The sequence below is a fragment of the Rutidosis leptorrhynchoides genome, chromosome 2 (assembly GCF_046630445.1).
Source record: "Rutidosis leptorrhynchoides isolate AG116_Rl617_1_P2 chromosome 2, CSIRO_AGI_Rlap_v1, whole genome shotgun sequence".
NCBI lineage: Eukaryota > Viridiplantae > Streptophyta > Magnoliopsida > Asterales > Asteraceae > Rutidosis > Rutidosis leptorrhynchoides.
The window spans coordinates 571,864,277-571,936,365 of record NC_092334.1 but is presented as its reverse complement, the minus strand read 5'-3'; the positions used below and the strand labels follow the sequence as shown (position 1 = coordinate 571,936,365).

Here is a 72,089-nt window from a genome sequence, read left to right as displayed (position 1 = left end):
GTTGTGGTTGAGGGTAATAAGGGTACTGTCGGTGTTGATGATGGTGGTACAGATTATGCTGCTGATGCTGCTGCTGGTGTTTCCACACCAGATTCTCCAAAGCCATTACTCGATCACGTAGTTCGTTAACTTCTTATATTATGTCGGGATGATTGACGGTTGAAACGAGCGGGTGAGTAAGATTCGAAATATAGGATAATATATAATCGTAACGGGATATTTCTAGAAATGAGAGGGTAAATGGTTTCTCGAACAAGTTCGCCGGTAAGTGCTTTCAGGTTCATTGCCAAGAGAAAGTCGATGAATGGAATAGTTCTTCGATGTGAAATAATTTTCGAATATAGGATGATATTCTAACTACATAGAATATCTATAAATATATATATATAACACTAAGGGTTTTGTAGACTACAGAAGAACCTATGGCATTTGTCAGGCAGGTCTACAGATGCGCTAAGATATGAATTATCAGATACGCTAAAATATGAATTTCGTCTATACACTATCGATGCACTGAATGCAGTAGAACGTGTCTAGACTTAAGAATGATAAGCAGGCAATTCCCTAAGGATGATAAGCAGATGGTTTCCGACTAGATATGATAAGCAAAACTTTTTGACATGTAGACACGGTCAAAGTCCAGACTCACTAATGTATCCTAACAACTACTAGTCAGACACACCAATGCAAGGCCTGGTTCGCTAAGACCACCGCTCTGATACCAACTTTAACAACCGGTCCTAATCCTTCCGGACGAAGTCATCAACAGTTGGTCCCATCGCGATGATCGACTCCAAGTAATGTCCTTAATATGAGCTAATGCACAGCGAAAGACTTAATTCATACCTGAGAATAACATGCTTTAAAACGTCAACATAAAGTTGGTGAGATATATAGGTTTGATGCTAGCAGTGTTATAACAATGGACCACAAGATTTTAAGTTTATACATAATACACTCCTCGTGTTTAGAAAAGACGTTGAGCACTTGATAACCATACTTAACTAAAAGTCACAGCAGCATACTCTTAAATAAACCCTACACCGTACCAAAGTGTAGTAACAAGAACGAAGTACTGTGCAACCGTTAAATGCTGGTCGTCCAGCCCGGTTGGGGATGTCAGCCCGATAGATCTATCAACAGGATTCGCGTTTACGCTCCTCACGTAATTAGCAGTTACCAAGTATAAAGAGATATGCCATGGTACAACTCAACGTAGAATTTATTTTTGATCACTTGTGTCCATAACGTAAATCATTTATAAAAACAGCGCATGTATTCTCAGCCCAAAAATATTTAGAGTTTAAAAGGGATCTATATACTCACCATACTGTATTTTGTAGTAAAAATACATATAACATCATTGAATAAATGTAGGGTTGGCCTCGGATTCACGAACCTATATCATTCGTATATATATATTAACACACGTAATTGTAATCAAACAAATTTATATATAATATATCTTAATTTATATTTTATATGTATTTAATTTGTATATATTTAAAGTAATTAATATTTATACATATAAATATCTTAATATGTATATTAGTATTTTTATCAATAATTTGTTATTTGATATATTAAAAAAAAAATGTTAATATGTTTAGTATATAATTATATAAATATAATATTGATTTGTTATAATAACAAAAATGATAATTGAATTAATAATGATAATTAAAATAAAAATGATAATAATAATAATGATAGTTTTTAATAATATTGTAAGTTAATAATAAAAAAAATAATAATATTTTATAATAAAATCATTTCAATAATAAAAATATTAATAATAACAATAATAGGAATACTAATAATAATAATGATAATAATAATAATAATAATAATAATGATAAAAGTATCAATTAATACCTTAAAATTAATAAAAATAATTAAACTGCTCAGGCCGGGACTCGAACCCGCGACCTCCCGGTAATCTCCAACACACTAAACCGTCACACCACTTCTTATTTTTCTGTTAAGATATGTAACCCATATTTATTTATTCTAATCCTGTTTCATTCTCAATTGAATTATGTCCCAATAACAATTAATCAAATCGGCCCAATAATAGAAACGACCCAATAGCAGAAACGGAACAAAGTCCATACGTTTTTAACATAGGATCCTAAACTGATAATGAAGCCGTCATTATCTGATTACATCCGTAATTGAAGGGAAAGATGGGGATCAGTTTTCTCTCTTTTTTTTTTATCGATGGCTATACCCTAAATAATGGCAGCCGTTCCTCTCTCATCAACATACCATATCATTATCATTATGTTCGTTTTCACAGCAACAATATTAATTGCAGGTTTTCGAATAGTAGCCGCAGGTGAGTGGTGTTCAATTTGATTATAAGTGGGCTTAGAAAAAAAATTAGATTAGATCGAATACTATGCAGCCGCTGATAGTATGGATTTAATCAAATTAGAAAATATAAAGCAACTGCTCGTGAGTGTTTGGCTTTGGGGTTAGGTTTATGGGTTTCACTAAGATGGTGATGAATATTAATGGGTATTCAAAGATGGTGGATTTTGGTGATGGTTTGAAGGTGCTCTTCAAAAAGAAAGGAACTCGGAGGGTGTTGATTGCTATGTTTTAAAATGGGTGGTGAGGGTTAAATGGGTGACTTCTGGTAATGGCGGTTTGGACAGAAAACAGCAACAGAAGTTGCTATTCAATCAGAATCAGCATAATACGTAGTAGCAATAATAGGTAGTAGAAACAGAAGATAGCAGGTGGCGTTTAAGGTGAGGTTGGAGGATGATTTCGAGCATGGTGGTGATCGTGGAGGTGATTAAAACAGGAAGACAGTCGTATGTAGCAGCAGGTTGTTCTTTTTCTTTTTCGAATGAGTTTTTCTTATTTTGTAATTTACAGATAACGATAGCAAGAAGAAATAGCATTAGCAGGAACCCGTAATATCTTCTTCATCATCGTTAGTGTAACAGAAGGTTGGGGTTTGAGCATAAGATTCACGAATATGGTGGTTACCATGGGAAGGAGGGGAAGAGAGAGAGAAGAAAGAGATGGAAGGTGATTTTACGGCCAAAACAGAAAATAACAGAAACTGTATTGCAGCAGCTCATTCACGATGAGTTATAAGTTTCTAACTGAGGCTTAAGCAATCACTTATAGATTCCTTAGTTTTGAATTTGGTTCGTTGATGGCTTTAGGGTGGTTATACATGGTGATCACAATTTGTGAGTTGGGTGAAACTGGTATTTGATAAAGATGATGTAAGAGCCGAATGATTTTACTCCTCTTATTGATCAATTCGTGTAATTATATAGCAATTTGATTTAAAACAGTTTATTCACTCAGGGACAAAATAAATAATATAAATTTGTTAAATTCAAAGATTGTACAGTTGATTGATATCTGGATTCGTTTTTAGAGATGCAAACAAAAAAAAATCAAATACAGTTGATAGTCATATGTAATTGTATTGAGAGAAAATAAATATCGTGCAAGTGATTTTATATATTTATGATAAATAACTAATAATTATATTATCTTAAAAATAATAATAATCAAATAAAAAAAATACTGATTTCTTAATACATACATATATTAGTATATAACTGCATATATATATACAATTATGTTTTAAATATTAGGTAGATAATTATTATATATATATTGAAACACCTATAATCTGAGTATATCTATAAATTATGTATATTCAATCTACTATTTATGTTCAAAATAATAAGTTTTAATCACCTTAAATTATCGTTCATAATAACTAAATCATATACAAGTACATTAATATATTTAGTTTATTATATGTAATTATTTACATATATGATTAATTATACATATATTTCTATTTATTATTAAAGGTTCGCGAATCGTCAGGCTTGGTCAAAGGGTAACTAATTATCCAGATATAGATTTCAGACTTTCTAGTCTCAACATTAAGGTTTTTGCTTATCGTGTCGGAAACGTATAGAGATTAAGGTTTAAATTTGGTCTGAAATTTCCGGGTCGTTACAGTAATGAAATTGGCTTTATTACACGACATGAAAAATGGATTTTCAAATAAACCATACACTAAATGCATGTTGGTGTATGGTATAATTGTTTTCTTAAACTAGAAATAATGAAAACTTAAAATCCCTTATTAGCAAGGCAAACAAGTTTAACGCCATCCTTTTGTGTGACACTTAAAAATATTAGGGAACTCATAATGGGATAAAGGTCACCTAACCTTTATGAGCAAACTAATATGATTAAGGTAAATTTCCCACACTTGTGGGATAAAGGTCACCTAACCACTTGTATGTTAAATTTACACGTTTACACAAGTAGGACGACTTGATTTGGGAATCATGAACTTAGGGTCTCTGAAGCATGAGGAACAAATAGGCGTTGATGGGATAAATATGCCATGCAAAAGGATTGCATGATCCCATAACCTAGAAGTTGCAAAAGAATTGCAATTGTCATATAATGACTACCTAGCTAAATCAAATGACGGGATAAAGGTCACCTAACCGAAATTTGGTTTACCGTTGGATTCTAAAATTTAATAAATATCAATTGGATTTAAATTGTATTGATTGTTAAATTAAAATTAATACTTAAACAACTTTGTTAAATTTTGTAGATGGCCGCCAATAACAACAACATTCCAAACGCACCAATCAACTTTAACAACCTACCGTTGAGGTCAATCCTCGAAAAGGAAAAATTTAACCATACGAACTTCATAGATTGGTTTCGCAATCTAAGAATTGTCCTCAAACTAGAGGATAGGGCGTATGTGTTGGAAGACCCCATTCCCGATCAACCGGACGAGGATGATACGGAAGGCATGGCTTATTGGGAGAAATATTGCACCGATTCGGTGCAAGTTTCTTGCTTCATGCTTGGGACTATGATACCAGAACTCCAAAAGGATTTCGAGCATCATAGTGCATATGACATGATCACACAATTGAAGGAGATGTTCCTTCAACAAGCTCGTGTCGAGCACTTCGAAACGGTTCGAGCGCTTCATGCATGTCGGATGGACGACTCCCAATCCGTTTCATCTTATGTCCTTAAGATGGAAAGCCTAATTGATCAAGCGAACCGTCTAAACTGCAACGTGTCTAATGAATTAGCCACGGACCTTATCCTTAATTCTTTGTCAAAGAGGTTTGACACATTTGTAATGAATTACAACATGAATGGATGGGATAAGAGCATTGGCGAATTACATGCCATGCTTAAGATGGCCGAAGCGAGCATGGGTAAAAGGGCTTCACCCATGTTTATGATCAATGAAGGCGGGTCCAATAACGATAACACTTCTAAGCCAAAGACGGCTAAGAGGAAAGGACCCGCCTACCAAGGCAAGGGAAAGGGGAAGATGGTTACCCCAACCAATAATAACAAGAAGCAAAAGGTTGCCAGTAAAGCAAACTCCAAGGAAGATCCGTGTTTTGGTTGCGGTGAAATGGGTCACTGGAAACGCAACTGCCCGATCTACCTCAAGGAGTTAAAAGAAAAGAGGGATGCAGGGCAAACCTCAGGTAATGTATATATGGTATACATTGAGCTTAGTATTACTTCTTCTAATACATGGGTATTAGACACAAGATGTGGAACTCATATTTGCAATTCTTTGCAGGGGTTCAAAAGAAGTAATCAAGATGCGGGAACAACAAGTCTCTTCATGGGTAATGGAGCAAGGGTGCAAGTGAAAGCTCAAGGAGACTTTGTTTTGAAGCTTCCAAGTGGTTTTGAGCTTATTTTGAAAAATATTTTGTATGCACCCGATTTATCACGAAACATTATTTCTGTATCCCGTTTGAAACAATATGGTTTTAATCTTAATTTCATTAATGATGATATCCATGTTTATTTAGATAATGTGTTCTATTTTAAGGCTTCGCCTTTGAATGGTATTTATGAATTAGTTCATGATGACACATCATTCAATAGCTCAATGTTCCATGCAAACACCAAGAAACTCAAAAGGGATTTGAGTAATTCCTACTTATGGCATTGTCGCCTTGGTCACATAAACAAGAATCGAATGCATACACTTCAAAAGAATGGACTTTTGAAATCAAATGAACTAGACTCGTTTGATGTATGTGAAAGGCAAAATGACTAAAGCACCTTTCAAAGGGACCTATGAAAGGGCTAAAGACTTATTGGGATTAATACATTCGGATGTATGTGGACCCTTTAAGCCCATGACTAGGAAAGGTGAAAGATACTTCGTCACTTTCATTGATGACTTTAGTCGTTTCAGATATGTCTACTTGTTAAGATATAAGGACGAAACTTTTGAAGCATTCAAGGAATATCAAAACGAAGTACAAAATCAACTCAATAAGACAATCAAGGTACTTCATACCGATAGAGGAGGTGAATACCTAAGCGATGCTTTCCAAGATCATCTTAAAAGTTGTGGGATTATCTCGCAACTCACTCCTCCTGGAACACCCCAACTTAATGGAGTTTTCGAAAGGAGGAACCGAACCCTAATGGATATGGTTCGATCTATGATGGCTAGAAGCTCGTTGCCTCTATCATTTTGGGGTTATTGTCTATGCTCCGCGGCTCGTATTCTAAATATGGCCCCAACAAAGAAAGTGGAACGAACTCCTCATGAGATGTGGTTTGGAAAACCTCCATCTCTATCATACTTAAAGGTATGGGGATGTGAAGCTTATCCTAAGCGTTACGTCCCTAATAAGTTGAATGCTTGATCCAAGAAGTGTATCTTCATAGGATATCCCAAGGATGATATGGGATACTATTTCTATGATCCAACCGAGCAAAATGTATTTGTTGCTCGAAAGGCTGAATTCCTTGAAACTAAGTTCCTAATGCAAGGAAATAGTGAAAGGAAGATAGATCTTGAAGAGGTTCAAGATCAAGTAGATGATACACAATTGGTTGACACTAGCACTCAACATGAAAATGTTGAGAGTGATCAAATGGATGATCAAAATATACAAGGCGTTCGCAAATCTGGTAGGATTAGTAATCCTCCTGAGAGATATGGGTTTCTTATGGATGGTTGCTATCTGGTTGATTTAGATGAACCAACAAACTACCAAGATGCTTTATCAAGGATTGATAAGGATAAATGGCAGGAAGCCATGAACGCTGAGATGCAATCCATGTACGACAACCAAGTTTGGGAACTTATTGAACAACTTACTGGCTCAAGGCTAGTTGATTATAAATGGCTTTTCAAAATGAAAACCGACATACATGGAAACTTGGATACATATAAAGCTAGACTTGTAGCAAAAGGTTTCACTCAAACTCAAGGGGTTGACTATGATGAAACTTTTTCACCTGTGGCAATGCTAAAGTCTATTAGGATATTACTTGCCATTGCTGCTCATTATGATTATGAAATATAGCAAATGGATGTCAAGACCGCTTTCCTAAATGGACATCTTGAGGAAGATGTCTATATGGTTCAGCCTGAAGGTTTTGTTGATCCGAAGTGTCCTAAAAAGGTATGCAAGTTAAAGAAGTCAATCTACAGATTGAAACAAGCATCTAGAATGTGGAATCATCATTTTAATGAAGAGGCCAAGAAATTTGGCTTCATTAAAAATGGTGATGAAGCTTGTGTATACAAGAAAGCTAGTGGGAGCACTATCATGTTCCTTGTATTATATGTGGATGATATATTATTATTTGGGAACGATATTCAAGCAATGCAAGGTGTTAAAACTTGGTTAAGTAAATGCTTCTCCATTAAGGATCTTAGAGAAGCACAATACGTTTTGGGGATTGGGATCTACAGGGATAGATCCAAGAAACTGATAGGTTTGAATCATTTTCTTGAAAAGGTTCAAGATGGAGAACTCTAAGAAAGGTTTGGTACCTATTCAAAGAGGAACGCTTCTCAGTTCATCTCAGTGCCCTACCACGAAAGATGAACAAGAGAGAATGAAGAAAGTCCCGTACGCATCTGCTATTGGGTCAATCATGTATGCAATGATATGCACTAGACCAGATGTGTCATGCGCTCTTAGCTTGACAAGTAGATACCAGAATAACCCAGGAAACAGTCATCGAATTGCAGTTAAAAGTATATTGAAATACCTTAGGAGGACTAAGGATATGTTTCTTATATACGGGTCTGGTGGGGAGGAACTCGCTGTAAAAGGTTACGTGGACGCAAATTTCCAAACTGATCGAGATGATTCTCGATCACAGTCCGGTTATGTCTTCATGTTAAATGGAGGTGCGGTCTCTTAGAAGAGTTCAAAACAGGATGTTGTTGCATTATCCACTACAGAGTCGGAGTACATTACCGCCTCATTGGCAACTCAAGAAGCTGCATGGATGAAGAAATTTATCGACGACTTAGGAGTAGTCCCTTCCATTCAGGACCCTCTTGAGATCTTTTGTGACGACGAGGGTGCGATTGCCCAAATCAAGGAACCTCATGCTCACCAAAAGACCCGTCACATTGAGCGGAGATTCAACTACATAAGGGATGAAGTTGAAAAGGGAAAGATATGTATTTGCAAAGTTCACACAGATCTTAATATAGCGGATCCACGCACGAAGCTCTTACATGGAGCAAAACATGCAGGACATGTTTGTGCATTAGGGCTTCGATATTCTAGTGATTAGTCATGATCTGTTTTAAGTATTGTAACGGAACGAAATTTTTCAAACTCATTAATATAATTATGGTATTAATTTATTAATCTTGAGTCAAGTTCCTATTTTGCCTATTTTATCCATGAATAAGTAATTATTCTAAATACCGTAGTCGATCACATTTGTGGGAACAAGTGTGAGGTTTAGACTATTATGAACTTGGATTGGTATACATTCACGGGATGAATGTGGGGCAAGGTTGCAACCAAGGTTCATAGATATTTGTGGGATACAAATATTGGAAGACCCGCCCTCAAGATTTACTTAATGGAGCCTTTGTGGTTGATCACATGTAATCTTGAGTAAAGGCGAATATCATTGTATCCTCTGACCTGAGATACATATTGGGTTCGGATATTTACCAAGTATTGTGCCTTGATTCTTTCCTTCGCTATTCTGAAATATGGTAGTTCATAAGGAAGAGCTCAGGTATAATGCAAGGTATATGTTTAGGACGTATGTAGTCAAGATGGAATTTGTCCCTCTTATTCATTGAGAGTCAGATGTTTAAGGCCTGATAAAGTTAAATCTAGAAGAGAGTGATCACTCTGTGTCTCTTGGATTTAACATGACATCTAGGACAAAAGGATGTAATGAAAGATTCACCTATTCATATTCGAGATGGAAACTCGAAAGGGATGATGTTATTGAATGGCACTAAGTCATGACATATTGGGGGTGATGGACGGTCGTTAGGTGGTATCCAGCACTTGCATTAATTTCTTATGTGTAGTGACCCGAACTTTTCCATGTTTATATATATTAATTGAGATTGATATTTACATGATTAAATATTTCCAACATGTTAAGCAATCAAACTTGTTAAGACTTGATTAATTGAAATAGGTTTCATATAGACAATTGACCACCCAAGTTGACCGGTGATTTACGAACGTTAAAACTTGTAAAAACTATACGATGACATATATATGGTTATATATATAGTTAAAATGATTTTATTATAAGTATGTATCTCATTAGGTATTTTAACAATGAGTTATATACATAAAAATGAGACTATTAATTTAAGAAACTCGAAAACGATATATATAACGATTATCGTTATAACAACGTCTTACTAGGTACATATGAATCATATTAAGATATTGATACACTTGGTTAATTATGTTAAATGATAAGTAAATATATTATTAAGTGTATTAACAATGAAATACATATGTAAAAATAAGACTACTAACTTAATGATTTCGAAACGAGACATATATGTAACGATTATCGTTGTAACGACATTAAACTGTATATACATCATACTAAGATATATTATATATCATAATATCATGATAATATAACAATTTAACATCTCATTTTTTATAATAAACAATGGGTTAACAACATTCAACAAGATCGTTAACCTAAAGGTTTCAAAACAACATTTACATGTAACGACTAACGATGACTTAACGACTCAGTTAAAATGTATATACATGTAGTGTTTTAATATGTATTCATACACTTTTGAAAGACTTCAAGACACTTATCAAAATACTTCTACTTAACAAAAATGCTTACAATTACATCCTCGTTCAGTTTCATCAACAATTCTACTCGTATGCACCCGTATTCGTACTCGTACAATACACAGCTTTTAGATGTATGTACTATTGGTATATACACTCCAATGATAAGCTCTTAGCAGCCCATGTGAGTCACCTAACACATGTGGGAACCATCATTTGGCAACTAGCATAAAATATCTCATAAAATTACAAAAATATGAGTAATCATTCATGACTTATTTACATGAAAACAAAATTACATATCCTTTATATCTAATCCATACACCAACGACTAAAAACACCTAAAAACACTTTCATTCTTCAATTTTCTTCATCTAATTAATCTCTCTCAAGTTCTATCTTCAAGTTCTAAGTGTTCTTCATATATTCTACAAGTTCTAGTTACATAAAATCAAGAATACTTTCAAGTTTGCTAGCTCACTTCCAATCTTGTAAGGTGATCATCCAACCTCAAGAAATCTTTGTTTCTTACAGTAGGTTATCATTCTAATACAAGGTAATAATCATATTCAAACTTTAGTTCAATTTCTATAACTATAACAATCTTATTTCAAGTGATGATCTTACTTGAACTTGTTTTCGTGTCATGATTCTGCTTCAAGAACTTCGAGCCATCCAAGGATCCGTTGAAGCTAGATCCATTTTTCTCTTTTCCAGTAGGTTTATCCAAGGAACTTAAAGTAGTAATGATGTTCATAACATCATTCGATTCATACATATAAAGCTATCTTATTCGAAGGTTTAAACTTGTAATCACTAGAACATAGTTTAGTTAATTCTAAACTTGTTCACAAACAAAAGTTGATCCTTCTAACTTGACTTTTAAAATCAACTAAACACATGTTATATATCTATATGATATGCTAACTTAATGATTTAAAACCTGGAAACACGAAAAACACCGTAAAACCGGATTTACGCCGTCGTAGTAACACCGCGGGCTGTTTTGGGTTAGTTAATTAAAAACTATGATAAACTTTGATTTAAAAGTTGTTATTCTGAGAAAATGATTTTTATTATGAACATGAAACTATATCCAAAAATTATGGTTAAACTCAAAGTGGAAGTATGTTTTCTAAAATGGTCATCTAGACGTCGTTCTTTCGACTGAAATGACTACCTTTACAAAAAATGACTTGTAACTTATTTTTCCGACTATAAACCTATACTTTTTCTGTTTAGATTCATAAAATAAAGTTCAATATGAAACCATAGCAATTTGATTCACTCAAAACGAATTTAAAATGAAGAAGTTATGGGTAAAACAAGATTGGATAATTTTTCTCATTTTAGCTACGTGAAAATTGGTAACAAATCTATTCCAACCATAACTTAATCAACTTGTATTGTATATTATGTAATCTTGAGATACCATAGACACGTATACAATGTTTCGACCTATCATGTCGACACATCTATATATATTTCGCAACAACCATAGACACTCTATATGTGAATGTTGGAGTTAGCTATAAAGGGTTGAGGTTGATTCCAAAATATATAGTTTGAGTTGTGATCAATACTGAGATACGTATACACTGGGTCGTGGATTGATTCAAGATAATATTTATCGATTTATTTCTGTACATCTAACTGTGGACAACTAGTTGTAGGTTACTAACGAGGACAGCTGACTTAATAAACTTAAAACATCAAAATATATTAAAAGTGTTGTAAATATATTTTGAACATACTTTGATATATATATATGTATATATTGTTATAGGTTCGTGAATCAACCAGTGGCCAAGTCTTACTTCCCGACGAAGTAAAAATCTGTGAAAGTGAGTTATAGTCCCACTTTTAAAATCTAATATTTTTGGGATGAGAATACATGCAGGTTTTATAAATGATTTACAAAATAGACACAAGTACGTGAAACTACATTCTATGGTTGAATTATCGAAATCGAATATGCCCCTTTTTATTAAGTCTGGTAATCTAAGAATTAGGGAACAGACACCCTAATTGACGCGAATCCTAAAGATAGATCTATTGGGCCTAACAAACCCCATCCAAAGTACCGGATGCTTTAGTACTTCGAAATTTATATCATATCCGAAGGGTGTCCCGGAATGATGGGGATATTCTTATATATGCATCTTGTTAATGTCGGTTACCAGGTGTTCACCATATGAATGATTTTTATCTCTATGTATGGGATGTGTATTGAAATATGAAATCTTGTGGTCTATTGTTACGATTTGATATATATAGATTAAACCTATAACTCACCAACATTTTTGTTGACGTTTTAAGCATGTTTATTCTCAGGTGATTATTAAGAGCTTCCGCTGTCGCATACTTAAATAAGGACGAGATTTGGAGTCCATGCTTGTATGATATTGTGTAAAAACTGCATTCAAGAAACTTATTTTGTTGTAACATATTTGTATTGTAAACCATTATGTAATGGTCGTGTGTAAATAGGATATTTTAGATTATCATTATTTTATAATCTACGAAAAGCTTTTTAAAACCTTTATCTATGAAATAAAGGTTATGGTTTGTTTAAAAATGAATGCAGTCTTTGAAAAACGTCTTATATAGAGGTCAAAATCTCGCAACGAAATCAATTAATATGGAACGTTTTTAATCAATAAGAACGGGACATTTCAGTTGGTATCAGAGCGTTGGTCTTAGAGAACCAGAATTTTGCATTAGTGTGTCTTATCGAGTTTGTTAGGATGCATTAGTGAGTCTGGACTTCGACCGTGTTTACTTGAAAAATGATTGCTTAACAAATTTTGTTGGAAACTATATATTTTTAACATGTGAATATTATGTGATATATTAATCTCTTAACACGTTTGATATTATGTGATAGATGTCTACCTCTAGAACAAGTCCCATTGACTCACCTAATAATAATAAAGAGTCAAATGTAAATTGGAATGATTCGTGGACTGATTCACAAGTTCCCGAAGAGGAGCCGGAAGAAGAGTCGGAACTGGAAGAAGAATCGGAACCGGAAGAAGAATCGGATCGGAACCGGATGAAGAAATAGAACCGGTGGGAGAAATAATAAAATGGTTAAGTAAAAGAAAATCCTCAACCAACCGACCAAGGTTAATTATGGTCAATGGTGTTTCCGCCAAGGAAGCAAAATATTGGGAGGATTACCAATTCTCCGATGAATCGGATTCCGACGAGAATTCCGATGATGTTATAGAAATTACCCCAACTGAATTTAAAAAGGCAAAAGAAAATAATAAGGGAAAGGGCATAAAAATAGAGAAATCTAATTCCAACCCCGATGAACTTTATATGTATCGTCAACCCTTGAAGTCCTTAAGTTGTAACAATGACCCGGGAACCTCTAAACCACCAGGTTTTTCTAAACCAATGTGGAAAACGACGGCTCGTATTAGGGGAACATCATATATTCCTAGAAACTTGGCAAAACGAACCAAAACCGAAGAAGAAGAAACAAGCGAGTCGGAATAAGATAGTTGTATTCGTGTGGTGTAATATATGTAATATAGTGTGCTTATGCTTTATGATATATGTAAAAATTGCTTGTATTAATAAGTATTTTTTTTTATGAATCTAACTCTTGTCTATTTTACAGTATAAAAACACAAAATGGATAGACAACCCAATATTTTAAGAGACCTACCCGGAGACATGATTGATGAAATCTTGTCTAGAGTCGGTCAGAATTCTTCGGCACAACTATTTAAGGCGAGATCAGTTTGTAAGACATTCGAAGAACGTTCCATGAATGCCTTGGTTTATAAAAGGCTTTCGTTCGAAAGATGGGGGATATCACATTGGGAAATCCATAAGTTACGATGTGTTTACTTTGACGCATATATTGCGGGGAACCCAAATGCTATTTTACGCAATGGGTTAAGAAATTATTTTGACTCAATATATCCGAATATTGGACTTTGTGATTTAGAAAAAGCGGCTAACATGAAACATAAAGAAGCATGTTATTCTTACGGATTAGTAATGTTCGCTTCTCACCAAAGTGAGAACAAGAACATCGGCCTACAACTATTAAACAAAACGTTCCCACAAGTGACGGAGTCGGTAATTGGGGTAAGAAATGAGGTTTTTAGATTAGTACGGGACTGTTGGACATTACGTAACCCTCGTCCCTTTGACGACGTTACAACACACTGTCTTATCAACGGCCATAACGGTTATGTTCCACAAGACCAAGGATGGAAAGTAGTCCTAGTAAAACCAGAATGCATGACTTGTTTTTGGACGTATGAATTACGTGTCTTTATTGCCTTTGCTGAACGACTTGTGTACTAGCTAGAATTATCTTCACAACCATCTTGTATCAAATTTATTGTGTGCTATATTTCATGCTATATGTAAAATAAGCGGTATTGTAAGTTTGTAAAATATTGTGTAAAAGTTTGAACGCGAAATATTATTATAATCAGTTTTTCATATAGAATTGTAGTAGTTGAATTGTATATTAGCTACTAAGTATGAACTTAACGGGTAGGTACTACCCGAATTTAAACTTATAAACGCTAATATGAAGAAAAAGCTTTTATAAATGAGTTCATATTATGCTACGAAATACTATTAACTACTCTTAATATTCTGTATGATTAACTTGTTCCATTTGACTATTTTGAAGGAAATGGCACCGACTACTCGACACACCGTGAATATGAATAAAGAGGAATTCCGTACTTTTCTAGCTTCAAACATAGCCGCAGTACAGGCTGCGCTACATACCAACAATAACCTTGGATCTAGCAGTACAGGAAATCGTGTAGGAGGCACCTACAAAGAATTCACTGCCTGCAAACCTTTGGAATTTGATGGAACCGAAGGACCGATCGGATTGAGACGGTGGACCGAGAAGGTCGAATCGGTGTTTGCCATAAGTAAGTGTACTGAAGAGGACAAAGTGAAGTACGCTACGCATACCTTCACAGGTTCTGCGTTAACATGGTGGAATACCTATCTAGAGCAAGTGGGACAAGACGATGCGTACGCACTACCGTGGTCAGCATTCAAGCACTTGATGAACGAGAAGTACCATCCCAGAACCGAGGTCAATAAGCTCAAGATAGAACTTAGAGGGTTACGAACCCAAGGATTTGATATTACCACGTACGAAAGACGATTCACAGAATTGTGCCTATTGTGTCCGGGAGCATTCGAAGATGAGGAAGAGAAGATCGACGCGTTTGTGAAAGGATTAACGGAAAGAATCCAAGAAGATATAAGTTCACACGAGCCCGCCTCCATACAACAGGCATGTAGAATGGCTCACAAACTAGTGAACCAGATTGAAGAAAGAATTAAAGAACAGACAGCTGAAGAGGCCAATGTGAAGCAAGTCAAAAGAAAGTGGGAGGAAAACGGTGATAAGAATCACCAATACAACAACAACAGCAATTACAACAATAATCGCAACAATTATCCCAACAATCGCAACATCAATCGCAACTACAACAAACGGCCCAACAACAACAACAACAACAACAACAACAACAACAGCAACAACAACAATCATCCCAACAACAATAATAACCGCGACAATAACAACAATCAGAAGCAGCTATGCCAAAGGTGTGAAAAGTATCACTCGGGGTTCTGCACCAAATTTTGCAACAAGTGTAAAATAAATGGTCATAGCGCGGCGAAGTGTGAGGTCTACAAACCAGGGGTTAATAGAACGAAAGGAACAAATGGTGTCGGAACGAGTAATGGCGGAGCAAGTAGTGTCGGAGCAAGTTATGCCAATGTAGTTTGTTATAAATGTGGAAAACCGGGCCACATTATTAGAAATTGCCCAAACCAGGAGAACACGAATGGACAAGGCCATGGAAGAGTTTTCAATATTAATGCGGCAGAGGCACAAGAAGACCCGGAGCTTGTTACGGGTACGTTTCTTATTGACAATAAATCTGCTTACGTTTTATTTGATTCGGGTGCGGATAGAAGCTATATGAGTAGAGATTTTTGTGCTAAATTAAGTTGTCCATTGACGCCTTTGGATAGTAAATTTTTACTCGAATTAGCAAATGGTAAATTAATTTCAGCAGATAATATATGTCGGAATCGAGAAATTAAACTGGTTAGCGAAACATTTAAGATTGATTTGATACCAGTAGAGTTAGGGAGTTTTGATGTGATAATCGGTATGGACTGGTTGAAAGAAGTGAAAGCAGAGATCGTTTGTTACAAAAATGCAATTCGCATTATACGAGAAAAAGGAAAACCCTTAATGGTGTACGGAGAAAAGGGCAACACGAAGCTACATCTTATTAGTAATTTGAAGGCACAAAACTAATAAGAAAAAGTTGCTATGCTGTTCTAGCACACGTTGAGAAAGTACAAACCGAAGAAAAGAGCATCAATGATGTTCCCATTGCAAAAGAATTTCCTGATGTATTTCCGAAAGAATTACCGGGATTACCCCCACATCGATCCGTTGAATTTAAAATAGACCTTGTACCAGGAGCTGCACCAATAGCTCGTGCTCCTTACAGACTCGCACCCAGCGAGATGAAAGAACTGCAAAGCCAATTATAAGAAATTTTAGAGCGTGGTTTCATTCGACCAAGCACATCACCGTGGGGAGCTCCTGTTTTGTTTGTCAAGAAGAAAGATGGTACATTCAGGTTGTGTATCGACTACCGAGAGTTGAACAAACTTACCATCAAGAACCGCTACCCACTACCGAGAATCGACGACTTATTTGATCAACTACAAGGCTCGTCTGTTTATTCAAAGATTGACTTACGTTCCGGGTATCATCAAATGCGGGTGAAAGAAGATGATATTCCAAAGACTGCTTTCAGAACACGTTACGTTCATTACGAGTTTATGGTCATGCCATTTGGTTTAACTAATGCACCAGCTGTGTTCATGGACCTTATGAACCGAGTGTGTGGACCATACCTTGACAAGTTTGTCATTGTTTTCATTGATGACATACTTATTTACTCAAAGAATGACCAAGAACACGGTGAACATTTGAGAAAGGTGTTAGAAGTATTGAGGAAGGAAGAATTGTATGCTAAGTTTTCAAAGTGTGCATTTTGGTTGGAAGAAGTTCAATTCCTCGGTCACATAGTGAACAAAGAAGGTATTAAGGTGGATCCGGCAAAGATAGAAACTGTTGAAAAGTGGGAAACCCCGAAAACTCCGAAACACATACGCCAGTTTTTAGGACTAGCTGATTACTACAGAAGGTTCATCCAAGACTTTTCCAGAATAGCAAAACCCTTGACTGCATTAACGCATAAAGGGAAGAAATTTGAATGGAATGATGAACAAGAGAAAGTGTTTCAGTTATTGAAGAAAAAGCTAACTACGGCACCTATATTGTCATTGCCTGAAGGGAATGATGATTTTGTGATTTATTGTGACGCATCAAAGCAAGGTCTCGATTGTGTATTAATGCAACGAACGAAGGTGATTGCTTATGCGTCTAGACAATTGAAGATTCACGAACAAAATTATACGACGCATGATTTGGAATTAGGCGCGGTTGTTTTTGCATTAAAGACTTGGAGGCACTACTTATATGGGGTCAAAAGTATTATATATACCGACCACAAAAGTCTTCAACACATATTTAATCAGAAACAACTGAATATGAGGCAGCGTAGGTGGATTGAATTATTGAATGATTACGACTTTGAGAATCGTTACCACCCGGGGAAGGCAAATGTGGTAGCCGATGCCTTGAGCAGGAAGGACAGAGAACCCATTCGAGTAAAATCTATGAATATAATGATTCATAATAACCTTACTACTCAAATAAAGGAGGCGCAACAAGGAGTTTTAAAAAAAGGAAATTTAAAGGATGAAATACCCAAAGGATCGGAGAAGCATCTTAATATTCGAGAAGACGGAACCTGGTATATGGCTGAAAGGATTTGGGTACCAAAATTTGGAGATATGAGATAGATGGTACTTAGAGAAGCTCATAAAACCAGATACTCAATACATCCTGGAACGGGGAAGATGTACAAGGATCTCAAGAAACATTTTTGGTGGCCGGGTATGAAAGCCGATGTTGCTAAATATGTAGGAGAATGTTTGACGTATTCGAAGGTCAAAGCTGAGCATCAGAAACCATCAGGTCTACTTCAACAACCCGAAATCCCGGAATGGAAATGGGAAAACATTACCATGGATTTCATCACTAAATTGCCAAGGACTGCAAGTGGTTTTGATACTATTTGGGTAATAGTTGATCGTCTCACCAAATCAGCACACTTCCTGCCAATAAGATAAGATGACAAGATGGAGAAGTTAGCACGACTGTATTTAAAGGAAGTCATCTCCAGACATGGAATACCAATCTCTATTATCTCTGATAGGGATGACAGATTTATTTCAAGATTCTGGCAGACATTACAGCAAGCATTAGGAACTCGTCTAGACATGAGTATTGCCTATCATCCACAAACTGATGGGCAGAGCGAAAGGACGATACAAACGCTTGAAGACATGCTACGAGCATGTGTTATTGATTTCGGAAACAGTTGGGATCGACATCTACCTTTAGCAGAATTTTCCTACAACAACAGCTACCATTCAAGCATTGAGATGGCGCCGTTTGAAGCACTTTATGGTAGAAAGTACAGGTCTCCGATTTGTTGGAGTGAAGTGGGGGATCGACAGATTATGGGTCCGGAGATTATACAAGAAACTACCGAGAAGATCATCCAAATTCAACAACGGTTGAAAACCGCCCAAAGTCGACAAAAGAGCTACGCTGACATTAAAAGAAAAGATATAGAATTTGAAATTGGAGAGATGGTCATGCTTAAAGTTGCACCTTGGAAAGGCGTTGTTCGATTTGGTAAACGAGGGAAATTAAATCCAAGGTATATTGGACCATTCAAGATTATTGATCGTGTCGGACCAGTAGCTTACCGACTTGAGTTACCTCAACAACTCACGGCTGTACATAACACTTTCCACGTCTCTAATTTGAAGAAATGTTTTGCTAAAGAAGATCTCACTATTCCGTTAAATGAAATCCAAATCAACGAAAAACTTCAATTCATCGAAGAACCCGTCGAAATAATGGATCGTGAGGTTAAAAGACTTAAGCAAAACAAGATACCAATTGTTAAGGTTCGATGGAATGCTCGTAGAGGACCCGAGTTCACCTGGGAGCGTGAAGATCAGATGAAGAAGAAATACCCGCATGTATTTCCAGAAGATTCGTCAACACCTTCAACAGCTTAAAATTTCGGGACGAAATTTATTTAACGGGTAGGTACTGTAGTGACCCGAACTTTTCCATGTTTATATATATTAATTGAGATTGATATTTACATGATTAAATATTTCCAACATGTTAAGCAATCAAACTTGTTAAGACTTGATTAATTGAAATAGGTTTCATATAGACAATTGACCACCCAAGTTGACCGGTGATTCACGAACGTTAAAACTTGTAAAAACTATACGATGACATATATATGGTTATATATATAGTTAAAATGATTTTATTATAAGTATGTATCTCATTAGGTATTTTAACAATGAGTTATATACATAAAAATGAGACTATTAATTTAAGAAACTCGAAAACGATATATATAACGATTATCGTTATAACAACGTCTTACTAGGTACATATGAATCATATTAAGATATTGATACACTTGGTTAATTATGTTAAATGATAAGTAAATATATTATTAAGTGTATTAACAATGAAATACATATGTAAAAATAAGACTACTAACTTAATGATTTCGAAACGAGACATATATGTAACGATTATCGTTGTAACGACATTAAACTGTATATACATCATACTAAGATATATTATATATCATAATATCATGATAATATAACAATTTAACATCTCATTTTTTATAATAAATAATGGGTTAACAACATTCAACAAGATCGTTAACCTAAAGGTTTCAAAACAACATTTACATGTAACGACTAACGATGACTTAACGACTCAGTTAAAATGTATATACATGTAGTGTTTTAATATGTATTCATACACTTTTGAAAGACTTCAAGACACTTATCAAAATACTTCTACTTAACAAAAATGCTTACAATTACATCCTCGTTCAGTTTCATCAACAATTCTACTCGTATGCACCCGTATTCGTACTCGTACAATACACAGCTTTTAGATGTATGTACTATTGGTATATACACTCCAATGATCAGCTCTTAGCAGCCCATGTGAGTCACCTAACACATGTGGGAACCATCATTTGGCAACTAGCATAAAATATCTCATAAAATTACAAAAATATGAGTAATCATTCATGACTTATTTACATGAAAACAAAATTACATATCCTTTATATCTAATCCATACACCAACGAATAAAAACACCTACAAACACTTTCATTCTTCAATTTTCTTCATCTAATTAATCTCTCTCAAGTTCTATCTTCAAGTTCTAAGTGTTCTTCATATATTCTACAAGTTCTAGTTACATAAAATCAAGAATACTTTCAAGTTTGCTAGCTCACTTCCAATCTTGTAAGGTGATCATCCAACCTCAAGAAATCTTTGTTTCTTACAGTAGGTTATCATTCTAATACAAGGTAATAATCATATTCAAACTTTGGTTCAATTTCTATAACTATAACAATCTTATTTCAAGTGATGATCTTACTTGAACTTGTTTTCGTGTCATGATTCTGCTTCAAGAACTTCGAGCCATCCAAGGATCCGTTGAAGCTAGATCCATTTTTCTCTTTTCCAGTAGGTTTATCCAAGGAACTTAAAGTAGTAATGATGTTCATAACATCATTCGATTCATACATATAAAGCTATCTTATTCGAAGGTTTAAACTTGTAATCACTAGAACATAGTTTAGTTAATTCTAAACTTGTTCGCAAACAAAAGTTGATCCTTCTAAATTGACTTTTAAAATCAACTAAACACATGTTCTATATCTATATGATATGCTAACTTAATGATTTAAAACCTGGAAACACGAAAAACACCGTAAAACCGGATTTACGCCGTCGTAGTAACACCGCGGGCTGTTTTGGGTTAGTTAATTAAAAACTATGATAAACTTTGATTTAAAAGTTGTTATTCTGAGAAAATGATTTTTATTATGAACATGAAACTATATCCAAAAATTATGGTTAAACTCAAAGTGGAAGTATGTTTTCTAAAATGGTCATCTAGACGTCGTTCTTTCGACTGAAATGACTACCTTTACAAAAAATGACTTGTAACTTATTTTTCCGACTATAAACCTATACTTTTTCTGTTTAGATTCATAAAATAAAGTTCAATATGAAACCATAGCAATTTGATTCACTCAAAACGGATTTAAAATGAAGAAGTTATGGGTAAAACAAGATTGGATAATTTTTCTCATTTTAGCTACGTGAAAATTGGTAACAAATCTATTCCAACCATAACTTAATCAACTTGTATTGTATATTATGTAATCTTGAGATACCATAGACACGTATACAATGTTTCGACCTATCATGTCGACACATCTATATATATTTCGCAACAACCATAGACACTCTATATGTGAATGTTGGAGTTAGCTATACAGGGTTGAGGTTGATTCCAAAATATATAGTTTGAGTTGTGATCAATACTGAGATACGTATACACTGGGTCGTGGATTGATTCAAGATAATATTTATCGATTTATTTCTGTACATCTAACTGTGGACAACTAGTTGTAGGTTACTAACGAGGACAGCTGACTTAATAAACTTAAAACATCAAAATATATTAAAAGTGTTGTAAATATATTTTGAACATACTTTGATATATATGTATATATTGTTATAGGTTCGTGAATCAACCAGTGGCCAAGTCTTACTTCCCGACGAAGTAAAAATCTGTGAAAGTGAGTTATAGTCCCACTTTTAAAATCTAATATTTTTGGGATGAGAATACATGCAGGTTTTATAAATGATTTACAAAATAGACACAAATACGTGAAACTACATTCTATGGTTGAATTATCGAAATCGAATATGCCCCTTTTTATTAAGTCTGGTAATCTAAGAATTAGGGAACAAACACCCTAATTGACGCGAATCCTAAAGATAGATCTATTGGGCCTAACAAACCCCATCCAAAGTACCAGATGCTTTAGTACTTCGAAATTTATATCATATCCGAAGGGTGTCCCGGAATGATGGGGATATTCTTATATATGCATCTTGTTAATGTTGGTTACCAGGTGTTCACCATATGAATGATTTTTATCTCTATGTATGGGATGTGTATTGAAATATGAAATCTTGTGGTCTATTGTTACGATTTGATATATATAGGTTAAACCTATAACTCACCAACATTTTTGTTGACGTTTTAAGCATGTTTATTCTCAGGTGATTATTAAGAGCTTCCGCTGTCGCATACTTAAATAAGGACGAGATTTGGAGTCCATGCTTGTATGATATTGTGTAAAAACTGCATTCAAGAAACTTATTTTGTTGTAACATATTTGTATTGTAAACCATTATGTAATGGTCGTGTGTAAACAGGATATTTTAGATTATCATTATTTGATAATCTACGAAAAGCTTTTTAAAACCTTTATCTATGAAATAAAGGTTATAGTTTGTTTAAAAATGAATGCAGTCTTTGAAAAACGTCTTATATAGAGGTCAAAACCTCGCAACGAAATCAATTAATATGGAACGTTTTTAATCAATAAGAACGGGACATTTCATTATGTTTCTCGTGCAAGTGGGAGATTGAAGGTATTTCGTATGCCCGAGAGACATATTAAATTAATGTGGCTAATGTGTTATGATCCAAGTCGGGTCATACCCAATAACAAACTTACCGACACCTTATACGTATTTAATCTTAACGATTGGATCATTGATTAAATACACGACACTTGAACTTTGAGAAAAATGATTTTCTGAAATACTACTTGATGTGTACATACATATATATAAATTGTGGAATAATTTATACTATATGGATTTAATTATTTATAGGTTAAATAATTAATTAAGTTATGTTACATTTTATAAAATTGGTTTTATAAAATATACATAAGAAATAATATACAAGTTTATAAAATGTGTTTTATAAAATCATGTTTTATAAAAATTGATTTTATAAAATCAGTTTTATAAAAACTATATTATAACATGATAATGTGAGTGGCATGGGAGTTGCAATAAGCATGCAATTGTGAGGGATCAAAAGGGATTCTTCAAGTTTTTTTGCAAGCTAAAATCAAGTGTTCATAAATCCTAACCAAGGCTAGGGTGTTGGTGATAATTTTGGGGTATAACAACTTGAGGTTTCATAGTTTTGAGGCTTCATTCATCATCATCTCTTGACATAGCTGCTGTCCAAATTTCTTGGGTGCAAAAGGAGAGGGTTTCAAGCTTGGTTTTAAGGTGATTAAGATTCTTAAATCCTAACTAAATTAAGGGTGGTGTTGGAGCACAAAAGCTTGGGTTTTACACACTTGTTCATCATCTTCATCATCACTTATTAACCTCCTAACTTGGAGAAGGTATAATCTCTAAACATCCTTTCAATTGTAAGCATATTTCATAACTTGATCCTACTTGGGATTTAACTTTAAATGGTTAAAGTATAATAAGTCTAAAATTGGTAATTACTTGCTTCCGCTTTAATTTAATTCTTAAATGGTTTTAAGATACATGAACTTGTTAAATCCCAACAAGACGTTCCAACATTTGATCGATGAAAGGTAATGGAAAATGATTTTTTCAGGTTGCATCGTTTAGTTTACGATGATCTATGCAAACCCTCCAACCGGTGACTTCCCGTGTTGGAATAAGCCCATTATTCTCATTTTGAATTACGGTTGTCCCTCCCTTTTTGGGTACCACTTGAACAGGACTAACCCATAACGAATCAGAAATGGGATTGATCAAACCGGCATCCAGAAGTTTGATTACTTCTTTCTTGAAAACCTCTTGAATCATAGGGTTGACCTTTCTTTGCCTCTGAACTGAAGGTTTGAAATCATCTTCCATGAAGATCTTGTGGGTGCAATAGTTGGGGTTGATTCCTTTATGTCAAAAATCTTTCAAGCAATTGCCTTCTTATGTGATTTCAAAACTTGAATCAATTTCACCTTCTCTTGTGGTGTGAGGTCTTTCGAGATGATTACGGGGAGTTGCGATTCTCCTTCTAAGAATGCATACTCTAGATTGTCTGGTAACTTCTTTAACTCTAATTCCAGGGGTTCCTCAGTAGATGGCCTCATTCTAGCTATCTCCTTTCAGTCTAACAAGTCATACTTCTCCTGGAATTCTGATTCTTCAGTAGCGATCACTGGTGCTATCTGTTCTTCATTTTTGGAAATTGTCCTTCTTAATGCTTCCTCCTCAGAAACGTCTTCCTTAGTTTCGAAGGTAGGTTCAGGAATCTCCACACAGTCCTCTTTTGACGGGGGTTCATGATATACCAGAATGAAATCTATTTCTTCATTCGGTCTTCTCCTTAACAGAGGTAGAGGAATGCCTTGTCATAACGGTGCTATGTGGATAGTTTTGCCAAGAAAATTACTTTCAGAGAGGGGAGATTTGTGTTGACTAAGGTTTATGGCTAAATGGGTGTCGAGATTTCCTTCAGGAGGTGTAAAGAACAGATCCTTAGAAATTTGATCTTGACTACATATAGCCATGGTTTCTTCCAGGTATTTGTTGACGAGTTCTTGAAAAGAATCATAGAGATTCACATCTTCTTCGCGAGGATGGTTCATGAGACAATGAACATTGAATGTGATTTCTTCTCCTCCAACCCTTAGTTTTAATGATTTCTCGTATACATAAATTACGACCTTGGCAGTATTCAGGAATGGTCTGCCAAGAATGAGTGGGACCTTCGTGTCTTCCTCAATATCTATAATGACAAAATCAACGGGAAATGCAAACTTATCCACTCTGACTAGGACATCTTCAGCTATTCCTCGAGGAATCTTAACTAATCTGTCCGCGAGTTGGATAGTCATTCTGGTAGGCCTTAAGTCATTTAATCCTAGCTTTTTGAATAACGAATAGGGCATTAGGTTTACACTGGCTCCTAAGTCTGCTAATGCATTGCTAATTTGAACATCTTGCAGGTAGCAAGGTACCGTAAATCTTCATGTATCTCCTAACTTAGGGGGAATTCCATGTTGTAACACTAATGAACATTCTTCACTTAAGGGCAAGCTAACTATCTCTCTTAATATTTATTTGTTTGAAAGCAGTTTTTTAAAAAATTTAGCGCAGTTTGGCATTTCTACTAAAGCATCTACTAGTCGTACATTCAAATGAAAATTCTTAATAATATCCCAATACTTAACGAATTGCACTTCTTGTTTTTCCTTCCTAAGCCTACCTGGGAAAGGTATGCGGGCGCGCGGAATAATTTCCGGGGCCTTAGGAGAGATAGGTTTCGGTGGATTGACAACTGGGTCAATTCACAGGTTCCTTATCGGAGAAATCTTGTATGGGTATATTGACAGTTGTTTCTTTCCCTCCTCTAGTGATTACTAGGGCATCAAACTCACTACACTCTATATCAACTTTAGTGGTTAAACGTTTAAGCGTAAGTTGAAAATTGGTGATTAATTCTTCAAAAGTGTTTATCAAAGTATCAAACTTATTTTGACATTCTATAACTTGAAGGTTTATCATGTATTGCTTTCTCATAAATTCAACTAAAATTTCCTTAAAGTGGAGAGTAGGTTTGTGTAACGGGAAAATTATATTATGATTCGAGCTATTTTGCTGTTTATGTGCCCATCTAGGGTAAGGATACCTTAGATTGGTTCTAGTAGCATCGGAGTTTCTAGGAATTGGTAAACCTTGAAGAGTGAGGGTGAGATCTTGTAACCTGGTTTCCAGCATTTTTACCGTATGAGCGAAGACGTCATCCTTCTCAGCAGCTTCATTGTTCCAATCTTCCTGCTGTGCAACTATTGTATCCAAGAGATTCCATGCTTCTTCTGTTGTTCGGGAATGAAATTGCCTTACGAGGCCATGTCTAGGAGAGACTTATCATCTTTGGTCAAACCATTGTAAAGCGTACAGATTATGTCTGCCTGACTTAACGAATGATTCAGACATCTTTTAAGCATCATCTTTATTCTATTCCATTCTAGACACAATGACTCGTTTTCTTTTTGAGAAAAGTTTGTGATGTCATTTCTTAAACAGGTTTGTAGGGAGGGTGGATAAAATTTGTTTAGAAATTTTGTGGCTAGTTCCTCCCATGAATGTATTGAATTCGGGTTAAGTTCGTCAAACCATGCCAAAGCGTGTGTAGAAAGTGAATATTGGAAAAGATGAAGTTTCAAAATGTTTTTCTCGTTTTCTTCCTTCTTAAAATAGTCAACCAGACTGATAAATTTTTTTAAGTGAAAGTTTAGATCATCAGTCGGTAATCCTTGAAATTTACAGATCATACTGACTAGTTTGATCATGTGTGAACTGATTTCAGAAATTCCTTCGGTTCCTAAGGTGACTGGTCCTCCTCTTTCCTCTAAGCATGTCTTATGCATAGAAGCAAGAGTATCTTGTTGTTCCATTTTTTAATTTTTCTGTTTAAAAAGACTTAAAATTAACTTTTAGAAAATATTAATTTACTAAAAGGATCGATAATTTAATAAAAACAATTATTCTTGAAATTCGGTCGCTAACCTAATCGGATATCCTAACTGATAGGATTTCTTACAGATTACTTATATCTAGGTGGCTAGGCTGACTACGAAGAGGCAAGATCCTTTTGGTTCCAATAAAATTCGAGACTGTTCATAAAATTTAACAACCAAGTCCGTGTATAATTGTCTTTCTTAGACACCACCAAACAATACTTTTGTCTGTTTAAAATCTTTCTCAATCAAAATATTCGATCCCCGGCAGCAGCGCCAGAAAAACTCTTCTCTGATGTGGCTACAAAGGTACGGTTGAAACAGACGGTTTAATTCGTGCGGTGTCGTTAGGCCGCAGGACGTCCGATTCAGTTGATCAAGGTAACACACAATGGTTTGGTTTATTTATATTATGAGGGGCCTAAATTCACTTTTACTTTCTAAGGTGTAGAAGGTGTAAGTTAACCTAGTGTCATGTTTTTTAATGGATTAACGAATTGAAGATCAAGTGGGTAATTGTCTTTTAGTTAAATTACCTAGATAAAGGATAGTAGTTGGTTTAAGCTAAAAGTCCTAAGTGCGGAAAAGTAAATAAGTGGAAGGATATCCGGAGTATGCAGATCCGGGAAATGTTGACCATGATATCAATATTGGGTTATCCTCAGTAAAGTACTAGGTTTATTAGTGAGTTGAGCTCTAATCCTAACCCTCGTTACCAGTTTAGTTAACTGAATAACAACGTGCCGTGTTGATTGAACACTGATCACAAACGGAAGGAGTCCGTTGGTTTAAGTTGACAAAACCTTAAGTGAAAACTAACAACCATTCCATCATACTAATGAGATCATATCAATTCAAACATTATACAACATTACAGTTGATATACTGATAGTAAAGCAGATAGAAACCTAATAGATACCTAAACAGTTGATATGACTAAGTCCTAAGGCAACAATCAAACAAGAACATGCAATAGGCTTGGGTCACACATTGAAGGTACTAACTAGATCTTAACAGCTCCTAAGAAGTCTCTTCGGAATAGTCAATAGACATACTAGGTCATTCATGTCTCAATTTCCTAAGTTCCGTGTCCTAAAGGCGCATTAAATGCCTCTTGGGAACTCTGGCCATACCGAGTTCATAGAATCTTTAGATACAGTATAACCAGGGGTCTTAATCCTATAAAGTAGCTAATTTCATATAGGTGGACAAGTCCTGATCACAACCTAGGTTGGTCAATCCTTAAGATGCTAGCATACAAATCTATCAGACTTCCTAGTTTAATATTACGACAGTAATCGTACTAAATTAACATAATTACGCTAACTCAAACTTTTATTATGGCAACATACAGATTAATTAAGCTGTCATGGTAATATCGGAACGCATTATTAAACATAAAAAGCAAGAACACATGTTTAATACAAAAGACAAGCATTTTGGATAAAAACCTGAAAAGGCCGAAGAAATCTGCCCGAGATCGCAGGGACTTGCCGGGATATCCTCTGGAAAATAAAAGCTAAGCTAACTACTACTAAAAACTAACTAAAAGCTTGAAAATATAAAGTGAATTACAAATTGAGTGTGTGTTGAAATGGATGGAGAAAGCCCTTTAAATAGACTTGAAATTTGCCTGCAAATGGCAGGCAGGCCATTTGGCAGGCCGTTTGGCAGGCCGTTTGGCAGGCCGTTTGCAGGGCCGTTTGTCAGGTTTGCCCGTTTAAGGTGCTCGTTTGATCTAGCTGTTTGGCAGGCCATTTGTGAGTCAGGCAGGCCATTTGGCAAGCCGTTTGGTCTGCCTGGTCAGCTGATTTTCACTGGATCGTAACTTGATTTCTTGTCTTTCACCGTTTTTGCTCTAGAATCTTCGTTTTAGCTCCGTTTTACTTGATTCTTTTTGCATCGCCTTCGTAATTACTTAATCTAAAAAATCAATCAAAAAAGCGATAATTTTGCCGACAAAGTTTGAATTTTTATTGTTCTAGGGCTTAATATTGGGGTTAAAAATGTGACTTTTTGGCCGATATCACTTCCCAAATAAGGATGGCAATAGGCGAGAAAAAACTCGTGACCCGTGGGTACCCGATCCGTGATGTGCGGGTAACATCATAAAATCTTAACCGCGGGCATGGGTACGGGTAAATAATTATACCCGCAAACGGGTCGCGGGTGGGGTCATGTAACATCCTCAGATCGGGCTTAGAAGTAAGATGACCTTTTTGGCCTTAGGCATAATTGTGTGGTTATTTATGCCTTTATTTTAATTATATGTTTAGTATTATTTCATTATTTGGTTAAGACCAGTTTGTGACAAGGGTCACATAACAGGTTCGTTTATTTAACTTGGACTCTGTTAGGGCAGTCAAATTAAGTACGAAAGTTATTAGATAACTGGTAAATTCCCGTGTGTGATGAGGTATGGGTTTTTAACCGTTTTATGAGTATAATGCATCTCACTTTTTCCATTTCCTTTCTTGAATATTCCAAACACCCCGTACCTAACACTTTTACCACTTGAAAACCCTAATCTCTATATCTTGATTTGGAGCTTAAATTGTGTTTGAAATCGTTTTCCTTGTGTCATTGTGAGTCTATCAAGGTAAGAATGGTATGATTTCATATTCAAATCAGTGTTTTAAATGGGTTTGAAACTAGGTTATTGATAAATGTGATTTTGGTGTCTTAATGCTTAAATTTGGTGTTGTTTTGGCTCAAAACTTCTGGGTTTATACTTCTAAATGTTTTGTGTACAAGTTATAAGCGGTTTTGAGGTCAAAAACATGTTCAAGATTGAGATTTGGGTGATTTTGGTGCGAAACCCGTCAGTTTCTGCTGCTGCTGCACAAAGAACACAACTGTACGGTTGCAGTCTGCAACCGCACGGGTACATGGTGCAACCGTACGGGTACATATGCAACTGCACGGATGCAGTGGTGTTGGTGTAACTGAGCAGTGAGTGTGCAACCATACGGATGCACGATGCAACCGTACGGATGGACTTGCAATCGTACGAATGCATGTGCAACCGTACGGATGTAGATCATAACAGTAGTTGTTGTTTAATTTAGCTGTTTTCTAGCCGTTATGTTATCCGCGTAACTTATGATAATCAGGATGTAAATTCTAAAAATGCATAAGTGTTAGGTAGACTTTTTAACGATGCTTTTTGATACTGATTTACTGTATTGTGTTGTTTTGTGTTAACGGACAGAAACTAACTTGATTTTCCTTATGTTCAGGTGATAAGGATAAGGACGCCGCTCAGTGATAGATTATCTGAGTTAATTGCCGGTATTTGGTGAGTGGGTCTATCTCCAGATAGAATATTAAGTAGCTGACATGCTACTTGTTCAGACTCTTTATATTACGTTTATGCTCAGTATGAATACCATGTGTAGTTAGATATTGCCGTGCTAATTAGGACGATTGCATGACTGATTATCTGTGATCCTATGTGCGCACTATTAGTTGGGCACCAACTGAGGAGGCAAGGTTGGGAACCCACCGAGGCAGCAAGGTAGGGTTTATGTGAGGTCGTCCGTGGTTGCCTGGTCGGGTCATGATGTTACTGATTGTTCAGTATAGCATAGAAGGACGCATGTGTTGCGTCTGGACAGTTATGCAATGGATTCCGTAAAGTGGACTATCAGTAGACTGTAGCCTGATCACCTAAGTCGTGTGCTCGTACAAGCCGTCAATCCTCATATCGTCAGTCGTTGTAATATGCTAGTTCAAGACGTTAGCATGGTTGAGACCCCTTGCATGTTTAGTTGCTTATGCTTGGTCTATTAGATAGTATACATTCACGTAGCAGTTGTGCTAATTCTCCCATATTTCCACCCCTTGCAGGTTTAGGTACTGCTGATTGTGATGGGTGTTGCAGACGGATTCGAAGACATGTTTGACTATGAGTTGACTCTGATGTTTTCTAGTTTTGTAATGTTTTTATGTAACACCGAAGTTTTGAAATGTTGTAATAATGTTAACTAAGATGATTTATTAACTATGGTTTGTAAACGTTAACCAGAGTTATTTTGGTAATAATATGTACTTCCGTTGTGTTTAAAAAAATCAGGGTGTTACAAGTTTGTATAAGAGCGTGGTTTAGCAGCAAGTACGTGCACGTATTTGTTCCTAAACCCTGAGTTAAGTCAAACATGTCCGTGGGGTGGGGCTAAGTAAATGTAGGATGTTGTGCATGTTAGTGTTTAGTAATCTAACAGTTATCCACTAAGCTTTTGTGCGAGCATTTTGTAGCACAGATGGCTAACAGAGATGCGAACTCTACAAACTCGATCCACCCCGAAACGTTCAGTGCTCCAAATGTGGAGGATGAGGCAGAGGTTTACGAGGCTGAATATGTGCATGAAATTGAAAGTAAACTCAAAGAAGCTCATGAAAAGGTTGTTGAGCTTGAGTTAGCTAGACAGTCGGGTAATGAGGATACACTGCCAGGTTTTGCCACTGCTCAATCGCACACTGTACCACAAATAAACCAGTACCAATACACATTGCAAAACCAATTCCCTCAGCATGTCATGCCACCACATAATTACTATCAGTATCAAAATTCCATGATGATGAACCAACTTCAACCACCCATATATCAACAATCATTTCCACAACACCAATTCCAACAACATTACCGGCCACCAGAAAGATGCACCTTTAAACAATTTAGAGATTGTGGACCGTCTCCGTTCTCGGAAAGTTCTGATCCATCAGTGACTCTTAATTGGTTACAGGAGGTTGAAAAGGCATTTGAAGCCAGTCAGTGTGAACCAGAACTAAAGGTGACGTATGCCTGTAGGTTATTGAAAGACGGGGCTATGGTGTGGTGGGATTCGGTAATAGCAAATGTTCCTCCAGAACAAGTTCGAATGATCACTTGGGAACAGTTTTACAATAAAGTATGTGAGCAGTACTGCAATGTGTTTGACATGAACAGAATTAAGATAGAGTTCCTTGAAATGCGGACGCAGATGTCAATTGATGAGGTAATTGAGAAATACATGGATAATTTGAGGCTTGTACAACAATGGGTGCCTGATGAACAATCAAGAATCCAACATTTTGTGAACATGGTTTTGCATGAGTATAGGACCTTTGTGAGATCATCATCGACGTTATCTCAGGCTTTTGTGATGGCAAAGATGGTTGAAAGTGATGTAAGAGCAACGAGGGGTATGAATTTGGGAAACGTTGTGTCGCAGGGTAGTCAGGCTACCAGTCAGTCAGGTTTTAAGTCTAAGAAATCGTTTGAGTTTAGACAAAGGGGTAAAGGTAATCAAGCAATTTCAAGGTCTGGTAGGTCATAATTCTCAAGGGTGTTCCTTCAAGGAAAATGTATGTTGGAGTTGTCACCAACTGGGTCACCATTCAGCTAGTTGTCAGGCGTCCAAGGGCGCAAGTTCCGGGGCAGGGTCAGGGGCACGTTCGGCATCTGGCGGGAGTTCCACAGCCTCTAGTGGACAAAAGAGAAAGAACCCGCCGACTACTGAAGCAAGGACCTTTTCAGATGACAGTGGAGGCCGCTACTAATACCGATGATGTCATAATCGGTATGTTCTTGATCAACTCAATACCTGCTAGAGTATTGTTTGATTCGAGTGCAAATAGGACGTTTATATCTATAGATTTCTGTACTAAGTTAGGGTTACTTGCTACTGTGCTGCCTGAGCCTGTTAGTGTTAGAGTAGAGGTATCTGATGGTAAGACGGTTCTAGTCACAACGTATGTGTCTGGAGCGAGTATAGAAATTGATGGTAGACCGCATGCTATGTACTAGTTAGTGTTGCCTATCCCTAGTTTTGACGTAGTTTTAGGGATGAACTGGATAAACCTACATAAGGCCCACATTAAGTGTGATAAGAAGATTGTGACATTCCGTTTGATCGACGGAACCCGTATTGTGGCCCGAGGGGAACGAAGTGGGTTCAGTTTTCCATTGATTTCTATGATGAAGGAGAAAAAGTCACTTTCTTAGGGGTGTGAGTCTTTTATGGCGTATGTTATTGATGCTAAGATAGAAAAGAGATCTTTTATAAATTAACTAGAAATAGTCTAGTTTGGAGACCTAGTTTACCCGACATTGTTTTTTGTTTACTTGTGTTCAGATGAAACTATGTTTGAGATCACATATTTGGAGCATACGCAGGGGTGGGGTGGTTTGTTGCGTTTGTCGCCTTAAATGCCAGAGTTTCAATGTTTTCGATGTCCACCAGCGTCGGGATTGATTAATATTATTTCACAAATATTTGATTAAAAACATGTCAACTATGGTTAGTTTATTTCATTTAAAATAGTGGTGACTGACACCACTCGCGTAAGTTATTTTAAGGTTTCTGCACTGAACGATATTATGTAAGTTATATGAGAAGTTATCGTAACATGTAGATCAACTATTGAGCATTTTGTAAAAAATGTATAAATCAAACACCTAAATGCTCGCTGAACTAAAATCTAGGCTCTTTTTCTTCACGACTTTACGGACTTGATATGCGGAGTGATGTTTGTTTTTAGTTATTAAACTAGTGAAATGACCCGTGGAAACACGAGTGTTTAAACGAAAGAGTTTAATGATATGTTTTAGGTATTAAGTGAATGTAAATGTTAAAGTCATTTAGTTTATTGCCCCGTGGAACCACGGATTCCGATTAAGAAACTTGTCGCTGATTTTACAAACATAAAGTTCGCTCAAAGTTGAATATTTATATTTATATTTTTAATAATAATAATAATTATTATTAATAATACATGCCTTTTAAATTTTTTTAGAAAAATAAAATTACAATTTAAGAGCGATTAATATTTCCTTTTATAAAAGATTTTGTATTATTTTTTTAATTAAATTAATATATAATTATCACATCATTATTATGAAAAATAAAACGTAATTTAGCTTAATGATGATGCCATCATTTTAGTGATTTATTAGACTATATCCTACTATACCTTAGAAGAGATTCTTTATTAACACATAACCTTTTCCTATCTACCTTCTAATCACCGTTAGATCAATAATTTCCAAAATCTTACCCTTTAATCTAATGGCTATAAATTATCTTCCTAATCCATTACTTAATCTAAGAAAATGTCCAAAATAGTACGAAAATACCCTTATCGAAATTAAATCAAATTTATTCAAAATTCAAATTTTAGAAACTCATAAACTACCTTTCCTGATTTTTAGGAATTTCTTCAAAATTACTTACAAATTCGTGTGTCATATATCTATTGGAAATTTGACCATTTTCATTCATTCTTGAAATATGGAAACCCCAACAGTACATTCCAATCCTATTCAAACACAAACCTGGTTGCAAATTTGTGATCCCTAATTTCTTGTGAAGGTAATAATTTTGATCTTATCATGATTTAAATTTAGAAAAGCTTATATGTTTAAACATGAAATCCAAAACACATTACACAAAAATCATTCGATTGCTTCACTCCTGGCAACGACCATAACCCTAACGTCGAATCCATCGTTCAACAACCACAGTTCAATCGCAGCGGGTGAGTCTTCCGGCATCTAATCCTTCATTCATGTTTTTTTTCTTAATGAATCTTTGATTTTCTGCTTTGAATCAATATGTCTTTGAATTGGGGTTTCATAAAGTATTTCTAATTTAGGGATTCGATCATTATGTTTTCATATATCATCCTTGATTTTATTTATGTTTTGCAATACTAAAATTATGATTGTGAAGTGGGATTCAATGATTGTATTACAACGACGGTTTCATTTTCGTTTCTTTTATAATTTTTTGGGTTCGATTAGGGTATCATGATTGTGAGATGTGTTTGTGATTTCTTAGTGAATTGCACAATTATGTTTCTTATCAACAATCCTGCATATGCCAAATTGTGTTTCTTACCAATACTTATGAATTGCATCGATTCAGGTTACAATCGGAACTTACGATGCCTTCTATTACGATTTCTAACGTAAGCCCTAATTTTGGTATGTAGATGATTAGCATCTTGAAGATAATCAACCAGGGTTCCATCACATTCGTTAGTGTATCAGCGTTAAACAATCAGAGTACGATCATATATTTGATATTTGGCATTCCTAACATTAATCGATAAAAGGTGCGATCTATTCGATTCTCCTCTTATTATTTGCTCAATGATTTCAATTGTTTTTTCCAGTTGGTTTTCATGAACGGTTTTTGTGTATTTGGAGCTTCTACTTTCTTCAAAAGGTAGATTCCATGTTCATTTGTTATTGTATTTAGTTTTTGCTTTTTATTGGTGTTTTTGATAATACATGTCCCAACGTACTTTGTATTATGTCTTTGTTTTTGCAATTTTAATTTTGTATTTCCTAAGGTTTATAGTAATAACATCATGTTAAGTACAATGAAGAGAAAGAAAATCAATGATATTGTATTGGTGTATCACCTTGAAAAATGCTTATCCACATACCCTTTGAATTTGATGATTATCGTATGTATTTATCGATTTTTACAGGTACAATTGTTAATTGCATAATGTTTGTGGATTGAGGGTAGTGGTGATTACAAAAGAATAAAGGAAATATACTCACTTTCGGTTTAAGTATTTTTGTGAGCAATGTTGTTCAACAACTACCAACTTCTTCAGGTATTTTATAGAAAAGAAACCTCTATCATGGCATAGAGGTTTATTTTTAATAATACTTATAAGTAACCATCCAGGTTTGTTTATGTTTTGTAAGTAAAGGTAACAATTTTGACCCATTTTCTTGTGAGTGGGTTGACTTAAGTTATGTTTTTCTATAATAGAGAGAATGTCTCCCGAAGTATAAATGCATATAACCTTCTAAATAAACCTTTAGAAGAAAGTAATTGTTTGTCGTGAAGTAACACATCTAACTCAGATTTCACACATTAGTTAAATACTAAAAATTAGAAAAATAGTGTTCCGGGTCAACTGAAACGGGTCTGCTGCCCGACCAGGTTCAAAATGTTAATTAATCTGCCCGATCTACCCATTTTGCACCTCTACAATTTGGAACATTAATATGAACATTAATCTGCCCGATCTACCCATAACTGAACATTAATTTGCAACAACTTGTACTACAGTAGCTAAAATGTTGTGGTGTTTTAGAAGTTGTTCGAATATCAAGAACTGGATTCCCAACAAGAATGACCCATCAAAAGTTCTTAAGAAGCTTGACTTTTATACTTTCTATAAGTCAAATGTAATATCTTTATTAACTGCCATGACTCCAATGTGATCATGCATTAGGTATGGTTTTCTTCTTCTAGACAATGTTGCATCACAAGATCCATTAAGTATGTCGGTGGCCATTCTTAATCAATTTGATTATCTTCCCAAAATGACTACATTGGAGTGACAAACTCTGTTCATTGTTATGATGTTCATACTAAGAAATGGATCAGGTTAGTTAATTTCTACATCATCTTATGGCAATTTGCTTAGTTAGAGTTGGTTCCATATCAAATGTTGATCCTTGAAGTGTCGTGCAGAATGCAACCGGCTGGGGAAGCCCCTTCACCACGGGCTGCTCATGCCGCAACTGCTGTTGAAACCATGGTTGTATTTCAGGTAATTAAATTTAAATAAAAAATTAAAAAGAAGCATGAGAATGAATTATTGTTATTATTTTCTATTTTTAAGGGTGGGATAGGTCTAGTTGGTCATTCGACCGATGATCTTTATGTGCTCGACGTGACTAATGACAAATACAACCGACAAGTTTTTCTCCAATGAAAGTACAGACCTTTCCCCTTATCTAATGACATTTTTTTCGACAAGTCATTGATATGGTTCCTAATTCTTTTTGGGTGCAGAGTTGTTGTTCAATGACAGGGTCCTGGCCCGCGATATGGCCATGTCATGGACTTAGTTTCTCAACGATACCTTGTTACTTTTGGCGGAAATGATGGTGAGTACTTATTACATTTGTAGTTATCACAACCTTCAAAAAACTTGTTATTAGTAAGATTCAGGTGGGATTATATTTTGTATAAACATAAATTATAATAACATATGTTTTATGTATAGGAAAGAAAGTTCTTTCAGATACATGGGCTTTAGATACTGCTCATAAACCATATATGTGGCTTAGGCTAAATCCAGAAGTGGATAAACCTTCAGCTAGAATGTAAGTATGTATATTTTGTTAGTGTTATTCGCTTAATGTTATTACATTTTTAATAGTTTCAAAAGTTATAGCTTTGGAACAGAAATTGTACACATTTTCGTTTGTTTGTACTTAGGTATACTACCGTAAGTGCACGATCAGATGGTATGTTTTGCTCTGTGGTGGAAGAGACACCTCATGCACTGTACGACCTTGTGTTAATGTCTATGATTTAGCATAATTTAGCTCTGTTTTATGAGTTGTAATGCACATGTACTGAGAATTTTATCGTGAAAGTTGAATTTAACTTGCAAATAATTATTTTAATAACAATGGTTGTATTATTGTATGTGTTCTACCGCCATTAGCAGATGCTTATGGACTGCTTATGCATAAAATTGGACAATGGGAATGGACTGTTGCGCCTGGAGTTTGTCCATCGTCAAGATATCAGCATTCTGCAGTTAGTAACAGTTTTTTATAAAAAAAAAATTTCATCTTTCAACAGGTTGACAAATAATGGACAGGTTGGCAAATACCTTTTAACATCTCTTAATTATCTACTATCTAATTAAAGATAAAATTATATTATGTATTCTGATTGACAAGTCATTTTTTCATATGTAATTCATCAATTTATGCCCATTTATAATTCACCAATCTTTTTTAGGTTGACTTTGGCTTCTGTTTTGTCTCAAAAGTTTCAAATATCTTTTTTTTTTTTGGGCTAAATGGGTTCAAATTCAACTTATAATTTATACAACTTCCTTGATCATTTTTTTAAGGCACCAAGATCATTCTTTAACTTTATATATTCAAATGTAATATTATATTATATAGTTAATATCGTCAAAATGGTTATGTGATAGTGCTACAAATGAACATATATTTTGTAGCAATATTCTCCCAATATGTAAATTATTTAGTTGTAATTGTTCTATTTTAAGTTGTAATCGTTTATATTAAATAAGTGCGAAGATAAAAGGCGAAAACGACGATTTGAAGACAAAAACGTTCAAAAAGCTCAAATGTACAAGATACAATCCAAGTGGTTCAACTTATTGATAAGAAACGTCTAAAAATGACAAAAGTACAAGTTGCGGAACGCAAAGTACAAGATATTAAATTATACGAAAAGGCGTTTGAAAATCCGGAACCGGTACCCGAGCCAACTATCAACGCCCGACACAATGGACCAAAAATTACAAGTCTACTATGCACAAGAATATAATATAATATATAAATAATTATATTAATTATTTATATTTTATATTTATATATAAATTATGTCGACAAGCAAGGTTCCAAAATTGTGTGAGCTGGATTTTCAAACTCCGCGACTCGCGGAGTTTGCAGGCTTAAAATGCCGCAACTCGCGGAGCTGCAAAAATCAGAAATCCCTATAAAAGGCCATGCATTATGCCGAGTTTAAAACACATAAAAAATAATAATAATAATACTCTGTAATAAATAATAAATATATATATATATATATATATATATATATATATATATATATATATATATATATATATATATATATATATATATATATATATAGTATAGGGTAGTTTTATATTAGTTAGTTTGGGTTATGTAATGGTTATTTACGGGTTTTTAAGCCGGAACTCTGTCCGTGTAACACTACGCGTTAAATAATCAATGTAAGTTATGTTCTCCCTTTTTAAATTAATGTCTCGTAAATAAGTTGTTATTATTCTTATTTGAACCGAAGTAATCATGATGTTGGGTAAAAATATCTAAAATTGGGTAATTGGGCTTTGTACCATAATTGGGGTTTGGACAAAAGAACGACACTTGTGGAAATTAGACTATGGGCTATTAATGGGCTTTATATTTGTTTAACTAAATGATAGTTTGTTAATTTTAATATAAAGATTTACAATTGGACGTCCCTATAAATAACCATATACACTCGATCGGACACGATGGGCGGGATATTTATATGTACGAATAAGCGTTCATTTAACCGGACACGGGAATAGATTAATAGTCTATGGAATTATTAAAACAGGGGTAAAATTATGTACAAGGACACTTGGCATAATTGATAACAAAGTATTAAAACCTTGGGTTACACGCAGTCGATAACCTGGTGTAATTATTAAACAAAGTATTAAAACCTTGTTACAGTATTAAGTCCCCAATTAGTTGGAATATTTGACTTCGGATATAAGGATAATTTGACGAGGACACTCGCACTTTATATTTATGACTGATGGACTGTTATGGACAAAAACCAGACGGGCATATTAAATAATCCAGGATAAAGAACAATTAACCCATGGGAATAAACTAAAAATCAACACGTCAAACATCATGATTACAGAAGTTTAAATAAGTATAATATATTTTATTTCATATTTCCTCGTACTTTTATTTATTGTCATTATTGTTATTTATTTTATATTATTAGTTAAATATCGTCATTTACTTTACGCTTCGCTTAAAATATAAAATCGACAAACCGGTCATTAAACGGTAAAACCCCCTTTTATATATTATTAATATAATATATTTTGTACGAATATAATTGTTTAAAATATAGTGTGAAATAAGCCAGCTCCATGTGGAACGAACCGGACTTACTAAAAACTACACTACTCTACGATTAGGTACACTGCCTATAAGTGTTGTAGCAAGGTTTAAGTATATCCATTCTATAAATAAATAAATATCTTGTGTAAAATTGTATCGTATTTAATAGTATTTTCGTTGTAAAAATAAAGCTATTTCATATACACCTCTGCGCACATCAAGTATTTTTGGCGCCGCTACCGGGGACTCGGCGAAACGCTATATTTTTAATTTATTTTTGTATAAATATATTTATATATCATTTTAGAAAAACAATATAAAAAAAAAAACGTTTTTTAACCTCCGCGACTCGCGGAGATTTGATGGTACGTGGAACCGCGACTCGCGGAGCAGCCCTGACGCGCTTGGTAAACCCTAATCGCATTAATTACGGATTATATTAATTATTATTATTTTTAAAACCCTAAATTAGTTTAATTAATTTATTATTTAGTTTTAGTTTTAATTAATTAGTTTTAATTAATTATAATTAGTTTTATTATATATAAAAATTAATACTTTTATAAAATAAATATAAAAATAATATTTTTATAAAAATAAGTAATTTTATCACTTTTTATTTTTATATTTTGTATCCTTTTATTTAGTGTAATCGTAATATTTTTATTTTTATCGTTCGTAGTTAATTTTAAATTTAGTTTTGCCGTAGCTTATTTTTATTTTCTAGATTTTTAGGCTTTGCCGTAAAATCCCTTAAGTGCTTTTTCTTTAGACTAAGATTTAGGTGCTTTAGAATTTTGCGACGCGGTTTTTAGATTTTAGTGCCTAATTAAGTTATTGCCGTTTTGGATATAGAATTAGTTTAAGCTTTAATACCTTTAGGCGCAACTTTTTATGTGATGCCCCGTACAAAACCATCGTGTACGAATCATCAACAACAGGATCATTACAAGGTTAAGTACTATATGCGTTTTCAAAAAGAGTTTGCATTCATTAATAAAGGGATGTCTAAACCAACATCGAATGTTTTACAATCCAAAAGCATGCTTCACTAAGTAGAAGCAAATAATAAGTGTATGTGACCACAACGATCGTTACAAGTCATAGTTCAAAAGTACTAATGTTTGAATGCAAAATAAAGTAGTTCATGCGATAACAACTCTTGAAAGGATTTTCGAAGTGTTCTTGAAGTGTTCTTCCTATGATGATTATAGCTTGATTCTTGAAGTAATTTTTGATGAAGATGATGATTAGTTTACTGGAAATTTCGTTCCTAAGAGAGTGTGTGTGTGTGTGTGTGTGTGTGTGTGTTTTTTTTTTAGAGAGAATTAGAAAGAGAATTGGAAGTGAAATGGATTGATTGGTGAGTGGTGAATGATGAGTGGTGAGTGGGGTTAAAAGGAGCTCTAGTTAGTTGACTAGTTCATGGTAGAAGTTAAATTTGATTAGTCATGCATGACATAATCAAGAGTGGAATCTCATGTTAGTTCCTATTGGTATATACTCATAGTAAGTACGTCTAGAAGCTGTGTATAATACGGGTACGAATACTGAATGACTACGAATAGAATTGTTGATGAAAATGAATGGAAATGTAATTGTAAGCATTTTTGCTAAGTAGAAGTACTTTGATATGTGTCTTGAAGTCTTTCAAAAGTGTACTAATACATCTTAATACACTACATGTATATTCATTTTAACTGAGTCGTTAACTCATCGTTAGTCGTTACATGTAAGTGTTGTTTTTGAAAGCTTTAAGTTAACGATCTCATTTAATGTTGTTGAAAGCTTTAAATCAAATTTTAACACATTTTTAATAAAGCGATATTAACCCAAACAAAAAAATCTCCGAGCTGACCTGGCAGCTCGATCCCAGCCAGGGGCTCTGCCCCTTGGACCCCGCCAGGGGTTGCCACCCCTTGGACCCCGCTATCAGGGGCGCTGCCCCCGAACCCCCGTCATAATCAAGATAAGTTCAAATAAGTGTGCACTCCACACTTTCCCAAACTTGTTCGATATTTATCAAGGTTATTTTGGTTAACAAATTAATCTCATTACACTTAAATCATTTTGGTGACACAAATCACCAATCACCAACAATGAATATATCTTAATATGATACATATGTATTTAGTAAGGCGTTGCTATAACGATAATCGTTATATATATCGTTTCGAGTTTCATAATTCAATAGTCTCATTTTATGTATATAACTCATTGTTAATATACCTAGTGAGATACTTACTTTTCATAATATCATGTTAGCTATATCCATATATATATATATATATATATATATATATATATATATATATATATATATCATCATATAGTTTTTACAAGTTTTAACGTTCGTGAATCGCCGGTCAACTTGGGTGGTCAATTGTCTACATGAAATCTATTTCAATTAATCAAGTCTTAACAAGTTTGATTGCTTAACATGTTGGAAACATTTAATCATGTAAATATCAACTTCATTTAATATATATAAACATGAAAAAGTTCGGGTCACTACACACAAGGGTTCCGCACTTCCCATATGCGGTACCCATCTTTTTCTCTCACCAATGCAGCTTTTTTCAGCTTTTTAAAGAATATTGCATGTTGTGAAAGCGTTCCCCATCTCCCACATGCGGCACCCCATGTTTTATGTCCATCCCGCAGCTCCCACATGCGGGAATACTTGTTTCATAAAAAAATTAATTGATCGTACGGGTACAATAAAGAGAGTTGGGATACATACGGTTTTGACAAAAAATTCGTCCTTTTTTAAAAGGATTTTTTAGGCGTTAAATAATTTAAACCTTATACATAAAACAAAGTCAAGATTTGGGCAATGGTTTGGTGTTGTGTTAAGTACCGGAGTGGTCTATTGTTTCAATCCTGGCCATTTCTTTGATATAGTAAAAAATCAGCCATTACCACCCTTTCTTTTATACATATTTCAATTTCAATCTGGCCCAAAGTTTTTTTTTCCAAATCTAGTCACATCTATTACAATCTTTTCTTTATGACATTTTTATTTTACTTTTTCATTACAACTTTTTTATATTTTTTCCCCACATTTTGTTGTCAATCAACAAATATTTAAATATGTTGGTTTTAATTAGTTTAATTATTGACGATTAAATTACGTGTTTGGTATGTTGAAGGCGGGTTATTATATTATTGACCATGTTACTTACATTATCGTTATTCTATCTTTATTAAAAACACAGAATAATGTACATCAAAAAACTTCCTATATGCATGCAGCTGAGTGCGTTGAGCCGTTGACCCCTCCTTTTTTTTTTTTTTTTTTTTTTTAATCATCTAAACGTTATAAGTGCTTTAAAATTACAACTTTTGTTTATCACAAAAGTTCATACTAATATGTTGAGTACATTTCATATTCTAACTACCGTAATAAATAGAAATTTGTTGAAAAAAAAAACAAATTAAAAAGTTGTTTGATAATGTTCACTTGCCTTTTAAGCAATCGCAATTTGCACACACATTTTGTGTTTTAGTTAGAGGGTACATTTGGTGTTTTAGTTAGAGGCACAATTTACATTATAGTGTGCAGTAAAATGGTGAATAAAGGTAACGCTCATAACCTTTCTAGGAGGGAGACGGAGGTTTTGGCTCGAAGGTTGTTGATCTCCGTTTCTTGTGAAGGAAATGGCGATGAAATGCAGAAATTATATCGCTTCTGCTGTTAATTCTTTCATCAAGTTCACAGGTGATCTTTCTCCTACCAACATTTTCTTTGAAACCCCTTTTTCATATTTTTTTCATCGCACGGTTAGTGGTTAGATCGTAGCGCATCGCACTTTTCAGGAGGAAACCGCCACCATCCGAACGGGCAGGTGGGGAAAACCCCCTGGTGAGACTCGAACCCGGGTCTCCTCGAAAACCATGCAAGCATGGTTACCAATGATCCTCCTCATAAATCATTTCTAGCAGCTTCCCTGCACTCCAAATCTATCTCAATTCATAATGATTATGATGAACGCTCTCTATCTAGGTATCAAAAAGTTACAACTTGAATGATGCTTACAATCTGTTTGATGAAATGACTCATAAAAGACCTCTGCCATCTGTACTGAAATTCACTCATTTGTTGACTGCTGTCACCAGAATGAAACATTATTCTTCTTCACTTGATCTTTTCAAACACATGTGTTCAATTGGTGTTCCTCTTAATAAATACACTATTGGTATTTCTATCAAGTGTTGTTGCCACTTGCACCGTACCAATGACGGTTTTGCACTTCTAGGTATTTGCTTCAGACAAGCCATTGTACCAGATGTGTGGATTTATAGTACACTCTTAGATGGACTTGTTATAGAAGGTAGAATTCTTGAAGCTGAGATATTCTTCAAAAAGCTTATTAAACAGAATCTTTGTGAACCTAATGTAGTTATGTATAGCACAATGATTAAGGGACTTTGTAAGTATGGAAAAAACTGTACTGCTATTGGTTTGCTTAGGCTAATGAATGAAAGAGGTCATAAAGCTGATGTCATTGCATATAACACCATCATTGACAGTCTTTGCAAAGACAAAATGATCGATGATGCTTTTGAACTTTTCAATGAGATGGTGTTTCGCAAAGGGATTCTACCAACTGTCATCACATACACCTCTTTGATTTATGGTCTTTGTAGCTTAGGTAGTTGGGATGAGGTTTGTAACATACTAAAAGAAATGGAGGATGAAAGGATATCTTTGTAGCTTGATCATCAGGGCAGAGACCGCCTCCACCCACCACAGAATGTCAACAACACACGGCCTTCCTAAGTTGACTACAAAAGACAACCTCCAACCACCGTCGCTAAACACAACCTATAGTAGCCTTCCTAAGCCTATCTACCCCCAACAACCGATACAGAAACCGAACACGGCCGTAACCACAAACAACTGCTGGCAACCCACAAAACAGTCACCAACCAACAACAAACATTCGGTCACCGCAAGCAAACACCAACAGCTATCAATGGCATCCCACCGGAGACCCAGAAACATAAACAAAACAACAAATAACACTGGAGAAAACTCCGATGCCCCCGATCCAAGCCTTCCGAACCACAAACACAGCACAACCCAAACAAAATAGTCACCCAAACACGACACCGACCACAGATCTCCCGGAGGATAAGTGTACATATGTGTAGATAAGTGTACATTTTGAGCTCTTTATATTTATATTATACATAGATTCAATTGAAAAATAGAAAAAGACAAAAACATGGCACTATTCATTTGAAACTTTTTTGCATTTTTGTCACCTTTCCCCCCAGATTTTGCATTATGTTAAATTTCACCCCCTTTTGACTAACTTTTCAATTTTGGCCAACCCCTAATTTAAGAGATATATATATTAAACAAACTATAAATTTATCAAAATGAATATGTAGATCAGTTGGTAAGAATGTTTGTTGAAATCTTAAGAGACGCAGGATCGAACCTTGAAGTTGCCTTTTTTTTTTTTTTTTTTTTTCCCTTTTCAGGCTAGCGATTTTGGGCCCAGCGAAGCGGGCCGACCTGAATACTTGTTTATACTCAATTCAATTTATATTTATATAAATATAAATATATTTTAAAATTTTAATTTTAATACTAACTACTGTAATACGGAGTAAATACAAAGATACAGAGATTATACGTAGATTATAGTGTACAGTAAAATGGTGAATAAAGAGGTAACCAGCTCATAACCTTTCTAGGAGGGACTCAAGGGAGAACTGAGGTTTTGGCTCGAAGGTTGTTGATCTCCGTTTCTTGTGAAGGAAATGGCGATGAAATGCAGAAATTATATCGCTTCTGCTGTTAATTCTTTCATCAAGTTCACAGGTGATCTTTCTCCTACCAACATTTTCTTTGAAACCCCTTTTTCATATTCCTTTCAATTAGGTCTTCCATTTGATCCTCCTCATAAATCATTTCTAGCAGCTTCCCTGCACTCCAAATCTATCTCAATTCATAATGATTATGATGAACGCTCTCTATCTAGGTATCAAAAAGTTACCAACTTGAATGATGCTTACAATCTGTTTGATGAAATGACTCATAGAAGACCTCTGCCATCTGTGGTCAAATTCAATCAGCTGTTGGATACACCTAATTACCTCACTTGAAGTCTTGTGTTTTTATAATTTACTTTATGCATTGAATATGTGATTTTTAATCTGGAAGTGATAGGATTTGAAACAGTTCGATAGAAGCTGAAAGCACCAATTATTAAAATGAACAAGTAAGCTTTTGGCACGTAGTCAGCTGGTAGAGTTAGTATTTGAAAGTATACAGGGTTCATTTTGTTACTGCTATGAAAGATAGGTAATTAGGTGTATCCAAAATGTAAGTAAGTAATCTAATATGTGAATATGTAATGGGTTTGATTTGAACCCTCTACATCACACTCGTGAGATTAACAATTGTTGTAATTGATTTGAACTCTATTGCGGTCTGGCGTAGGTCGGTTAACATTCCCAAACTATGTTTTATCACGGTTTGTCACCTTAAACGCCGGAAACTCGATGATTTCCACTCTCCACCGATGTCGGAGTTGGTGTTTTTAGCCAGCGTATTTGCCACCGAGTTAGCGTTTCTAGCCAGCATTTGTGCCACAACGAGACATCGTTGATTCTTGTTTTTTTTGTATCGTTTTCTTTTGTCTTGGTATAATTATATATGTATGATATGTATAATGTGTAACAATGTATATTGTATAATGTATATATGCAATATGTATATGCTGTGTATAAGTTTAAGATGGGTTCATAATTGAGACAAGTCGCTTAAAAGGAGTTTTTAGGCGTTAAATAATTAACATATATATAAAACAAAGTCAAGATTTGAGCAATGATTTGGTGTTGGGTTACAGAGTGGTCTATTGTTCGAATCCTGACCACTTTATTATAGAAAAAAAAAAAAAAAAAAAAAAATCAGCCACTACATTTTTTAAATGTTTCAATCCGGAGCTCGTTTTTTCCCCCAATTTAGGCCTTTTACAATCTTTCTTTTATGACTGACTTTTTTTTTTTTTTTTTTCTTTACAACTTTTTTTTATATTTTTTCAACACATTTTGCTGTCAATTAACAAAAGTTCTTAAATTATGTAGGTTTTGGTAGTTTAATTATTGACGATTAAATTACGTTTGTTTGGTATGTTGAAATGGGTTATTGTGTTTTTGACAGTGTTGCAAAAGTCGGCTGAGTAGGCCGACGAGCCGGCCAACGCGCCGTTTTTAGGCATGGCTGACGCGTCGTGGTTAAAAAAATGGTCAACGGTAAAAAGTCGGTCAAAGTCGGAAAAAGTCGGTCAAAGTAAAAAATATTATATTTCTATTTTGTAATATTGTTAACAAATTGTTAATTGTTCATGTTATTTTTACGGCCAATAAACGAAATTTTATTAGAAAACGATCTCTAGCAAGGCGCTAAGGGATATTACAAAAGAATAGATAACCATAAGTTCCAATTAGAAACTAAATGACCTCTATTTTTAATTCAACTAAAAGAAAGCGATATAACAATATCAAACATGTTACATCTATTAAATAACGAGTCATTAAAAACAATTTCGTTCCTGAAACGCCAAAGAACTCATAGTAGAGTAACCACAACAGCTATGATCCGTTCCTTTTTGATAGCAAATAATCGAACGCTTTTGACCCAAGTCAAGAATGAATCCCATGTATGAAAAAATGGCATATTACAATTTAACCATAACCGAACCTTTCTCCACAGATCCTTGGCCACCGAACACTCGAAGAATAAGTGCTCTGTAAGTAACTAGAGGGGGGATGAATAGTTACTTAATACGTTTTTAATAATTTTTCGATTGATCACCAATTCGATTAACTATGATCAAACAATTCAACTCAAACTTGATGTGTGTGGTGTATATGTTCAAAATGATGAATAAAGTAATGTAAAGAACATAGACACAAGGATTTATAGTGGTTCGGGTGGATGTTAACTAATCCACCTTAATCCACTCCCCGATTACACTAATCGGGATTTCTTGCTTCACTAAGCACTTTTCTCCAAACCCGGTGGAGATCCGATTTACAAGTCTTCAACTTCTTTGGTAGACAACAAACCTAATCTTTCTATCCCTTTAAAAGATCAACTCCAACCTAGATCAACTTGTCTTCACCTTGGACAAGTATTAATCTCCAAATAAGATTAATCAACTTCTTAAGTCCCTTAAGGAAGTATATCACTAAGCTAGCATATGCTTCTACTAACTGAAGTTACAAGACTTATACACTTTGCAATGATGATCCTAAGACAATACTAGGACATACATTACACTAAGTAAACTCACAAGATTAATGATTTTGATTAGTAAGTTTACAACAACCAAATTCTATATCTATAAGATCATAGAATCTTCTCTTGCTTGATCACATTTGAGTAGTAATTAGAGCCCTTGTGATCTCTGGAAATAAGCTTTTGAAATATGCAAGAGGGTCAACTTCAAATGCTCTTTAATGCTTGCCTTTTATAGTAGGATTCAAAAAATAGCCGTTGACACACGGTTGTCAGCACGGTCGACCGTGGTTCGACCGTGCGTGCTCCAGTCCAAAATGTGTATCCGTTGTATAGCCGTTTGACTCAAATTTGAACACCACATTTTGGCACCATTACTCCATCTAGCACCTGCAAAAGAAACCTAACATCCTATACAAGTATTATATGCATTAAGTGTGTGAGATTTGGTCTTATTGAGTGAAAGTGACATAACACTCCAATAGTGGTAAACCCAACATTCTTGGAGAAGTGTCTTGATTGATATTTTGGGAAATCTCAGTTTGGTCAAGACTTAGTTAGTCACATTAATGCATTTGATTCAATTCTAAAGATAGTCAATATGTCATTAACTTCCTAGTTTCAATTAATCACAAGTCATGTTCATTTTAAGATTAGGTAGAGATTAATTGAATGATGTCTTTCTAATATAATCATTAAGTGTGTAGAGACATCAAAGTTAAGTCATACTTGAATAAGCAATCACAACTTGTTACTTAGACAAGACCAAATAAACAATTGACCATAATTCCATTGTGAACTATTTTACACTTAATTTATTGGAGTAGGCTAGTTACTTGAATCCTAGTATTCTAACTAGTAAGCACATAGCAAACATGTTAGTTAAGTTGATAAATTTATGCGTATTAAACATATTAGCAAGTAGCAAGTAATACTCACACATAGCAAGAGATAGTTACTCTAAGATCAATCATATAAATATTTGCACAACTTATAATTTAAGCTTTTAGCAAGATTACTTGCAATATAACATATTGCATGATTAATGTGTAAGCACACATTAATGTCCAACGCATGCACAAGGGAAGAGCAATCTCTAGTTGGGACTTGGTGACCATCCTAAATGTATCTAAGTGTATTTTAGGATTACAAGTTTTTACTAGTTACACTTGAAAGCATTGTTCTTCATTTAGCCTTAATTAATCACTAAGTCATCTTTAATAATAATTATTGTTCTAGTGACATTGGCTTAAGTGTGTTGGTACTTGATGATCATACTAAGGATGTCTAGATAAGATTTAAGATCACAAGTTGTTGTTTAACACTTATGTGTTATGCCTAATCTTGGTTAAATATGTCATTAAGATGTCATTAGGCGTAATTAACCACAATTAGTGTTTTTATAACCAAAACTCAATTGAGTATGGAGAAGGCATCTATTCTAAGCATGTTGAGAAAGGTTTCATGAATTATAGATGTCGGGAACTAGTCAAACTTAATTTGGTCAAAAGTGGTGACAGAGAAAACTGCGGTTGACCGTGGTGGCGACCGTGCAACTTGATTTCATAAAATTGCGTTGCAATTCAGTTTGGGGTTCTACGGCTGGCTATGCGGTCGACCGTACCTTGACCGTGTATTTTGCTGATCTTTAATTCTATTCTTTAACCTATGTTTGACTTGGTCATTTGCAAGATAAGGTATGAATTAGTGACCTTGCGTGTTTTATGTTAAGATGTCGGTCATCACTTATGCATATGTATGTGTCATCATCAAAACATATTCTTTGGTTAATTATCATACTTAACTTTGTTGTTTAGTTCATTAACCAACATTCAACCAACATGCTCCTTAACCTCCGTACCATTAATGCAGTTTGGACAAACAATGGAACTAACATCAATATCCTTCGCGGAGAGATTCCAACGAAGAGGAAGAGTATCGAATTTAAGACGCCACAAAAAATGTTAACTTTTCGCGGGACGAACTTAAACCAATGCGTTTCTACATTTACTGAAGGACAAATTTTCCGATCCATATAACTCCTGGCGATTTTAACTGAGAAAAGACCATCCGAAGCAATGGCGAATTCCCAACACTCATCCCAATCGTTTGGATGGTAATCCTTGTTCATGTTTATTGTAAATATTTATTGTAATATAGTTTATATATTAATATTCAATTTCTATATAATATTATATATAAATATAAAATTAATAAAACTATTTAAAAGATCAACGTTGATCAATGAACATAGTATTCTCATTATCGTTAAACTATTTTTACTGAAAAGATATACTCCGTAGTGTGTACTAGTACACTACTGACCGCCTCGAACCCCTCCTTGTTTTATTATCATTATCATTTAAACTGTAAGAAGTGCTTTGAAATTACAACTTCTGTTTCATCACAAAAGTTCATAATAATATTTTGATTGTTTCATGCAAGTTTTTTTTTGGGGGGGGGGGGGGGGGGGGGGGGTGGGGGGGGGGGGGAACATATTATATATAAATAAATAAAAAGGGGAAGATCTATCGATCTTGTGGGGTTACAATTGATACAGATTACAGATCTGTTTGACTGGCGAATCACTAACCGCCCTAATGAACTCATCTTGTGATGACCCGGAAATTTTTGATCAAATTTAAACTTAATCTTTAACGTTTCCGACACGATAAGCAAAGTCTATGAAGTTGAATCTCAAAATCTTGAACTATTCAATTACCCCTCGATTGTTCTCAAGGATTCGCGAACAATTATATGTAAATAGATACATATACTATAACTTGAAAACGTAACAAAGTGTTAAGTAAACGATACTGTGCATTAAACATATTGGTTTGATTATCTGATTGATATATTTAACTATGAAGTTAAAAGATTATGCTAAACGATTGAATTAAAAGATATTTACTGAGTCCCTTAAGGATTATGATATTATTACGGGTCTCTGTTGTAAGGTCCACGTTGATTTGGGAAATCATTCATGTTTAACGGTATTCGGAATTAATGGTAAAGTGTTTGTTTAAATAATGTAATTTGGACACATACAATAATAAGGAATATTAACTGTTAGAATTGAATCTATGAACAACTTGCAACGTATATTTAGAACGTGTTTAAGTATATTGAATATATATTTATGAATATATAGCTTCAGGTTATTTGAAAACAATAATAACATTCGGTTATTGATTCAATTGATATTTAGTTATGTTAATTAGAACGTTTGAGAAATAAACGATGACACATAAATGAATTACATGAATTTAAGTTTAAATGTATAAACAATATGCGATATAACAATTTCAAATGATTTTAAAATATGAAAAAATTACGTCGTTGGTATCTGTGGTTTGTTCACATTTGCATCATAGCACCTAAACTTTTATTTTTGTGTAGATGGTACCTCAGCTTTGCTTAAGTATCATGGTTGGCACCCCAACCTAACTGCAGTCAAAGTTTAATAGTTAACCCCTCACATGTGCCATGCATGTGAGGGCAAATTCGTCCATTTCCATTATTTTTTAATATTTTTTTTATTGTTGAGGTGTATTTCCATATCATATTTTTATTTAGTGAGTAGGACTGGTACATCATTTAATCTTCTTTTCATTAAATAACTTGATCATCTCTATCTACACTTGCTTACGAAGCAACCCATCAATATGACTTCCTTTCTGAACTTGATTAACCATAAGGTTATGAAGAACCACCAAATCAGCCTCATTATGTTTAAAGTATCACCAATTGATTTGCATCCACGGATATGTTTTTGTATGTCTGCCGACGGATCTAATATCATTATTGATGGTTATGTAACCACCATTGTTGTGTTCATGGTTGCCTTTAAACTAAAAAAAATCGTCGTGTTCATGGTGTTACCCAGATCTGTAAATCACAACTATCAATTCAGATCTAGTGTTCATCGATTTAGATCTGGTGTTCATCGATTCATATCTGGTGTTCATCGATTTAGATATGGTGTTCATCAATTCAGATCTGGTGTTCATTGATTCAGAACTGGTGTTCGTCAGGATTTCGTAATTAGGGATAAGTTTGATATATGGTGTCCATTGATAGTTGTGATTTAATAAACAAGTGTTAGTGGTTTTTTAATAATTTGACATGTGAGTTTGATCGATTGAACAAAGTTTTTAAAGCTTTAGTAATATATATATATATATATATATATATATATATATATATATATATATATATATATATATATATATATATATATATATATATATATATATATATATATATATATAGGAGTGTTGCCGATTGATTTTTACCCTCAGGAAATAATCCCTGCAGACCCGGTTCATAAGTGTAGAAACTTGTGGGGTGGCTTAATCAATCTGTCGTCCGCAGAGCGTATAAGTGCTAGCCGGATGACTCCCAAATCTGCTAGCGCATGAATGGTTCCAGATTGGTAGATTGAACACGGAAAAATGAATCGGCCAGAAACCTGTTTTGTTCTATGAAAATCCTCAGGTCTAACCATTCTCATTTTCCAATCCTAAATGGTTTCATTTTAAGATATACTTTGTCAATTTAATGGTTTCCGAAAGACCCATTTACTGTGCAACGCCTTTTTCATTGGAGGTAATTTCACTAAAGACCATGTCTTATTCTTGATAAGTGACCACATCTCTTCTTTCATATATTACTCTTTGCTGCTATCAATTTGATATCGATGCTTATGATTTTTGTTAAAGAAAAGATTAAATGATGTAACAATCTTTAGTCACTAAATAAAAATACGATATGAAAATACACCTCAAATATAAAAATAATGGAAATGGACAAATTTGCCCTCACATGCATGGTACATGTGAGGCATTAACCATTAAACTTTGACTGCAGTTAGGTTGGGGTGCCAACCATGATACTTACGCAAAGCTAAGGTACCATCTACGCAAAAAAAAATAGTTTAGGTGTTATGATGCAAATGTGAACAAACCACAGGTACCAACGGCGTAATTTTTTCTTAAAATATATTTTAATAAATAGCGAGACAATAATTTATAGAAGTAAATGACCAAAACACTCGAAAGTTTAAGATACACTTTGAGTGATATAATTTAGGGATAATTTAAGGCTATATTTTGACAAAGGTACGTGTCCCAAAATATAAATTACAAGTTTTCTCAGCGTACGAAGGGACACTCGAAAAACTGGAACAGGGACATAAGTCGAGTGACAACGTACGACTTATCGGAACAAAAATTTCAAGTCAACTATGCACGAGAATATAATATAATATATAATTAATTAATATAAATTATATATATTATATATTAATAAATAAATATGTCGACAAACAAGAAAACAAAAGTTTGTGAGCTGGATCAGAGGGTCATGCGATCGCATGGCCTTGAAGCACAAATACCATGCGATCGCATGGGGTACTTTTTCAGGCCAAGTCTTTATAAAGCGATCGAATTCAGTTTTTGTGATATATATTTCTTTCATCTTACACTCCGTATAACTTATTTATATTATTATTATTATTATTATTATTATTATTATTATTATTATTATTATTATTATTATTATTATTATTATTAAGATTAATATTATTATTAATCTTATTATTATTAGTATTATTAATATTAATTAGTATTATACATAAAATACTACGACGAGATTATGAGCGTGTGACTTTCAAAATGGTTTTCAAGCGGGATAGAGCTAAGGAAATTATGGGTTATTTCCAAGGAGGTTATGGGTAATGTTCGGGGGTATATTTGTGAATCAAACCTAGTGTTTATTATCTTCGTTACGTCTACGTACTTTCCTACAATATTGAATCTCAATACTGATACGTAAGCACTCATAATTTATCTTTTATATATTAATTGTGTATCCATGTCTAGTGCTCGAGTATATATATTTATACATGCTTGTATGCTAAATTTCGTCGCTAAACAGTTTATAATGAATCACGAATTAAATACATATATTACTGGTAAAAGGTATATGATATACATGTTTATGGAAAGCTGGCGAAAAATCAATGACTTTTCATTTAGATATCGAATAGTTTCGATGAACGGATTAAAAGATATGATTAACTGAATTATGATTGATGATAATTGAAATTGCTTTTGAATCTGCAATTAAGATTTAAACAACTTGTTTACAAGATTGATAAAATGGATTTTTAAATATTACCAGCCGAGTAAATGAATCCTTATATAAGGTACGTCTCGTTTGTTGAACTATTGTCAAAATTGACTTTTTGAAACAACTTTGGATAATTTTTATATGTCGATATCGAGCATTAGGATTATGATACACTATGACCTGACCTAGCTTGATAGACATTTATTGACCAACATATGTTCTCTAGGTTGAGATCTACGATTATTTGATATTCCGAGTTTCAGTCACATTTTGGTGAACGACTTTATATGCTGCTGAGGTGAGTTTCATTGCTCCCTTTTTAATTGCTTTTGCAATATATTTTTGGGCTGAGAATACATGCAATTTATTTTAAACATAATGGATACAAGTACATACTTAATTCTACACTGTGTTTAAACCGAAAATCCCTTAGCTTTGGTAACTAGTAACTGCCAGTACATAGGATGTGGACTGGTGGGCGCGAATAACAGTATATGGATCCATAGGGCTTGACATCCCCGTCCGAGCTAGAGTGCTAGCCTTTTAACGGACGTGTGTTATTTGAGTTTAGGACACGTTGGTTTGCGTGTATTAAAACGAATGGGGTGTTTATCATTATAACGTTAAAGTTTAGTTACCAGGGTGCTCTGTTATGTAGAATCTATTGATAAACGTTTCTGGATGAAACAACTGAAATCTTGTGATCCACTTTTATATACAGATTATGCGAAACACTAAAACTATGAACTCACCAACCTTTGTGTTCACACTTGTTAGCATGTTTATTCTCAGGTTCCCTAGAAGTCTTCCGCTGTTTGCTTATATGCTAGACAAGCTATGTGCATGGAGTCTTACATGACATATTTTTCAAGGAAACGTTGCATTCACCAAATCATCACTATGTATCTTATTTTGACTGCATTGTCAACGGAAGTACTATTGTAAACTATTACTTACGGTGATTGTCTATATGTAGAAATCATCAGATGTCGAAAACCTTTGATTTAAATATTCATTTATGGTGTGCATTTTCAAAAGAATGCAATGTTTACAAAACGTATCATATAGAGGTCAAATACCTCGCAATGAAATCAATGAATGACGTATTGTCCATATGGATTTGGAGCGATCGTCACAGTTGGTATCAAAGCGTTGGTCCTAGTGAACCAGGTCTTGCATTAGTGTGTCTAACTGATAGTTGTTAGGATACATTCGTAAGCCTGGACTTCGACTGTGTCTGCATGTCAAAAGTTTTGCTTATTATTTCTTGTCGGAAATTACCTGTTTATCAAACTTAAGTCTTGAGACGTGTTTTTGCATTTATTGCATACACGGTGTATAGACAAATCATATCCTATCATATCTACTACAGTGGATCTTATTTGGCGCTTTTCGAATTTCCCTCCGTAAATTACGGAATCTTTTTACTATATATACGTATGCGAGAAGACGGAGATATCATCCAATATTCAACCCTCAATTCATATCGAGAATCATTTCATCACTTTCTGTGATCACGAAAGATGGCCTCTTCGAATAGACCAAGTTCCTCCAGCTCCGAAGATAGCGTGACGCGAGCGCACCGACCGATCAACTACCGTGATTTCTTTAGAAAATGGGGATGGGTTCGCGAAATACTTACCCTATGGAGAAATGAAGAAGGTACTCCATACCACGAGCCGAATTTACCACCTAACGTCGGAGTACTCGATCCGCTTACCGGCGAACCTGTTCGCAACACCGTTTTCACTCTTTTCGCAAGGATTTTCCGCCTCGAAGGTCGACTCGATGTAGTTAAAGATAGTATTCGTCATCTACTCCCGAATTCTAATCAGATAGGATTATTGGAAGAAGTTAGGAGACTTCGAACTAAATATCAAGAATTGACAACCCTTACGGAAGAATGGGTAGAACTAATTCATAGAATTGAGCGTAAAGTAGAAACCCTGGAAGTGACGGTGTTCGATTTGAAAGCTAGGCTCACATCTACTACACAGGTACCACAAGCAGTACCAACAACAACAGCAACACCACCATCACATGCCTCAACATCACAATCTGTACCTCGGATATCAACATCATACGCATCATAGGTACCAAGGAGTACCAACAACAATAAACGATGAAGTATTGATTCATAACTTCATCGGAAAAACATTCTACGGCGATTATGTAATTTTTAAAGTTTAGAGATTATCTATTCTAGCCTTAACCATAAATCAGATAGAGTAGAAACCCTGACCGGAATGGTGTATGATTTACAAGCTAGACTTGTTATATCACAACATCAACAGTACCGTCAGCATCATTAGCACCGTCAGCACCATCAGCATCGTCAGCACCAGCAGCATCGTCAGCACCAGCAGCATCTGCTACATCACAAGCTCCGTTAGTTCAAGAAAGCACCGTGGACATCAATACGAGTCAACAACGAGTATATTGTATCAATGAGTTATGAAGTATTAACTCAATTCCTCTAAGAATTTATATGTATATCTTATATATATAAAATTTAAAACCATCATAAATCTTTTCTTACTAAGCTATTATGTATGAACTGAAAAAGGGTAAATATTACTCGGTCAATTCATATTACTAATATGCTATGATGTACATAATTCGTTAACAACTTAACCTTCATTAAATACAATCTCTGTTTCAACTCAATGAATTCCATTTCCTAATAAACCAAGTGTATTATTCAATTACATAATTGATTTTACATTTTCATTTCCGATATACTCGAAACTTTCTAGAAAACATCATCTGTGCCTTGTAAGGTTCACAAGAATTCCACGAGCAACAACATCCTTCACCAAGGAATACCAATAAAAAAAATGAAGTATTGATTTCATTAGCGAAATACTCCGCAAAGATTATGTAATCTTTAATATTTTAAAGATTAATCACTTCTAAGTCAAGCCGAAAATCAAATGAGCTTAATATGATATTAACTCATTAAATCTGTATTACATCTGAAGAAAATATACATACATATATTTTCATAAAGACGGTAATAAAAATTCTTTGGTACAAAATATTAATTGTGAAATCTTTAACGGGTAGGTAATACCCGGGAAATATATAAGTTCACAATTAATATGTTATACTGTACATTCTTCAACTTTGATTCAAAAATCATTAACTATACTCACTATCTTCACAGTGATACACAATTATTTCATACAAATTCAATTACATATTCTGATATTGACGGACCAGAATCAAAGTCATAACTCTGAACCGGTGAAATCATTCTTAGATCTCTACATCTTTCAAAGCTATACTTTGACTTCAAAACTGTGCAAGATCCTTTAGCGTTGTTTTTACCGAAAATAACCTTGCAATTTTTTTTCAAAGTATCCAGTTTTACTCCACTTCCAACCAGTCAATTTTGACTTTTCAGATTAACCTTATTGTAACCTTGACACATACGTTTTTGTTACCGGGAAACATTTTATGTTCCACCACATTAGCAGTAAATTTACCAACAATTTCATTTATCTTTGACCTTCCGAAAAATCCTTATACTCATTGAAACCCTATCATGTACTCATCCACATCTTGTAACGGTAATTGCCATACCAACTACCGGGAATTAGCAATCAGTATTTTGAATCTCGCAGCATTTTCTACGACAACAGTTATATATAGATAACATTTATCTTCTAGAATTACTTACTTCGAATGTGAAGTTTCTGAAAAACACCCCAAACTGTGAAACTAGTCCTCCGAATTTTGGAAAAATGCTGATGAAGCAGCAAAAACTGTAAACGACGTTAACAGTCAAAAGTTTGATGATAAAGAATGGTATGGTGGTAAAGCTGAGAAAAAGAGAAGGTTTGGAACTGGAAAACGGATTTAACAGACCATGAAGGAGACAAAGGAAAAAAACAAGGACCAAACTCTATATTCAAAGAATCCAAATGATTCAGTGTCTGCTGAAGTCATTAGAGAATACCTTGCTCCTTACTCTAAAACCTTTACGGACAATACGAACATATATTTCATAGCATTATTCCTCAAGAAAGACAAGCTTTTAGTTGCAATTGTTCTATTTACAAGTGATATTCGTTTAAATAATAAAAGGTGAAGACAAAAGACAGATTCGACGAATTGAAGACGCAAACGACCAAAAAGCTCAAAAGTACAAAAGACAATAAAAAAGGTTCCAATTATTGACAAGAAACGTCTCGAAATTACAAGAGTACAAGATTCAAAACGCAAAGTACAAGATATTAAATTGTACGCAAGGACGTTCGAAAATCCGGAAACGGGACCAGAGTCAACTCTCAACGCTCGACGCAACGGACTAAAAATTACAAGTCAACTATGCACATAAATATAATATAATATTTAAATAATTCTTATAATTATTTATATATTATAATAAATAATAAAAACCGTCGGCAAGAAAGACTCCAAACTGGACTGAGCTGTAATTTCAATCTCCGCGACTCGCGGAGTTTGAAGGCCAAAAATGCCGCGAGTCGCGGAGCCCCAAGTTTTGAAAGTCCCTATAAAAGCAACCGAATTCTGAGCATTTTTCATCATCTATCTTTCTCTTCTCTCATTTCATACGTAAAATTTATATTTATAATTTATATTTTAATTTTAATTATAATTCTAATAATAAGGGTATGTTAGCGAATGTTGTAAGGGTGTAAGTCGAAATTCTGTCCGTGTAACGCTACGCTATTTTTAATCATTGTAAGTTATGTTCAACCTTTTTACATTAATGTCTCGTAGCTAAGTTATTATTATGCTTATTTAATCCGAAGTAATCATGATGTTGGACTAATTACTAAAATTGGGTAATTGGGCTTTGTACCATAATTGGGGTTTGGACAAAAGAACGACACTTGTGGAAATTAGACTATGGGCTATTAATGGGTTTTATATTAACTAAACAATACCTTGTTAATTTAATATACAAACTTATAATTCGACGTATTTATATATAACCACATACGTTGACTGGGTACGGTGGGCGGGATATCTATAAATACCAATAATTATTCATTTTACCGGATACGGAACTGGATTAATAGTTAATAGACTTGTTGAAACAGGGGTGAATTACATTCAAGGGTAATTGGTGTAATTGTTAACAAAGTAGTAAAACCTTGGTTTACACGCAGTCGATAACCTGGTGTATTCATTAAACAAAGTATTAAAACCTTGTTACAATTCGAATCCCCAATTAGTTGGAATATTTGACTTCGGGAATAAGAATTATTTGACGAAGGCTTTCGCTCTTTATATTTATGACTGATGGACTATTATGGACAAATTCGTATGGACATATTAAATAATCCAGGACAAAGGACAATTAACCCATGGGCATAAAACTAAAATCAACACGTCAAACATCATGATTACGGAAGTTTAAATAAGCATAATTCTTTTATTTCATATTTAATTTCCTTTATTTTATATTTAATTGCACTTCTAATTATCGCATTTTTATTGTTATTTTATTTAATTACACTTTTAATTATCGTACTTTTTAATTATCGCAAGTTTATTTTATCATACTTTTATTATTCGCAATTTCATTATCGTTATTTACTTTATGCTTTAATTTAAGTCTTGTATTTATTTTTAATATTTTACATTTGGTTTTAACTGCGACTAAAGTTTTAAAATCGACAAACCGGTCATTAAACGGTAAAAACCCCCCTTTATAATAATAATATTACTTATATATATATATATATTTGTATTTTTATAAAAGTAAACTAATATAGCGTTAAGCTTTGTTTAAAAAGATTCCCTGTGGAACGAACCGAACTTACTAAAAACTACACTACTGTACGATTAGGTACACTGCCTATAAGTGTTGTAGCAAGGTTTAAGTATATCCATTCTATAAATAAATAAATATCTTGTATAAAATTGTATCGTATTTAATAGTATTTTCTGTAAAAATATAAGCTATTTTATATACTACTCTGCTAAAACATCAAGTATTTTTGGCGCCGCTGCCGGGGAATCTCTTAAAATCCGGAAGCGCAACGCTAATATAGAAAAAAAAAAAGATTTTTATTTTACTTTTATTAAAATTCGTTTTTATAAAAGTACGTTTTAAATATTCGAAAATATAAAAAGAAAAACAAAAAAATTTATGTATTTTTAAGATTTTGTTAAATATTTAAGTTTTATAAAGTTTCTTTATTTTTATATAAGTTTTATTTAAGTATTTTGTTTTTATTTAAAAACATATAAAAAAATATATATAAATCTAGTTTTAAGATTTTTATTTATAAAATTATAAAGTAATTCTATTTTTATTTAAGTTTTAAATATAAGTTTTTATTATACACATATTTTTTTTTATAAACAGAAAAATTAAAAACAGAAAATAAAAAAAAAAATAAAGAAAAACGCGACGAATTTAAATAAGCTGTCATCTGAATTTCTGAACCCCGCGACTCGCGGGGTTTGCTGCATTGATTACCGCGACTCGCGGAGAGGACCTGACACCAACAGGAAGCCCTAATCCTGCATTTATTACGGAGTATTATTAATTATTATTAATTAATTTGTAATTAGGGTTAAATATTTAATTAATTTAGTATTTAATTTAAGTTTTAATTAATTTGTATATTTAGTTAAATTAGTTTTATTAAATTGTAAAATTAATAGTTTAATAAAATAAATAATATAAAAATAATATTTTTATAAAAATTTTAATTTTTACAACTTTTTGTATATTTTTATATTTTATCCCTTTTTAATTGTTTTAGCGTAATATTTGTATTTTTAGCTCATATTTAATTCATAGTTTTTGCCATAGTTATTTCTACTTCTAGATTTTTAGGCTTTGCCGTAGAATTCCTTAAGTGCTTTTTCTTTAGACTAAGATTTAGGTGCTTTAGAATTTTGCGACGCCTTTTTAAGTTTTAGTTTCTTTTTAAGTTATTTTCATTTGGGATTTAGTTTTCCTGTAAGCTTTAATATTTTTAGACGACTTTTACCTATGTATCAATTATCATTCCAATTAGTAATCTCAATTTGCGATTATAATTTTAAGTTAGTTGTAGTAATAAGGTTAGGTTAGTCAAGTACTTTTAAGTTTTATAAGTTTCTTTAATTTTTCCGTCACCTTTTATTTTTCAACCATTTTTCTTTTTCAACCTTTTTCCGACGAACTCTTTTTCTTTCTTATTTCTCGCTATTCTAGTTTTAGGACATAGATTTTTATTCTACTTCTTATCTAAATTTCTTAAAATTACGAAAATTTATTTTAAGTGGTTAAATTAATAGACATCAAAATTTTCTGGTTCGTAGTAATAGTTGAATTTGTACGTGGACCGGGTTATTGGAGCCAAACAGTCCTCAATTATATTGAGACCAAACGAATCCTGCCCCCCTGCTGCATCTTTTGGCTATTCGAAACGTGGGCAAAATCAGAAAAGTCTATTGATTGGATAACTTATTATAATTTTTCTTTCCTTTTAAAAACTAATAGGATATTCAGTGAATGCACCGAGCAAGACGTTCACCACCTTTTGTATGTTCACCACCTGTAACTAGATCAAGTCATTTAGCAAATATTACTGCCGTTGATTTTTCTTTAGAATCGTCATCCAGTCGACCAAGTACTTCAGTTCAAATTTCCGATAATCCATTTTTTGAACCCGACCTCACAATTGAGAATCCGGAGAATATTCAGGAACGGTTTGTAGATCCTGAACCACTAAACTTTCCTCCGGAACCACCAATCATTCAAACAGAGATTGTTGAGGAACAAACCATTAAATCAGAATCCTCTAGTGATTCCGATTCAACAAATTCAATTATGGAGAATCTGGAACCTTTAAGTATGGAAGACCGAATAAGAGCTAAACGCACTGGCCAAGGTCACGCAATTACTCATCCAGACATTAATGCGCCAGATTATGAAATCAAATGACAAATTCTACACATGGTGACTAATCAATGCCAATTTAGTGGTGCGCCGAAGGAAGATCCAAATGAACATCTACGTACCTTTAATAGGATCTGCACACTATTTAAAATCCGAGAAGTGGAGGATGAACATATATATCTCATGTTATTTCCCTGGACTTTAAAGGGAGAAGCCAAAGATTGGTTGGAATCGTTACCTGAAGGGGCGATCGATACATGGGATGTTTTAGTTGACAAATTTCTTAAACAATTCTTTCCTGCATCTAAAGCCGTAAGACTTCAAGCAGAAATTGTTACGTTCACACAGAAACCAAATGAAACTCTATATGAGGCGTGGACAAGATATGGAAAGTTGTTAAGAGGATGTCCGCAACATGGTTTAGACACCTGTTAAATAGTACAAATATTCTACCAAGGATGCAACATCACTACAAGGAAAGACATAGATATAGCAGCTGGTGGTTCTATTATGAAGAAAACCGAAACTGATGCTTACAAAATTATTGATAACACTGCTTCCCACTCACATGATTGGCACCAAGAAAAAGATATCGTTAGATCATCTAAAGCAGCTAGAGCCGATTCTAGCCATGACTTAGATTCCATTTCCGCAAAGATAGATGCTGTGGAGAGACGAATGGAAAAGATGACTAAAGATATTCACTCAATACGAATTAGTTGTGAGCAGTGTGGAGGACCACATTTGACAAAAGATTGTCTCAGTATTGAATTAACAATGGAACAAAGAGAGAATATTTCATACATAAACCAAAGGCCTGGAAATAATTATCAGAATAATTATCAACCGCCAAGACTAATTTACAATCAAAACCAGAATTATAACTGAAATATTCCATACAACAACCAACAAGGTCCTAGCAATCAACAAGTATCCAATAATACTTACAATCAGCAAAGACCTAATTTTCAAAACAAGCCACCACAACAAACCGATGATAAAAAGCCAAATTTAGAAGATATGATGACGAAGCTAGTTGAAACTCAAACGCAGTTTTTTACATCTCAGAAACAAACCAATGAACAAAATGCTCAAGCATTTAGAAATCAACAAGCTTCTATTCAAAATCTGGAACAAGAAGTAAGTAACCTAGCAAGGTTAATAGGTGAAAGAAAACCAGGAAGTCTACCTAGTGATACAAATGCCAACCCCCGGAATGAAACAGCTAAAGCCATTACCACAAGAAGTGGTACAACACTTAAACCACCTGAAATACCTGTAACTTCTGATGAAGCTATTCCTACTCCACAAGAACCACAACCTGATCAAGATAAGGAAAAAGAACCGGTAGTTGAAAAGGTTAATGAAGATAACACAGTTAAAGCTAAACCTTATGTTAAACCATACCAACCACCACTTCCTTACCCGAGTAAAATGAAGAAAGAGAAACTTGAAGCCGAGCAATCCAAATTCTTGGATATGTTTAAACAGATAAATGTAAATCTTCCTTTCATTGATGTGATTTCAGGAATGCCTAGATATGCTAAATTCTTGAAAGATCTAATCTCAAATAGAAAGAAAATGGAAGAACTCTCGGCTATTACCATGAATGCTAATTGTTCAGCAGTGCTGTTGAATAAGATACCAGAAAAACTATCTGATCCAGGAAGTTTCACAATTCCATGTTTTCTGGGAAGTCTTAGTTCAATAGAAGCATTGGCAGACTTAGGTGCTAGTATAAATTTAATGCCATATTCACTATACGCTAAACTAGACCTTGGAGAATTGAAACCAACCAGAATAAGCATACAACTAGCCGATAGATCAATAAAATATCCTAGAGGGATAATGGAGAACATGCTAGTTAAAGTTGGTACTTTAGTATTTCCAGTAGATTTTGTTGTTCTGGACATGGAAGAAGATTCTCAAGTTCCTCTCATATTAGGAAGACCATTCTTAAACACGGCTAAAGCAATGATAGACGTGTTCGGTAAGAAATTGACCCTAAGTATAGAGGATGAGAGTGTTACCTTTTCAGTTGATAGAGCAATGCAACAACCACAATCTGCAGATGATACATGTTATTATATTCAAACTATAGATGCACATGCAGAATTATTAGAAGAATTTCCAGAATTACAAGGAACAGGAGAATGTTCTTTAGGAGAAGGTAATGAACCAATTGATGAAGCTGAAATGTTAGCTACACTTATAGCTAATGGATATGAACCAACAACAGAAGAAATTCAAATGCTAAAAGAAGAAGACAAATATCGATATAAATCATCGATAGAAGAACCTCCGAAATTAGAGTTAAAGCCACTTCCAAACCATTTGGAATACGCTTATTTACATGGTGAATCTGAATTACCTGTAATAATATCGTCTTCTCTTACTGAAAATGAGAAATCACAACTCATTTCTGTGTTGAAAGCTCATAAACCAGCCATTGCATGGAAGATTCATGATATTAAAGGAATAAGTCCTTCGTATTGCACACATAAAATCCTTATGGAAGAAGGTCATAAAACGTATGTGCAACGCCAACGAAGACTAAATCCTAATATGCAAGATGTAGTTAAGAAAGAGATTATTAAACTGCTAGATGCAGGTTTAATTTATCGAATTTCTGATAGTTCATGGGTAAGCCCAGTTCAATGCGTGCCTAAGAAGGGTGGCATGACTGTCATTACAAATGAGAAAAATGAGCTTATTCCTACTAGGACTATAACAGGATGGCGTGTATGTATTGATTATAGAAAATTAAATGACGCCACCAGAAAAGATCACTTTCCCTTACCTTTCATTGATCAAATATTGGAAAGATTAGCCGGAAATAGTTACTATTGTTTTCTAGATGGATTTTCCGGATATTTTCAAATTCCAATAGCACCCGAGGACCAAGAGAAAACCACATTCACGTGCCCTTATGGTACTTTTGCTTACAAACGCATGCCATTTGGACTTTGCAACGCCCCTGCAACCTTTCAAAGGTGTATGATGGCGATTTTTCACGACATGATAGAAGAATGCATGGAAGTTTTCATGGATGACTTTTCAGTCTTCGGTGATACATTTGAATCATGTCTAGTTAATCTGGAACGAATGCTTCTTAGATGCGAACAATCAAATCTAGTACTTAATTGGGAGAAATGCCATTTCATGGTTAAAGAAGGCATCGTTCTTGGACATAAAATTTCAAAAGAAGGAATTGAAGTGGATAGAGCTAAAGTAGATATAATTGCTAAACTTCCACATCCCACCAATGTTAGAGGAGTTAGGAGTTTTCTAGGGCATGCCGGTTTTTACCGACATTTCATTAAAGGTTTTTCTAAAATTGCCACTCCTATGAATAAACTCCTAGAAAAGGATGCTCCATTCATCTTTTCAGATGAGTGTATCAAATCTTTTAATATTCTTAAAGAAAAAACTCACTAATGCACCGATCATGATAACACCAAATTGGAATCTACCATTTGAATTAATGTGCGATGCAAGTGATTTTGCAATGGGAGCCGTTTTAGGACAAAGGATGGAAAAACGATTTCAACCTATATATTATGCTAGTAAGACGTTACAAGGAGCACAAACAAACTATACAACTACTGAAAAAGAACTCCTTGCTATTGTCTTTGCTTTTGACAAATTTCGATCATATCTCGTTCTAGCAAAAACGGTGGTCTATACCGACCATTCTGCTCTTAGATACCTATTTTCAAAACAAGATGCTAAACCAAGATTAATCCGTGGGATCTTACTCTTACAAGAGTTTGATATTGAAATCCGAGATAAAAGAGGAGCAGAAAATCTCGCCGCTGATCATCTTTCTCGTCTTGAAAATCCCGAATTAGAAGTTCTAAATGAATCGGCCATACAAGACAACTTTCCTGATGAATATCTATTGAAGATAGATTATAAAGAAATCCCATGGTTTGCAGACTATGCAAACTACTTAGTTTGTGGATTCCTTGAAAAAGGATTATCGTACCAAAGACGAAAGAAATTCTTCAGTGATATAAAACACTATTTTTGGGAAGATCCACATCTGTTTAAAAGTTGTCCCGATGGAATAATACGCCGATGTGTATTTGGAGATGAAGCTAGTAAAATTTTAAACCATTGTCACACAGGACCAACTGGAGGGCATTATGGGCCTCAACTAACAGCAAGAAAAGCTTATGATGCTGGATTCTATTGGCCTACAATTTACAAAGACGCACACCTTCTTTGCAAATCCTGTGATGCTTGTCAAAGGGCCGGAAAAATAAGTCAACGTGATGAAATGCCACAAAATGTCATCCAAGTATGTGAAGTATTTGACATTTGGGGTATTGACTTTATGGGTCCATTTCCAAAATCTCATAATAATCTATATATACTCGTAGCCATTGATTATGTATCTAAATGGGCGGAAGCACAAGCTCTCCCAACTAACGATGCACGAGTTGTAGTCAACTTTTTAAAACGTCTTTTTGCAAGGTTTGGAACACCGAAAGCTTTAATAAGTGATCGGGGTACTCATTTCTGTAATAATCAACTTGAGAAAGTTCTTAAAAGATATGGAGTAACTCATAAAATCTCCACCGCATATCATCCACAAACAAGTGGACAAGTTGAAAATACCAACCGAGCCTTAAAACGTATTCTAGAGAAAACCGTAGGATCAAATCCGAAGGAATGGTCCATTAAATTGGAAGATGCACTCTGGGCTTTTAGAACAGCCTACAAAACTCCAATTGGAACCACACCTTTTAGACTTGTTTATGGAAAAGCATGTCATCTTCCAGTAGAAATTGAACACAAAACATTTTGGGCTTTGAAAACATGTAATCTTGATTTACATGAAGCTGGACGTCTACGATTAAGTCAACTAAACGAATTAGAAGAATTAAGATATGAAGCATACGAAAATTCGTTAATCTATAAAGAAAGAACGAAGAAATGGCATGATAAAAGAATCAGAAGTTCAAAAGAATTTAAAGAAGGAGACAGAGTTCTTCTTTTCAATTCACGATTCAAGCTATTTCCTGGAAAATTGAAATCAAGATGGTCTGGACCATTCATAGTCAAAAGAGTTTTCCCATACGGAACGATAGAATTAATAAATTCAAATGGGATTGAATTTAAAGTTAATGGTCACAGAGTTAAACATTACATACATGGTCCGATGGAAGTCGACAACGAAGTTAATCACAATTTCGACACCACAGCTAACTAAGTGTGGAGAGAATCAAGTCTTTAAAGGATAATATGTATTTCTGTTAGAGTTAGATTGTCTGTTTTCGTGTAGTTCTCGAAAATGGAACCCGAATGGTCTTTCCCTAGCAGACCCTAAAGAACTAGTCTTCTCCCCCCATTCTGAATTTTTATTTTTTTTTAGGTTTTTACGAAATGAAGACTGCCTGTGAACTAAACCATGGTCTAATGCTACACGCTTTGATCACTAAACGTAATAATGACATACTACCTAGTGAAATAGTATCAGTAATCAGAGAAAAAATGGACGGAGTTAGAAAAGAATCCAGATGCGAAGATAATAAGTTACAATTTGGTAAAGGAAAATCAAAATCCGCAGCAAAAAGAAGAGCACGACACCTAGAACGATGTCACAAATGCGGAAAATGGTCACATGGAGGTAAATGTTCAAATAATCAAACCTATTCAAATACCGAATTTGTTACTTTATGCAGAGACGGACCGTTCATATGTTTAGAAGAAAAGACACTGAATGCTCGAGGTTACGCCTATGTAGCCATGGAAAACCAATTAAACCGACTATCTTATGAATGTGATAGATCATATAACTAAGAAATCTATTTCACAGGTAAGTCTGTACAGTTTTTATTTTATTTTATTTTTAACCTTTTGATAATAAACGCTAATTTGTTCGCTAAAAAGTATTAAATTGGTATTAAATAAAATTAGATTTGGCGACCGAAATTATTGATATCATTCAAAAATTTATTACATCACTGCGAAATTTAACGTTTATTCTTAAGGTATAAATATCTTTAATCAATCAACCCAAAATATTTCAAAAATTCGTCATGAGTTAAATTAGTTCTTGGAACCGAAATTACTTTACCGAAAAGAGGGGCGCATATTTTTGATAATATTTGATTGATTAAAGTGGGATAAAAAGCCAAAAAGATTTTTAATTTTATTTTTAAAATTAATATTTAAATCTTAAATTAATATTGTAAACTTTGTAAAAACAATATATTTAAAATTGTAAATATTTGAAAAATTAATATAAGTTTGGTATGAATTTATAATATGAATTTTTAAATTAAGTTTGGTGTGAATTTTTAATTTTTAAAATATGAAATTTTAATTTTATGCATTTCAAATTTTAAGTTTGGTGTGAATTTTTAATATTAATTTTGAATTTTATATTTAAATTGTGTGAATTTAAAAAAAAAAAAAATTTACTTTATCTCATTAAGTTAAAAATATGATTTTTAAAAAAATTCGTCGTAAGTTGAAGACTAGGTCTTTAAACCGAAATTGCTTTACCCAAGGAAGAGACGAGAACTTTTATTATCATTATTTTTAATCTTATTGAATTAAAGTATGCCAAAAACATTAAAAAAAAAAACCCAAAAATCTTAGCTTTTAAAACAATCGCTACAAAAAGACAAATTTTAAAATTTTGTGGAGAAACGGACTAGGACAGCGATCCGAAACGACCTCGTCCTAAATAACAAGGGAAACAAAATTTTAAAATTAATTACTTAATTGTTTTATAAGTTAAAGATTATATAAAAAAAAAAATTAGCAAACTCCGCGACTCGCGGAGTTTGAAGGGGAAATCTCCGCGAGTCGCGGGAGGACCGAAAATCAGAAAAAAATAAAAAGAGCTGAACGATCAGTCTCAGTCCACACAACCCAAAACTCAAAAACACAGCGAAATAACACTCGAAAAAACCCCCAAAAACACCCCCAAAATCACAATTTTTAACCGTTAATCATCAAATCTTTTACTAAAATCATGTTGAGAAGGATGCTATCTAGGAATTACTCAAGAAAAACGGTAAATTTCTACACCTAAACACCATTTAATCCGAAATTAGTGTTCTTGAGCAATTTTTTCCCCAATTTGATTTTGATGCTTTTTAGTGTAATTAGGCTTAAATTGTTTATGTATTATGCTTGTATAACCTAGATTGATGCTATTTAACATGATTAGAAGCCTTAAACTTCAAATTTTGAGTAATCTAGGGTTTGTGTTCTTGAGCAAATTTGGGCCTTTTTGATATAAACAGGTTATGGCCGATTTTTGTCATGAATTGTTGCTAAATTAAGTAGTGTAACATGTTTAGGTAGTTAAATGATCCAAACTTTGAGCCTAAACATGATTTTGAGAATTAAAGTGGACTTTTTCAAGTCTAAAAATTCATGAACTTGATTTTTGAGAGATAATGCCATTTGAAACTTGTTTAATTGCTAGTAATGATTATTTTGACATGTTATTTGAGTTGAATGCTTATGAACTTGGCGAACATTTTCGTATATGCTTATTTGAAAAAGTGTAGATTTGATAAAAATGTGAAAATGAGCTTAAGTTTGATATAAATTGATCATGTCATTGTAATTATTTTGATTGATGATTTTGCTGACACTAATGCATATTTGGATGCACAAAAATTGTGTTTGATGTGTTTTGCAGACTGAAAGGGGTGAATCTTCATCCCAAGCTCGCAATGCTCCTGCTGAGAATGCGGAACAACAGGAGGTGGATAACTACTACAAGCAGGATATACCTCATCCGGTCATAACATTTTCTGATATGCACTTGGAAGAGTTGCACCCGAACCTGAGATTTGACAGACTTTGGATAGATTATCCAAAATACCAAAGGGGTTTGCATACTCTTCATTCTAAGGTTGTTGAGGTACCGAGGGTCATAGAATGGGGACCCTTAGAAGCTGTAGAATTGGCCGGGCCAATTAGGGAATTACTTGTACAGAGGTATGGTAATTCTACTTTTAATGACTGGGTACGTTTATTCACCATGCGTAGACCTGTATATAAAGTATGGTGTGAAGAATTGTTGTGTAGTATAGAGTTGAATGATCGGGTAACTAGTTTAACCGATCGATCTTTTATTAGATTTTTGTTAGGCGGTTCGATGCGCCACATGTCTTTACTGGACATGGCTCAGGCTTTACGTATATATACGCCTGAGGAGTTAGCATCTGCCGATTGTAGAGGGTTGATACTAAACGGTAGAAAGATAGATGAAAATTTTGATACACACGGTGTGTGGAGTCAAATGACAAGCCATCACCGTTTTAAAGGGGGAAATTACTCTTATTTGGATATAGATAGAGCCGAATTAAGAGTGATTCATAGGTTATTAGCTAATTCGATTACACAAAGAGGTAAGAACAAGGAAAAGGTAAATGAACAGGATTTGTTTTACCATATGTGTATTCGAGACCCACAAAGCGCTGTAAGTATACCTTATTGTGTGGGTTATTATTTATCATCTATGGTTAGGGGGATGCGACCGCATAGCATAATAGGAGGTGGTATTTTTATTACTTTGATTGGTGAATATCTCGGTGTGGATATAAGTCGGGGGGATTATTAGTAGAAGAACCAGAACCCCGCGATACTATAGGTTTAAATGTATACCATGGTGCGAAAGTTTTGAAGAGGCGAAATAACGCCGCAGTACAATACCATGGTAGACATCCACAGGTTGAGAGAAACCAACAGCAAGGTAATGTAGGGGAGAAATGAGATGCAAGACATGCAAAGGTTTATAGCTTCACAGGAGTACGAAAATGCTAGACAGAGAGCATTTGAAGATTGGCAAGTTCATCAGAACCAAATCATAGCTCATTGCCAACATATAGGTAGTGACTATATTCCTACACCGAAACCCATCTTCCCTCCCTGGTCTATAGAGATGCAACCACCGTATCCTACGTATAACCCTGCCGAAGCATTCTATAGCACCTATGGTTATGCCTGGAACCCCTATTGGTACCAGTATCATCCCTAGTCTACTTAGTTTTATTTATTTTGTAATTTGTAATGATTGATATGTTTAATACTTTTGTTAATATTGTAATAGTTTTTATAATTGTCTAACTTTTATTCTTAGATTTTAATAATTTTTGAATGTGGGGTAATATACCAAACTTCAAAAATATGTATATATGTTTGAGTTTATCTTATGTACACAACAGGGTAAAACAACGCATTTTCAAAGACTGGCATTAAGTTCAGCAAAAGCAACTAATTTTGACGACAAGATGCAAAATATATGTGAAATAACAACAAGACGGAATGAACAAATGATGTGCACCATTTATCATTCAGCAAACAAACGCCAATATATTTGGAAACTTTGGTAAAAATTTAATCATTTACACACAAATCACCCTCAATAATTTAAATTATTACTGATTTCTTGCAAATGAGGGCATTGCAAGATCTTAAGTGTGGGAAGGGGTTAAATTCTTTCGGATTTTAAAATTTTTTACTTTATACACTTGGTTACCATTAAAAATACTAGTAAAGCAGTAGTTGTATTAGAATCTAGTGCTCTCTGATAATAAATAACAGCCCTAGTCTTATATACTGACTACCCAATTCTAGTAAAATTTTTAAAAATTTTCAATTAAATGAACTCAAATTCATGTTTATACATATTTATGAACGATAAAACTAGGTGTTAACACCGAAATTATTGTTACCTCGGAAAGGACATAAATTGAGAAACAAACTAAAATGTTAAAATTCATTTAAAATGGAATAGAGGACGATAAAAAGGAAAATAAAAGCCAAGTGTGGGAAAATTTACCAAGTTATCTTAAACATATGTCACATATATCTGTAACAAATAGCTGAAAATACTTTTGCTTTGGACTAAACTAAACTGTTTTACCCGATGAAAGAAAAGAAGAGATGGATCTACACGATGAATCAATTCCATCATTAAAAGGAAGTAAAGTCTTCAAAAAAGAAACGCGCTTCTTGATTTAGGTCATGAAGTTGTCGTCCAGACCAGCTGTAGGTTGACGAAAAATTTAGAAAAGTCATCTCTAAAATCAGCAGGAAATCCACGGACCTCAGCATCAAACAGGGTCGCCAAGTGGTCAGATTCATCCTAACCATGAGAAGGATTTATCTCGTACAATGGGGGGACACTGTGCAAATTAGCTTGATAAGACTAATAAATCAGATCCCCAGAAAGGATAATCTCCTTAAAGATTAAAAATCAGCTTTTAAGCCTGATATTACTCAATCCTTGAGATTGACCTTAAAGATTGAGAATTACAAACTCATGGAATTCAATGATATCTAAACTCGAGCTTGAACGAGAAAATATTTTGATCAAAATTACAAACCGATTTGTTTTCTGAAAACCTATTTTCAATGCGTTCATTACCATTGAACGTAAAATCCTTGGAATTC

The 72,089-nt window shown here is 34.2% G+C and overlaps 2 protein-coding genes and 1 long non-coding RNA gene across 7 annotated transcripts; all 3 read left to right on the top strand.

Moving 5' to 3' along the window:
- The first annotated feature begins 34,012 nt into the window (after nucleotides 1-34,012).
- On the top strand, nucleotides 34,013-37,350 carry LOC139893191 (serine/threonine-protein phosphatase BSL1-like). Of its 5 annotated transcripts, none has more exons than XM_071876341.1 (8): nucleotides 34,013-34,253; nucleotides 34,710-34,782; nucleotides 34,893-34,945; nucleotides 35,214-36,130; nucleotides 36,218-36,636; nucleotides 36,756-36,855; nucleotides 36,971-37,039; nucleotides 37,206-37,350. In XM_071876341.1, exons 5-8 carry the CDS (start codon nucleotides 36,588-36,590, stop codon nucleotides 37,228-37,230), a joined length of 243 nt encoding a protein of 80 aa, XP_071732442.1. In that variant the 5' UTR covers nucleotides 34,013-34,253; nucleotides 34,710-34,782; nucleotides 34,893-34,945; nucleotides 35,214-36,130; nucleotides 36,218-36,587; the 3' UTR covers nucleotides 37,231-37,350. The 5 variants fall into 5 exon arrangements, with proteins under 5 accessions (XP_071732442.1, XP_071732439.1, XP_071732437.1 ...); XM_071876338.1 differs by lacking the exon at nucleotides 37,206-37,350 and having other exon boundaries at nucleotides 35,214-35,345; nucleotides 35,976-36,130; nucleotides 36,971-37,168; XM_071876336.1 differs by lacking the exon at nucleotides 37,206-37,350 and having other exon boundaries at nucleotides 36,218-36,296; nucleotides 36,542-36,636; nucleotides 36,971-37,168.
- Nucleotides 37,351-43,053: 5,703 nt separating this feature from the next.
- Nucleotides 43,054-44,110, top strand: LOC139889819 (pentatricopeptide repeat-containing protein At1g03540-like). Its single transcript, XM_071872743.1, has 2 exons — nucleotides 43,054-43,176; nucleotides 43,400-44,110. Exons 1-2 carry the CDS (start codon nucleotides 43,054-43,056, stop codon nucleotides 44,108-44,110), a joined length of 834 nt encoding a protein of 277 aa, XP_071728844.1.
- A 937-nt stretch (nucleotides 44,111-45,047) lies between these two features.
- Nucleotides 45,048-46,128, top strand: LOC139893190 (uncharacterized). The gene is made up of 2 exons (XR_011774386.1): nucleotides 45,048-45,229; nucleotides 45,851-46,128. It is a non-coding gene; the product is annotated as an uncharacterized lncRNA (long non-coding RNA).
- Nucleotides 46,129-72,089: the final 25,961 nt, after the last annotated feature.

Excerpts from the sequence above, each read along its gene's own strand:
- LOC139889819 (XM_071872743.1), top strand. The coding sequence starts at position 43,054 with ATGGCGATGAAATGCAGAAATTATATCGCTTCTGCTGTTAATTCTTTC. Across the intron at positions 43,177-43,399 it reads CATATTTTTTTCATCGCACG|GTATCAAAAAGTTACAACTT; the intron begins GTTAGTGGTTAG and ends CTCTCTATCTAG.
- LOC139893191 (XM_071876340.1), top strand. The coding sequence starts at position 36,588 with ATGGACTTAGTTTCTCAACGATACCTTGTTACTTTTGGCGGAAATGAT. Across the intron at positions 36,637-36,755 it reads TACTTTTGGCGGAAATGATG|GAAAGAAAGTTCTTTCAGAT; the intron begins GTGAGTACTTAT and ends TTTTATGTATAG. Across the intron at positions 36,856-36,970 it reads GATAAACCTTCAGCTAGAAT|GTATACTACCGTAAGTGCAC; the intron begins GTAAGTATGTAT and ends GTTTGTACTTAG.